At 40.4% G+C, this 72089-nt stretch overlaps 2 protein-coding genes and 2 long non-coding RNA genes across 4 annotated transcripts in view; 3 read left to right on the forward strand and 1 right to left on the reverse strand.

The window, feature by feature from the left end:
• Positions 1-1992: 1992 nt before the first annotated feature.
• LOC116206744 (sucrose-binding protein) lies at positions 1993-4837 on the reverse strand. Its single transcript, XM_031539549.1, has 7 exons — positions 4352-4837; positions 3717-3995; positions 3423-3598; positions 3250-3330; positions 2829-3143; positions 2403-2715; positions 1993-2313 (listed from the first exon to the last, which is right to left on the reverse strand). The coding sequence occupies exons 1-7, from the start codon at positions 4770-4772 to the stop codon at positions 2150-2152; spliced, it is 1749 nt and encodes a 582-aa protein (XP_031395409.1). The 5' UTR covers positions 4773-4837; the 3' UTR covers positions 1993-2149.
• A 31817-nt stretch (positions 4838-36654) lies between these two features.
• Positions 36655-39540, forward strand: LOC116206804. Its single transcript, XR_004156804.1, has 3 exons — positions 36655-37004; positions 37955-38017; positions 39454-39540. It is a non-coding gene; the product is annotated as an uncharacterized LOC116206804 (long non-coding RNA).
• A 7426-nt stretch (positions 39541-46966) lies between these two features.
• LOC116209206 lies at positions 46967-48456 on the forward strand. Its single transcript, XR_004157173.1, has 3 exons — positions 46967-47304; positions 48258-48321; positions 48413-48456. It is a non-coding gene; the product is annotated as an uncharacterized LOC116209206 (long non-coding RNA).
• A 20999-nt stretch (positions 48457-69455) lies between these two features.
• The window catches only part of LOC116206617 (very-long-chain aldehyde decarbonylase CER1-like), a 7508-nt gene continuing 4874 nt past the window's right edge, over positions 69456-72089 (forward strand). The window contains exon 1 of the mRNA XM_031539393.1: positions 69456-69602. Within this exon, the coding sequence (XP_031395253.1) occupies positions 69543-69602 (60 nt within the window). The 5' untranslated portion in view covers positions 69456-69542. The remainder of the gene's footprint in view (positions 69603-72089) is intronic.

Genomic DNA, 72089 nt, shown 5'->3' on the forward strand with positions numbered 1-72089 from the left:
CAAGCCCATTCTCATATGATTAATATGAAAAACCCTTGGTCTCGACTCGCTGATTTTACGAGTTGACATGCACGAGCCTATCGATTCCACGAGTTTACTGAATAAAAACTCGAGTCCATCCGAGTTTGCTACAACTTCCGATTTTAATCTGATTCTACGCGATTCCATACCCTAGGGTCATAAACTCATCCGAGTTTATGCATTAGTGCATGAGTTTAACAACCTTGCTATGGACCATCTCGAAGAACATGGGTACTGTTTGCTTTGTTTAGGCTCTCACAGAGCGTGCAATTTCTATGTGAAATAGCGATATTCTAGATGTTTTCTGTAGGGTTTGACGATCAGGGCCTCCTTTCACAGGGCTCGCATCTGCATCTTCTCCTCTCTGGTAAACACTAATCAAGAACATCATCGTCGGAATCTTTTTCTATGCCATGTTCTATCTGGAAAGCCTGCTCAAAGCTCACGGCAACACCAACCAGCTTATCTTTATAGGAGACACCCACCGAGGATGGTCCTTTGAATTGGGTCTTGGGTGGTGGGTTATCGTTGATCCTCTTCGTGCTTTGCCAAAGTTCTTCTTTTTCATCCATGGAGTCATCGTGGCTGTCACCCAGAGCCAAAATTCTTTTTTTTTGGGTCCAATAGAAATATTTTATTGAAGAACACTCATAATGTACATTGGACTGCCGACAGTCCATTGGCTAAGACAATGACAAACGGTGGACATAGCCGCAAACTGCCCATGACTAATCTGCTATATGACTACTGGGTGAGGAAAATCCCCTTGTTAGGGAACAGACTAATGGAACAAGCCGCATATCACGCAAAAATCGATCACATCCCGACTTCTCCGAGCAGGTCGGAGCCGACCAGGTACATTCCGAGACAAACTAGCCACAAAAAATGAACTAAACAGATCGAGAACACCTCTAGAACACCAGGAAAGACAACAAAACGAAACACAAGAGCAGCATTGGACTACATCGGTAAGTCATCGACGATGGGCGTCCAAGGAGCCAAAGTTTTTAACCAGGAATGGGAAAGAGGTGACCATCAGGGGCTCTCGAAAGAGTCTAGCTCGGGTCGTTCTGGTGAGGGAAGGATTGAGCTGAGTTGATGCTGGTCTGCAAGGGAATCCGATAGCTAAAGATTGGGGAGGAACTGCAGCGGCCCAAAGGCGGATCGGCGACAATTGTCAATCTGCCCTGTCGGTGGAGGAGTGGGGTATGGATAGGCTGTGGAGGAGTGGTGGAGGTACCCTGTGATTGCCAGCGATGCGTAATAGGTGGAGTCAGATGTGGAGCTGGGAGGGGCTTCGGGGGTCCATTGTGGGGGTGGTGGTGATTGTCGATAGACACGCCTAGTCAAAGCCGGACGCGCCGGTGGCAGTGGCAGAAGCTCAGGTTTGGACCATGACCTTAATTAAACGGCTTGATTTGGAGCCCAGAGAGCCGGCGTTCTTGCCGTGAGAGAACTTGCTAAGAGAGCATTAGCCATTTCTCTCTATATTCGAAAGCTCATTATTTAACCAGATTAGCCCATTAAAAATAAAAGGTTTAGGATGTTTCTCATTCACAATATACGAACTGATTATCTTAAAAAAAGTTAAAAAGAAAAGTGCTGAGCCATTATATTTTGTTAGGATATGTTATAGTAAATTAAGATTAAGATTTGTATTTCCCTTGGCAAATTTTGCCGAAGGTTCGGATTTTCCTAATTCAGCAAATTCCCTAGACTTATTTTCGTCTCTCTCCAATCAAAACACCATATATACTCTTGGTCAATTGGGTCAATTTTGACTTTTTGAAATCAGACTAAGACGACCCGTGACATCGAACATATTTTTTCCGTGCGCTTTTGAGACCCCCGAAAGATGTACAAATTTCTTTTTTTAGGAAAAGATACAATATTCGTCACTGCAAAAAGGATAAGGAAACCCTACCGTGGAATAGAGTTCTGAATTAAGCAGGAACAAGTTCATACCAGAAAGAAAGAAACGGACTTTTACGATGTCAGTGCACATGTTTTATTTATGTTAGCTCTTCTGCATGGTCATATTAACATAGGCATTACATCCCGTGCTTATGTACATGGATCACTCTCCCCTAATATACATTTGTAGAGGCCATAGCCACTTTGGAAGCTCTCATGCATCACCATAACGCCGTATAACTTCTTCTTGGCGGGCCGGTCCCGGGAAGAAGAACTCCTCATCCTGGTTCTTGAAGATCCTATCGATGTCCCTAGCCGGGAAATTAAATGCCAGCTCTTTCGCTTCCCTATGCATCTGCCCTACTATGTTCCTCCTTCCTGTTAACATGGGATCACACACCACAGTCGGTTAGGACGGACCCCTCGATTGACTTAGACATTAGCAATAGATTTTAAAAGAATCAAACCTGCGAGCGTGTATCTGACATTGTTCTTTGCATTAACCTCGAAGCAGACGACCTGCAGATTGCTATTTCTAGAAGCAATAGAAGTAGCTGGATGACCTGCCGGGACGATAAACACGGTGCCACGGTTGAGCCGTGCCTGCACTTTCTGGTAGGTTGTCGGACTGCCTGTCCTCCTCTGCCCCCGTGTCGAATGCCTTCGGCCTTGCTGCCTTGAGGACAGATGGGGACATGCCATCTCGAGCCACCCTTCTCCATCAACCACCATGGCTATCTTTGTCGCCCTCGAGTTGTAGTAAAGTGTCGTCATTGATCCCTAACATATAAAAGCAAGTTCATTCTTTCAATTTCTCGCAGACAATATATGCAATCTCGAAAGATTTCAACAAAGAAAACACAATGTAAAATGTCATAAGCAGGGAGGGGTACCCGAGTTATGTTGGCGAAAGAAACCATGAGATCAAGGTCCTTGAGATGTTTGAAGTCGTCTTGATCCACTTCGTATAGTTGACCATACTGATTAGATTCAGAAGGACGTTTGTTGAAGATATTGAAGGAGTAGGAGTGAGAGCCTCTCGAGCCTCTTGTTGGCCAGAGTCTCCCTAATTCCTCATCACCTCCGAAAGGCCAATGACTCCCTTCCTCATCGGCCTGGCTCATTGCCTCGATCTGCTCTTTGGAAGCCTTGACGATGGCGCCTTGCTGCTGTTGTCTAAACATCCTCTCCAGCTTGTCTCTCCCGGTCTAATTACACATCATCAATCAAATTGTTCAGCAATATATACTGCTTGCTGCAATTCATAATTCGGATAAAAACCATTATATGCACGCCGTCCTGATGGTATATTACCTTGAAAGCCGCTTCCAGGACCTCCCAACTGAAGGCAGTGTAGAACGCTTCGGGATTCTTACCTCCCGTGGCATGATATACCTAATCCCAACCAAAAAACTTATTCATGTCAGAGCTAACCAAACCTTACTCTAATAATGGCAGGAAAGTTAACTTAGGTTACAAGATTTCACCTCGAATTGACCAGGAGTGTTTACGGGCTGGAGGAAGTTGGCAATGTGGAGCTGTTCATTCTCATCCCGATTGGCCAGGTAAACTGGCGTGCCTGCAGGGACCCGAATGATGTCGCCTTTTCCAACATTGATACTGTTTCGCTTGTTCTCCTGAACCATGGTTAGTGTCCCCCTACCTGCGATAACATTCAACGAAATACTAATTAGTTGCAACTATTAGAGGCATGGCCTATAATATGATGAATAAACGTGACAGTCCACTTCCTTATTAGAGTAATATATATATATACACACCAGATATTACGAAGAGGACTCCGTCAGCATCCCAGTGGTTTGGGACAACGAAAGTCTGGGGATTTGCTTCGAGGACTCCCAGGCGGTAGTTCTCTATCCCGCGCAGAAGCTTCGACCTCTTGGTGAAACGAGGGAGCAGTCTCACTCTTCCATGCTCGGTGTGGACTTTGAGGCTGAAGTGCTCTTGCTGGAAGACATAAGGATTGTTCTCCTCGGAAATCTCCTCCTCCTGCTCCTCTTCCCAACTCTCTTCCTCCTGCTCCTCCTCTCTCCGGTTGCCTGCCCGGATGATCAATGGGATCAATACTTACCGCATATAAAATAATAAAGACTGAAAGAACTATCTTAGATTCGCAGATATACGTGAAACTTCTAAATATAATTTCACGAGAACTGATTTTACGAGAAACGTTACAAGAAATTATCCGTCCGTAAATCCAATTAAAAAAAATATATAGTGCAACGATGCACCCTCCCCTAATAAGCAATAATCAAGAGGTTTTGAGTTCAATATTCCTTGTGATACTTGTGTTTCTTTATATTAGTTATTAAGATTTTTATATCATTGTACTCCTTTTGCTTAAAAGAAACAAAACTATCCGTCCATAATCAATCTTTGTTAACGGATTGATTACCGATTTCTCTCTTCTCCACTTCTCGGCTCCAGGGATCAGTTTCCTTCTCCCCAAACCTCTTTTGGCACTGATTTCGGCAGGCTTGCTTCTGCTGGGACGAGCCCTGCTGCCTCTCGCATTGCCTCTGGCACTCTCTCAGCTGCTTGCGCTCGTCTCCCCTGCTGGACTCCTTGCCTCGCCCACTGCTGCTGCCACCCTCTTCACTGTCTCTCTCGCGTTCCTTCTGCCTGTAGTAGTCCCCGCACCGCTGCTCGCACTGCTCCTGTTGCCGCTCCATGAACCGCTCCTGGTGCTTGCACTGGTGCTGGCACTGCTTCAGCTCCGGGTCTGTCTTAGCTGTTGCCGCGCTCAGAGCACTCAGCACCACCAGGGAAGTAAGCAGCACAACGGCTAGGGAGAACTTAAGACCTTTGATCGCCATTTCCTTACTTAGACTTCACACTTTATGGTTCTGTGTTTATCGTGGTGGAGCATGGAAAAGGATGGAAGAGGTATGTGTCGTATAAATAGTAGGCGGAGGAGGAGATTGGATGAGAGTGAATGAAGCCGCGTGCTGTGATGGGGATGAGAATGGGGGAAGGGTTGAAGACGAAGGGCATGCAAAGAGGCATGTGTCCGACTTATGTGGCTTGCTATGGGTGATGGTCGATCGCCGCGTATCACTGTCATCAGCAGGACGAAGTACACCGCAAGGACAACCACGTCTTGTAGCATCAAATTTGTCGTGGGTTTGTTAATTTGTTTGTTTGTTTGTTTTTCTTTTGTTTTTTTTTGGGGTTGGGGGAAAAGGTCTATGTCGGATGAGCTGCGGAAACGTGGTAATTTTGTGGAACCTGCTGCAGTGTTTGATAATCGATACATACTTACATATGTACATATACGTTCGTATGTACAAACCTAAAATAGTAAGGTGATTAGTTCAGGTGATTTCATCTCTTATTTTTTAAATAAAATTTAAAATTTAAGTCTTGTAAATAAAGAAAATTCACAATTAATAAAAGTGAATCTCCTTTAAGTGAGTCTATTATGCTCGAACCTAAATCAGTTGGGGGTCTGGGGCTCACTAAACCTTTGAATACCAAGTGAGTACACCGTGGAAAAATAGTAAGGGGATTACACTGAAAAGATAGTAATTAAGGTGATGAGTTGATTGAGTGTTATAAAGGAGAGACTGCCAAAACACAGTATTCATCTCTGTAATTGCTATATTTAGTCTATCTCACCGTATATTAATACTAGCGAGCTAAACATAGCAATTACATGGTGTGTATACTGTTACCAAATACAGAGAGATATCATAATATACAATGATACATATCTTAATACTCTCCCTTAATATGTTCGGGTGCTGTAACCGATAGATTACTATTATGTGATTGAAAAATTAAAACATAGATGTTTTTTGTGAGAATATTAACAAAGCTGTGAGGACGTGGGTACATGACGGACAAACAGATCTCCACGATCTATCAGTTCACGAACAAAGTAATAGTCTACAGGGATGCGTATACAGAGGTATATATTCTAATAAGTTCTCATAAGAATCATACACGAGTAGAAAGTATATTACGAACAATTATAGTAAACTATAAAAACTGGTCCGTGTGCAGCATATGCTGCCACGTGTCCCAGCCCTTCACTGATTTTACAAATAAGAGAAGGCATGGTTGAGTTGGCATGATGCTGAGAAACCCGGTTCGAGTCCTGCTGAATTCTCCATCTCTTTTGTTTTTCCTTCTGTTTTTTTCTTTTCCTCTCTTACTTATATAACTCTCCTTTCTCTTTTGTTTTTCTTTCCCTTTATTACTGCCAAAATACTGCATATATATACTTATATACAGTACTCGGGGCTGCCGAGTGTACGAGATTTGGATAGTCAAATTAAATTTTAATGATATGAGTTAATATTGACTCAAGTGTACAAGATTTGAGGATTCTCTCCGCTCGCTTATGCAAATATATATTTCAAACTTAAACCTTTTAACTCAAAACACGATTATAATTTTGAAACAAAAGAGTGAAAAAATGAAGCAATTTTAAAGTTAATCAATGAAAAATAAAACGATATAGTATGAGTGAATGTCAATCTTTTACATTATATAATCATTTCTATAATTAAGTTATAATACTTATAAATAGTACAATCATGCACATATTTTTCTAAATAAAATATTTTATATAAATTAATCATTCTCTTTAAAATACCACTATAGTCTGAGGTCATCAATAGTTCGATTTCATTTCAATCCTGACTTAATTGTATAGATGTCAAACTTCACTTGCAATCAAATTATGATATATGTGTATATATATATATATATATATATAGAAATATATGCATATTGAGGAATTTTTCTGTATTTTAATCAAAATAAAAAATAACCGATGTATGATTGATACTATCTGAATACATTCAGTGTAAAATTTGACTTTCAAACTAAATATAATTAAATTAGGTACGTGTCTCAACTAAAACAATAATATGACTTAAATGATGGTGATCTATAATAAAGTATCAAAATCTGAAATTGAAGAATATATCCAAATGCATTTTTTCTTTTAAGAATCAAATTAAGATGAAGCAGTGGAAACTGAGGGAAATAAAAAGGAAAGAGACGAATAAAGAGCACAAGAGCAATAGAAAAGAAAAAAGAAAAAAATTATTCTTTCTTTTATGGGATTATTACGTCAGACATCTTATGATATCACCGATTTATCAAATTTATCATATGGTTTAAAAGTTACCTAGAAAAGCTCATGATATACATTTGGTTCTAAATCTATCATACCGATAATTTTTCCGTCAACATTTAACGGTGTTTTTGACGCGGAGCATAAGTGGGCCCAATCTTACCGCTGTGGCCCTTTGTCCCATTCTTATCACTGTGGCCCTTTATTTTATGGGATTATTACGTCAGACAACTCATGATATAACCAATTTTTTAAATCTATTACATGGTTTAAAAGTTATCTAGAAAAGTTCATGATTTACATTTGGTTCTAAATCTATTATACCGTTAATTTTTTTGTAACATTTAACGATATTTCTGACATGGAGCATAAGTGAACCCATTCTTACCACTGTGACCCTTTGTCCCAGGGTAAATTTGAGAAAAAAATTAAAATCATGGGATAAATTTGAGGAAAAAAATTAAAATCATGGGATAGGTTTGGAGTCCACTTATATTTCATAGATTGGCAAATTGACGGCGTGATAAATTTGGAGCAAAATATAAACCGTAGGCCTTTTTAGGTAAATTTTAAAGGATAGATTTGAGAAACCGGTGATACCATGGAATATCTGACTTAATAACTCATTCTTTTATTGCATATATGTAGTTTTAAATAAATTGTGACGTACTTTCACATTAAGAGCACAGACTTCATCTGTGCGCACCCGAATTTCATCTCATCGGGGCACGCATGCGCGCGCCTAAGCAAACGCGGCTTGGGGGTGTCCACCTTCCCGGGGAAGCGCGACGGACGCACGTGAGAAGGAGTCGCCACTTGCCATTTTACGACCCGAGGGTCGAGGGCCGGCAAGTTACCCGGGTCTAGGGGTACGGGGTACACCTAAATGCTAAGGCAATGGTCGTACGGAACCGAAAATTCCGAATTCGGGGGTTCTGTTACGTGCGGGCCTATATCCCGCACGCCCTTTCGGTACTCTAGCTTGCTAGGCTTGCCATTTTGTTTATTTACCGCGTGGTTTAGAGTTATGCTCGACTCGCCCGTTTTGACTCCGTAAATTCGATGAATCGATTGAGTTGGGCCAAGAACCCGAAGGATGAGTAGGCCTGCGAATCAAGGACTCGGTTCGCTATCTTGGCGTTACAGTTCTTCGGACCGTGACGATCGATTCCCTGCGCGAACCGAGACCATGATTATTCGAGCTCACTCATCCCTCGGTAATGATAGACCGACTTAAGCAATCCGACACTCGGACCTCTTGCTCACCGACCGGGATCCTTACAAGTATATGAATAAACATACAAATAAAATCCTCACAATGTACACTCGAACAATTGCAGAATACAACTGAATGAAATAAATGGGTCCCGATCGGTTTACATTGGGCCAATATTCCGCTCCAGCTCACCGTGTGTTTTGAATAACCGATAAACAAATTAAGGCAACGCGGGCTCAAGGAGCCGGGGGTCGGGTCCGATTGAACCAGTGGTTTGCAGGAGAACCGATTAGTTCCCACTGTAACCGTCGGACCAATCGAGCTCCCGGGTGATATCTAAACATGTTAAACGCGCTCAATCCGAATCCGCCTTCCACATAGGCCGTATTCGGAGTGTGACGGTGAATCGAGGCTAGATCCCATTCCGCACTCGGGTTGCACGCGCTCGGTGAGTCAAGAGGCGTTGGACCTCGTGTTCGGTGGTTTGGGGCGTTGGACCCCGTACAACACGTGACCTATGGGTTCAGGCCCGACCCGCAATAAATCATCAAAAGCAAGAACAAAACAGAAGAAAACTGATATAACTGACACGATACAGGAAGCAACTGACAACAACTGATAAGTGTCAGTGAATACAAACGAATTGTGTATTAGGCCGAATGTACGTGATTTAATCAGTTATTAGCCGGGGTTGATTAACAAACAATATATCTATCCTAGGCAAACATAGAGGGCGGCCTAGGATAAGGTTCTAAGCCAATTACATGTGTATGTTTGTTTTATGAGTCTCATTCAGTTAAGTGTCACCGTGGTTTCACCGAATTAGCCAAACTCGTGTTTTGACTCTAGATTGGAATCTACCATTCCGCCTATTCATTATCTAGTGTTTGATTAGGCCAAATGCATGATTGATCCGGTTGTTCGTGTTTGGTAACTGAAATAAAATGATCCCCACTGAATCTACAATAGGAAGAAGGAAACACCGAAGACGAACGAAATGGGCCACACGAATGAAACTCGTACCCGAACGGGTTGCCCTTTTTCATTCATAGTTCTAGGTGTTTCCAACTCCCTAAACCTAAGGTATCGGTGAATCACGGAATGACGATTATGCCCTTGGATGATAAAATCGTGGTGTTCGTATACAAATTGGAGATCATGTTGCACGAAGGAGTCTAAGGAGGACTCTCGTGCCCCGACTCGGGCCGCCTCAAATTGGGCCCGGACTCGAGTCACGGCACGTGAGTATTCCCTAGACATTAATTCTATTCGTGTTACGCATCTCGGTATTTTGAAATTGTGAATTTTATTAGAAAAGGGCATTCACGCCGTTCCGTAAATCATCGATGCGTTTTACCAATTAAGGATCAATTAACCCGATTATTTAGTCCATGTGACTTAGTTAACCGAATGGTGCGCATCCCGTTTTCCCATTTGTGAAATCCTTCAGTGATTATTGATTCACGTTGCAGTTACGGTTCCGACGTACGACGTCCGGATCTAGCAAGCCTAATAAATAATAATCATGTAGAATATGATTAAAGGGGAATATGATATATAAAAAAAAATAAAAATTCCAAGGGTCGTCTTCGGAAGGACGGAAAGACCAAACGAGGCTCCAAGGAGGGGAAGGAGGGCTCGGCCATCCCCCAAATGTGATCGGCCGAACACTCCTTGACTCGGTTCGAATCTCGATGGGTCTTTCGTGTCATTCCTAGTCGATCATTGCATGCATCAATCAATCCGCACATGAGAACGATGTATATTTCCCTAAATCGGGACTAACACGATCACGGTTTACATGAATAAACACACAAAGCATACAACGAGTCATATTTATGGAATTAACGAATGAACTTAATTTATTTCATGGTGGTCTTAGTGATATTACATGGGAAATACACGGCATCAAGGAGAAAGAAGAGCCCTAGGGGTTCGGTTAGGCCAAGGAGCCTCACGGGTCACCCATCGCAAGGGTATGGCCGTGAGCCCCTTTGACATAACCGAACCATCTAAGGGCTCTCCCTCCTAGATTCCGAGCCATTCCCTTCGTTAGACACCTCTTAGCCACGGTTAGGACCTTCCCGAACGTGAAGATGGTCTAATCCGAGAGAATGAAGCGGTTGTGGACTCGAAGGAGCCAAGGAGGCTCACGGCCCATCACCTATGAGGCTCGGCCGGGAGGTTCCATGGCTCTCTCGAGTCTATATCCGTTTCATTCCCCTAGATTCGGACCACATCACGTATACATGCATGTTTACCCGATCATATAGTCGTAGAATAACAAGATGGAACACGTACGTTGCATGAGGATGCATGGCAAGTTCAGATCTAAAAGAAAAATGAAATCTTGCATGCATACCGACTTTTAAAACGTATAAACACTTCATACAAGTAAAGATAGAAAGTCCTAACTCTTCTAAGTTGTAAAGGGATGTTACCTAGCCTCGTGCACGAGGAAAAGAGTCGGGGAAGTGGTCTTTGAGAGTCGGAAGACTCGGTTAGGGCGAAGGGCAGTAGGTGACCCGGGTAGGCGCGGCTGCGGCAACCGCGGGAAAACGGCTTGGCACGCTCGCTCCGACCACGGAACGGTGCAAGGTCGGGCTCGTTGGACTCCTAAGAGGCAGATCTAGGTGGGCACGGAAAGCTCCGAGCGTGCCGAACCCTGAATAAGTCGGAAATGATAAGAGAAGTTTCAGTGAAAACACAGAAACCCGGTTAGTAAAAATGGGCAAAACGGAGGTCGTGCACGGTGGATCGGCCCTCGGATCGTGACCACCTCTTCACGGGGGAGGGTGAGGGTTGTGAGGAACCCTTTAAATGTGATGGCACGACTCTCCGAGGTCGTGGGATGAAATGGCACGCCGTTAGTGTTCGATGCGCGCGGTGAGGGTCTCGGGACCCGATCGCAATTTCGGCTGGAACGGGGTCTTGGGGACCTCAAATCGAAAATCCAAGTCCGGAAATGGACTTAGGGGGTAGGAAATATGTAGGCTATGAAGTTTGAGAATTTTTGGGTTAAGTCGGGTCGGGTGGTTACCGGAATACCGGGTGGTTTTCCGGCGGTTTTGGCCGGTTTCGGCCTTGGCAAAGGGTGGACGGAAGTGAGGGGATGGGCTGAGGTTTGAGAGAGTTCTTGAGAGAGATTGGCTTGAGAGAGAGTGAAATTGAAGAAGTGATTAAGTCTAATGGTAAAAGGGCTTATAAAGGGAAGGCTAATGACTTGATTAAGTGAAGTTAAGTGTGGTTTAGTGGGCTAACCTAGGGCTGCCGAATTTTCAATGGGGGATTAGGGAGGGGTAGATGTCTTGTAGAGTGTGGGGAAAGGAAAGGAAGGAGTGATGGGTGTGATAGGATGTGATAGGAAGTGATGGATGGATGGAGGGAGGTGATGGATGGGAGGGAAATTCAAATGTGTGGTGGGGGTGAGTTGGAGCCGACGGTGGGAGAGGCTTGAGCCGCGGCTTGGGCTGTCCAATCCGAGCCGAGGGTTGAGCCGTGGCTTGGGTTGAGCCGCGGCTTGATGGCTTGGCTTGGCTAGGCTGTGGGTCCCGTCCGATTAGGAGAAAAGCCGGCAAACGCTTGAGACTTGATTGAGCTCGCGTCCGACCTCCGATGTCCAATTAATTTGAAGATTTGGAATGCTTGGACTACGAGGATTTGAGCGAGCCCAATATCGCCATGCGTCGCGTGGACGAACGTTCGGGCGACTCAGCGTCTCGGGAATCGGTTTCTCCCCGTTTAGACGTTCGGCGTGGAATTTAGCGCCCCTCGACCCCCGATTGACCTTTGTGCATCCTTGCATTTGTTTTGACGATCCTTTTGCCCCGCGGGGGATCGTTGGCCCGTTTGTCCTCGGTCGGGGACCGTTGACCCGGGAAGGCCTAGGGACTTCGACCGGGATTTTCTCAGTGTGCCTTGAATGCCTTGAGGTGCTTGGAGGTTATCGTGAGGTACTCAGAGATCGTTGTGGTCTCTGCTTTCCGTGGAAATACCCGAAGGTTCATCGTCACCGGGAGGCGTTCGTGATCACTGAAGCGTACTTCGGGGGATCGAGCCGAGTTCCGGAAGGTTGTCTGAAACTTGTTCCCTGGCCCTGGTGGTCCCTGGGCGCCTGTAGACCCGTTTTGGGGGGCCGCTTGCTTGTCAGTGGAGCGAACCCCGGGAGCTCTGTTAGAAAAGGCGTCCGTGGGGGATCGGGGTGTCCTGGCTTAAGCAGGATGTCCCGGAAATGCGCCCGGACGTGTCATTGGTCATTTTGGCACTAGGAGGGATTTTTGGAGCCCCATATTGGGCACCTTTCGGTGCTTCGGTGACTCAGTGATGAATAGTGCCACAGTGCCAGCTCCGTTGTTTTCGGGATTCCTCGTTCGTCTGTTCTTCTGACTGCTTTCTTCCGCCTTTTTCGGTGGACCGTGTTTTTCTTTATTGTTCATGACCCCGTGCCCGCCTATTTGCCTCCGATTGCCGGGCGATGAATAGTGTCCCGAGTTTCAGTCGGGAATCCTTGTGCGGGAAGCCGGTGGACCAAAATGGGGTGCTGACAGCTTGCCCCTCTTTGGTTGCATGCTCGGTTAGAGGATGTAGCCAAAGACCATGAGAGGCACCCTTTTTGGTCCCGGCGACCGCTTCTGTTATCGCTCTCTGTGATAGCTTGCTTCCCCGCGTTGGATGTTTAGGGAGGATGTGCAAAGGTTCCCGAACCGGTCGTAGGGTGACCACCTGATTAGGAAGCGAACATTATGAAATGCAGGAGTGGGGTCTAAACCCGCACGACAGCATGTGCAGGGCCAAGGCCCGTAGAAAGCAGTAAGGTTACTAGGCCGAAGCCCGTGGAAAGCAGTAAAGTGGACGCGAAGTCCGGAAAGCATTAAAGTTACTAGGCCGAAGCCCGTGGAAAGCAGTAAGGTTACTAGGCCGAAGCCCGTGGAAAGCAGTAAAGTGGACGCGAAGTCCGGAAAGCAATAAAGTTACTAGGCCGAAGCCCGTGGAAAGCAGTAAGGTTACTAGGCCGAAGCCCGTGGAAAGCAGTAAAGTGGACGCGAAGTCCGTGGACGCGAAGTCCGTGGACGCGAAGTCCGGAAAGCAATAAAGTTACTAGGCCGAAGCCCGTGGAAAGCAGTAAGGTTACTAGGCCGAAGCCCGTGGAAAGCAGTAAAGTGGACGCGAAGTCCGGAAAGCAATAAAGTTACTAGGCCGAAGCCCGTGGAAAGCAGTAAAGTTACTAGGCCGAAGCCCGTGGAAAGCAGTAAAGTGGACGCGAAGTCCGTGGACGCGAAGTCCGGAAAGCAATAAAGTTACTAGGCCGAAGCCCGTGGAAAGCAGTAAGGTTACTAGGCCGAAGCCCGTGGAAAGCAGTAAAGTGGACGCGAAGTCCGTGGACGCGAAGTCCGGAAAGCAATAAAGTTACTAGGCTGAAGCCCGTGGAAAGCAGTAAGGTTACTAGGCCGAAGCCCGTGGAAAGCAGTAAAGTGGACGCGAAGTCCGTGGACGCGAAGTCCGGAAAGCAATAAAGTTACTAGGCCGAAACCCGTGGAAAGCAGTAAGGTTACTAGGCCGAAGCCCGTGGAAAGCAGTAAAGTGGACGCGAAGTCCGAAAAGCAATAAAGTTACTAGGCCGAAGCCCGTGGAAAGCAGTAAAGTTACTAGGCCGAAGCCCGTGGAAAGCAGTAAAGTGGACGCGAAGTCCGTGGACGCGAAGTCCGGAAAGCAATAAAGTTACTAGGCCGAAGCCCGTGGAAAGCAGTAAGGTTACTAGGCCGAAGCCCGTGGAAAGCAGTAAAGTGGACGCGAAGTCCGTGGACGCGAAGTCCGGAAAGCAATAAAGTTACTAGGCCGAAGCCCATGGAAAGCAGTAAGGTTACTAGGCCGAAGCCCGTGGAAAGCAGTAAGATTACTAGGCCGAAGCCCGTGGAAAGCAGTAAGGTGGACGCGAAGTTCGTGGACGCGAAGTCCGGAAAGCAATAAAGTTACTAGGCCGAAACCCGTGGAAAGCAGTAAAGTTACTAGGCCGAAACCCGTGAAAAGCAGTAAGGTGGACGCGAAGTCCGTGGACGCGAAGTCCGGAAAGCAATAAAGTTACTAGGCCGAAGCCCGTGGAAAGCAGTAAAGTTACTAGGCCGAAGCCCGTGGAAAGCAGTAAAGTGGACGCGAAGTCCGTGGACGCGAAGTCCGGAAAGTAATAAAGTTACTAGGCCGAAGCCCGTGGAAAGCAGTAAGGTTACTAGGCCGAAGCCCGTGGAAAGCAGTAAAGTGGACGCGAAGTCCGTGGACGCGAAGTCCGGAAAGCAATAAAGTTATTAGGCCGAAGCCCGTGGAAAGCAGTAAGGTTACTAGGCCGAAGCCCGTGGAAAGCAGTAAGATTACTAGGCCGAAGCCCGTGGAAAGCAGTAAGGTGGACGCGAAATCCGTGGACGCGAAGTCCGGAAAGTAATAAAGTTACTAGGCCGAAGCCCGTGGAAAGCAGTAAAGTTACTAGGCCGAAGCCCGTGGAAAGCAGTAAAGTGGACGCGAAGTCCGGAAAGCAATAAAGTTACTAGGCCGAAGCCCGTGGAAAGCAGTAAAGTTGATAGAGCGAGGGGAAGTAAGGGTGGGAAAGGATGCTAAGCGGTTCGTCAGGGACGTCGGCAGAGGCAGATTGTCCCGTTCTTAGTCGAGCTTGTCATTTGTCGTTTCCTTAAGTCAGGATCAAAAGGGGTTCTTATCCTGTCCCTCCGTTTGGTTCAAAACCCTGATCTGTCGCGCAAGCCAAACGCGTGTTTGTCAAGAAGGAGATGCCTCTTGGGATTCCCGAACACACCTGTGCATGGAAATAAAGGAACCTACAAAGAGCGTCAGTCGCACTTAATCGGTGAGACAGGCATACGTAAGAAGAATCTATGTAGAGATGTGTCGGGGATTTGATATCGGTGACCATTGTAGGGTGGTCGTGTCCCTATCGAAGAATGGCTTTTTTTTTTAGAAACGGGTAACCCGTGGAATATGTGCGTAAAGGTAAGAGGAGGGATCATATGGGATCCTCCAAGTCAAGGATACGTTGATTCGACCCCCATTTCGAAGCGTGTCTCGAGCTTGGAGAGTTGAAGAGAGTTTGCTTGCGTCGGGGAGTGTCGAACCACTACTCGGTGTAGCTTCACAGGGAGAGTGTCGCTTTTCTTTCGTGGTCAAGCCGACATTTTTCCCCTAACTTTTGCCTAGGCTGCGGGATGTGCAACAGCCTAGCGGGGTATTTTATTTAATTTCTCTCACATGAATGCTCACCTTTTGCTACGATTCCCCATGTTTGGGTGAGGTCGCACCCCTCGAGTCCTCTAACTTTTGCCTAGGCCGCCTCAAAGAGGTTTTTTTGACCTAGCGAGGGAGTGATTTGTGCACTCCTTTTGCCGCGACCCCCCTTTGCGGGATTTTAAGTCGTGCCACTCGTTCCCTAGTTTTTGCCTAGGCCGCCTCAAAGAGGTTTTCGACCTAGCGGGAAAAATTATTTTTCTCTCAAGAAAGCTTAGTATTGGACAGATCGTGGGACTTGAAGCTCGTCCACGGAAATAGAAATGTCTTACAATGAAAGGGGCACGGAGCCCGGAGAATGAAGAATATACAAGTGTTCACGGGTAATACTTCTTAATGGCGTCAGCGTTGACGGGAAGGGCATTTTCAGTGCCGTCCATGTCGCTCAAGATGACCGCTCCTCCGGAGAAAACCTCTTTGACGACAAAGGGGCCATCGTATTTGTACGAGAACTTCCCTCGAGAGTCCGGCGTGACGTGTAGGACTTTCCTTAAAACGAGGTCGCCGCGGTTGAAATCGCGGTGGCGGACTCTTGCGTTGAAGGCTCGAGCCATTCTTTGTTGATAGCACTGTCCGTGGCATAGCGCTTTCAGCCTCTTCTCATCAATGAAATTTAACTGTTCGTACCGCTGTTTTGCCCATTCCGCTTCTTCAAGCTCGGCCTCGGCAAGAATCCTCATGGAAGGGATCTCTACTTCGATTGGGAGGACGGCCTCCATGCCATAGACTAGCGAGTACGGGGTCGCCCCGGTTGAGGTCCGTATGGACGTACGGTACGCCAAGAGTGCATAGGGGAGCATCTCGTGCCAATCCTTATAGTTCACCGTCATTTTTTCGATGATCTTTTTGATGTTCTTATTCGCCGCTTCCACCGCACCGTTCATTTGGGGACGGTACGGGGTGGAATTGCGGTGTCGGATTTTGAATTGTGCACAAAGCTCGTCGATGACCTTGTTGTTCAGGTTCTTGGCGTTGTCTGTGATGATTGTCGCAGGGACCCCGTATCGGGCAATGACGTCGCGTCTGAGAAAACGGGCCACGGCCTTTGCGGTGACTGACGCAAGAGTGACGGCTTCGATCCACTTGGTAAAGTAGTCAATTGCCACCAAAATGAACATGTGACCGTTGGACGCTTTGGGGTTGATCGGGCCGATCACATCCATTCCCCACATTGAAAAAGGCCATGGTGCCGTCATGGGGCGCAATTCGTTGGGCGGCGCTTTGATTTGATCGGCGTAGACCTGACATCGGTGGCAATGCCTGACATGCTTCACACAATCAGTCTCCATGGTGGACCAATAATAACCCAGGCGCATGATCTTCTTAGCGAGCATGAGGCCGTTCATATGGGGTCCACAGTTTCCCCCGTGCACCTCCTCCATGAGACGCCGCGATTCGTGTTCGTCGATGCACCGGAGGAGTGTGGAGTCGAAGGAGCGGCGGTAGAGTATCTCGCCACTCAAGAAGTAGTGTATCGCGAGGCGTCTGAGAGTCTTCCGGTCGCGGCGGTCGGCGAATGGGGGGTATTGGCCGGTTCGCAGAAGGTTCTTGATGTCTTCGTACCACGGCTTCGCCTCGGATGCTTCGATTGAATTGCAGTGCGCCGGTCCTTCGGCTATCTCAATCTCGAGGGGCTCGATAAGGTTCTCCTTCGTGATGCTCACCATGGAGGCGAGCGTTGCAAGCGCGTCCGCGAATTGATTTGTCATGCGCGGAGTGTAGGTGAACGAGATGTCCTCGAAGTTCTCGGTTAACTTCTCGAGGTACTCGTGGTACGGCACCAGTTTTGCGTCCTTTGTCTTCCATTGCCCCAATGTCTGGAAGATAGTGAGCATGGAGTCACCGAACACTTCGAGCTCTTTTACTTTGAAATCAATCGCCGCTTGGAGGCCGAGAATACATGCCTCGTACTCAGCCACATTATTGGTGCAGGGAAAGTCGATCTTTGCCGCTACCGGGTAATAGCGCCCGTCCGGGGATATCAGTACCGCGCCGATGCCTGATCCCGTGGAATTGACAGCGCCGTCGAAATACATCTTCCATCCCGGCTCCTCTCCCTCGTCGTCTACTCGGAGGATTCCCTCATCCGGGAAGTCGGGATTAATTGGTGTGTGGTCTTCAATTGGGAATTCTGCCAAATGATCCGCAATCGCTTGCCCCTTGACCGAAGTGCGGGACACGTATTCAATATCATACTCCGTTAATTGACAACGCCACTTGGCGAGGTTCCGCGTGGAGGAGGGACTATCAAGTAAGTACTTCAAGGGGTCTGCCTTTGACAGCAAGCGGACCGTGTGATAAAGCGTGTATTGTCGAAGCCTTTGCATGACCCACACCAATGCACAGCACATCTTCTCGATTTCCGAATAATTTGACTCTCCATCGGTGAACTTTTTGCTCAGATAGTAGATCGCACGTTCCGTGTGCGTGGACTCCTCCTCCTGTCCCAACATGCATCCTAATGATTGGCGGCGTACCGTTAGATAAAGTACGAGGGGACGACCCGGTGTAGGCGGGATCAATACCGGTGGTCGGACCAAATACGCCTTGATGGTGTCAAAGGCCTTCTGACATTCTTCGTCCCATTCAATCGCCGCATTCTTGCGGAGCAAGCGAAAGAGTGGTTGGCATTTGTCTGTTAGGTTCGCGATGAATCGTGCGATGTAATTCAGCCGCCCCAAGAAGCCTCGTACTTCGCGGACCGAAGATGGCGGAGGAAGCTCCTTGATCGCCTTGACTTTATCGGGATCTACTTCGATGCCGCGCTCGCTGACCACGAATCCTAGTAATTTTCCCGATCGAGCGCCGAACGTGCATTTCGCCGGATTGAGCCGAAGCTTGTACTCTTTTAAGCGGTCGAAGAGACGCTTCAGATTAACGAGGTGGTCCTCTCCTTCTTTGGACTTGGCAATCATGTCGTCAACATAGACCTCGACTTCCTTATGCATCATGTCGTGGAACAATGTGACCATAGCCCTCTGATAAGTTGCCCCGGCGTTCTTGAGACCGAAAGGCATGACGCGATAACAGAAGGTTCCCCACATGGTAGTGAATGTCGTCTTGATCTTGTCTTCCTCGGCCATCCGAATTTGATTGTATCCGGAGAAGCCGTCCATGAAAGAAAACCGAGAGTGGCGCGCCGTGTTGTCAACTAGTATGTCGATGTGGGGCAAGGGAAAGTTGTCCTTGGGGCTGGCCTTATTGAGGTCCCGATAGTCGACGCAGACTCGCACCCTTCCATCTTTCTTCTCCACCGGCACGATGTTTGCAACCCATTCAGAATAATTGCAGACCTCGAGGAAGCCCGCGTTGATCTGCTTGACAACCTCCTCCTTGATGCGGAGAAGGAGGCTTGCCCGTTGCCGTCGCAATTGTTGTCGTTTGGGCGGGAACTTCTCGGTGTCTAGCGGGAGGAAGTGCTTCACTATTGACGGGTCTAGCCCCGGCATGTCGGCGTAGGACCAGGCAAAAACTTCTTGATACCTGGTCAAGAAATCGATCATTCGGACCCGTTGTGTTGGGTCGAGGCTTGTGCCGATCTTTAGGATGCGGGGCTCCTCTTGAGTACCCACGTTGATCTCTTCTATTGGCTCGAGCGAGGTGAGTTGGCGATCCTCGAGGCGGCGCAAACTCTCTTCTATCTCAGGCACTAGACTGTCTTCGTCGAGCCCTTCCCCGAAGTATATGGGTCCGGGCCTCCGAGACTTTCTTCGGATGGGTTCGAATCAACGCATCGAAGATTTGGATTCGAGTGGAGCCTGGAGAATTGAAAGAATTGTCTTAGAGAAATTTAGAATGATATGAACAAAAGAGTAAGGAAGAGAGAGTGGAATAGACAAGGATTCAAAAAATGCATATAGGGAATTCATTGATAGTGAGGATCACGAAGCCATAACAGAGTTCCCTCTTCCGTCGTGTGGCCTACGGCTACGCCGACACGCGGGAAACATCTCATACATAGATAAATCTTACACATCGGCGATCACAGCCGAGTAGCGCAGGACTGAGGTCCAATTGTTAAGCTCCTCGTTTTCCTGCGCCGGGCGGATGTGAACCCCTGAAGGAATCTCCTCGGTGACGGCATACACGGTTGGCAAGGTGTCAGTCGCGTCGTCGAAGTCCGAGGAAGGGCCGTCAGAGGTGCTCCCGATGATGAGTGGAGGCCCGGGGAAGAAATGTGATAGCGGGGGGACTGGAATGCCCCTGTGGAGCCTACCATAGTGCGTGGCGAGGCGGTGGAGGTGATTGACCCGGCGGGCCTCAATAATTTCATGGCAGGAGGGGCGAAAGCCAAGTCCCCTCCTATGCTTGTACGCTTCAACTTCAATGGGGCGGTTGATTCCTTGCCCGCGCGCTCCAAGGCCCGTGCCGGGGATGTAATGGTGGCGCAAAAGGACCCTCCCTATCATGCGGTCGGCGCGGGAAGGCCCGACCTTTCCGTAATCCCGAATAACGGAGACGGTCTCGAAGGAGTGGAAGGGCAGGTTTTCGTCATCCCCGATGCTGATGTAAGGGACCGCCGTCTCCTTATAGATGGCGTAATCCTCCTCCCCTTTGACCGTAATGATCTTCTCCTCGACGGTGAATTTCACCTTCTGATGTAGCGAGGACGGAATGGCGCCGGCCGAGTGGATCCAAGGCCTCCCAAGGAGTAGGCTGAAGGCGTTCGGGATATCCAAAACTTGGAATGTGACGCTAAAGGAGCATGGGCCGATATCTATGAGGAGATCGATTTCACCGTTCACCTCTCTCCTCGAACCATCAAAGGCTCGGACCGCTGTTTTGCTAGGGCGGATGCGGTTGAGATCCACATTCATCTGCTTCAAAGTGGTCACCGGGCATACGTTGAGCGCGGAACCGTTGTCGATCATGACCCGGCCCACGATATGGTTGTTGCACTTGCAGACGATGTGCAGTGCCCGGGAGTGCGCGCATCCTTCAGAGGGGAGCTCATCGTCCGAAAACGAGATGGTGTTGGAGAAAATAGAGTTGACGGTTTCCTCTATCCGGTCCGGGGGCGTCCCTTTGGGGACTTGCGCGGCCGTCAGGACGCGCATGAGGGCCTCCCTGTGAGGTTCCGAGTTGAGTAGGAGGGCAAGTAACGAGATGTGGGCCGGAGATTTGGCCATCTGCTCTACCACCTTATACTCGCTTGCTTTGATGACCTTCATGAAGGCTTCGGCCTCCTCTTCTGTCACCTTCTTGGACGAAGCAGGCAGGGTGCTAGGCCTCCTCTCTTCTTCGGCAGCGGGTGCCTTCCCTTTGTCGGTGGTCGCCGGGTTCTCATATAGCCGCCCTGAGCGGGTTATGCCCATGACACCGAATTGTTGCTCTAGCCTCCCGACACTTCCCTCATAGGTCCAGGGGACCCTATCGTTCGAGTATGGCTCCCGGGCGGGGACGTCTATGACAAGCGGGGCATGAGGCACGTCTACCCCGGTGAACCCGACTGCGACTTCCGTCGGTACGTATTCAATCACAACGGGAGAGAACCCATCTTGTTTGCCTTCGTCCTCGCTTGACGTGCACACGGTGATCATGTTGATGGAAGGCCCCGGAGCCGGCCCATGGTCAGGAAGAGGATTGGCCTGTACGTTCGGAGGCCTTACAGCATTGAATACGAGCTCCTTCGCATCGATCATTTCCTGAACCCTCTCCCTCAATCTCCAACAAGTGTCCAGGGTGTGCCCTGGTGCACCCCGATGGTATTCGCACTGCTTGCTTTGATCTTGGATGGTGGGATCGAAGCTTGGGCCGGGCGCTATTGTCCCGATCTTATCGCGAACTTGCCGATAGATGTGGGAAAGCGGGACCGGTAGGGCCGGGTATTGTCGGCGGGGTCGCGGTTGTGGTGTGCCGCCCTGTTGACTTTGCGGGGGCGGGGCCCGTTGTGCCGGCTGAGTAGTCCTAGGAGCCGGAGGTTGATATTGAGGGGATTGGGATGGAGCAGGGGCATAATGATGGACGACGGGCGACGACACCGTAGGTATGGGTGGAGGTGGCAGTGCGGAATAGTAGATTGATTGGGCAGGGGCTTGAGGTCGATACTGAGGTGCCTGCGGGGCGAATGAGGGAGCTGCGGGAGGCGCTGCCGTGTAGTTCATCGAATATTGCCTGGGGGCCTGTTGCGCGGTGCTGACGGTATTCACCGAAATTTCCTTTCCCCTTCTCCCGCTTGAGGATGATGATGTCGCGGAGACCTTCTTTGACGACTCCTCTCCTTTGCTGGTGGGGTCCTCCATTCTTCCAAGCTTGATGCCCAAGTCCAACTTCTTTTCGGCCTCGATGAGATCGGAGAACGACGAAGTGTGCGCCAACAAGTGCGAGTAATATACCCCTCTCAGCGTGGAGTGGAACAATTGGATCTGTTGCACCTCGCTGATCGGAGGGATGTGCTTTGCTGCTTGGGCTCGCCACTTGGCAGCATACTCCTCAAACCTTTGGTCCCTCGCCATCTCTTTGGTGCTTAGCTCCAACAGGGTGGGAGGCGCTTCTGCGCAATATCGATACTGGTCGGTGAACTTCCGGGAGAGGTCCTCCCACGTTGGGATGTCTTCGGCCTTCAACGACATGAACCAATCGAGGGCCGATCCTGACAGGCTATCCTGGAAGGAGTGGATGACGAATTCCTCATATTCCCAATACTGCAGCATCTTCCCTCGGTAATGGCGGAGGTGGTGGCGCGGATCCGTCGTGCCTTCATAGGTCTTGAACTCTGGAACCTTGAACTTCGGGGGCAGCCGCATGCCCGGGAATAGGCTACAGTCGCCGTAGCGGGTGTTGGGGCGAACGTCGTTCGCTTGTAGGGCCCGTATAGTTTCCTCCACTCGCTTCAGCCTACGCTCCTGTTCGGCGTCGGCCTCGGGGAAGAAGTGCGTTGGTGAGGCGAGTTGGGCCGCATGAGTCGGCGTGCCCGGTTCGTGGAAGGTGGTGTTTGTGGGGGGCGGTGCCTGGTAGGAGAGACCGGCGTGAGGCTGCAGAGTCGGATAAGGAGGGAGTTCCGTGGCTTGAGGATGAGTTGGAGCAGGTGCGGTGGTTGCCGGGAAAACCGTCGGCGGAGGCGCCGTGTAGATCATAGCCGGAGCCGGTATGGGAGCAGGTGGAGGTGCAGACAGGGTGTGCTCCGCGGATAGGAAGGTAGCCGGTGGAAGAGGGACTACCGAAGGGGCCGGCGGTGGCGGAAATTGACTTGTGAAGGGGTGGACCGTGGGCGTATACAGCGTTGGCGGTGCGGGAGCTTCAACGTTCTCCGGGGCTTGGATCGGTGGAGCCCACGGGGTCGGATCGACTGTTGGTCCCGGTCCCGGGGGAGGAGTAGAACTCGAGGAGGCCCGGTTGGGTCCTCTAAGCAATGCGAGCAGCTCCGCCATATTAGTGGCCATTTGGTTGACCGTGCCCTCGAGGGCCGCAATGCGGGCTTGGTCATCGGTGGCTGCGGATGTTGGTGAGGCCGGTGGGAGAGGCGCCCCTGAAGGTGCCGGGGGCGGGAGATGCGTCGGAATGGCGCCAGAGTATGCGGGGAGTACGCCTGCAGGAGTAAGAGGTGGTAGAGCGTGTGTCTGCGGTGGTTGAGAGAGGGTCGGGACCGAAGGGTTGACTTCTTCGGAAATATCGACGTGATCTCCTTCCGCCATTCTGAGACGTTGACGAGTCGGGTAGCGGTGTGACGCTAGTGGTGATCACCTAGATTCCAAGAATGTGTCAGGACAGACACCAATATCTCAAATGATGAGTGCGGAATTAAGTAAAATGACAAAATGTATGAGATGCATGAGCTTTCAAAACACTAATGTCATTACATTGATTGGCTCCAAGTTCCACGGTTTTACAAAATAGAACATTCGGAAGAAAGGAAAGGAACACAAATGTAAAGCCGACATCCCTTTGCGCTCGGTGGCCGCTCGAAAGTGGCGTGGGCTCGAGCGAGGGCAAAAAATGGGTGCGCCTACTAATCCTAAGGATGGGCGAGGTTGCGCGCCCTCTTATGCACTCGATCCAACTCCGCGTCCAAGCGGGCCATCTCCCGGTCTAAGTGTGCGACCCGGGCGCGTGCTCGAGTCAGCTGTGTCTGAACCTCCCTGTAGTCCGCGACCTCTGCGCGAGCGTCGACAAGCTCGCAACGGAGCCTATCCCGTTCCTCCCTGACGGCCCGTAGCTCCGTGTGCATGGCCGCTTGGATAGAACTCTCGGCTTCGGGAGCGAGGGTGGATGTAGCGCGGAGAGTCGGGGCGGCCTGAGGCCGTTGTGGTGGTGTCGATCCTTGCGGGTAGAACTGGGCTACGTATGCTGAGGTGGCAGAAAATGCTCGCTCCTCGTCGGTAGGATGCTCGGGGAAATACAGGCGTTGTATGGTGCTAACATCCCGCTGACGGCGGATCTCCCGAATCTGTAGGAACCTATCGGGGGCTGTGGACGTGGAGTCGGCCCATTGGAGACGGAAAGGTAGACGGTCCGCCTCGGCGGGAATGTCCTGTAGGCCGCCGAGTTGTTTGATTACTCGGCCGGGAAATATGAGGGTGCTCCCCAAATGGCTAAGGAGGGGAACTCCCACGATTCCGGGACATCCCATGATCATGGGGCCGCCGGGGTTCCATCGGGCGACCCAAAGGAATCGTGAGGGCGTCAGCACGCGCCAAAAGCGCCTCCATTTCGAGAAGCTGTGCTCGGGAGGTGGGATGACCGGTGCCAAGCGTTCGATCAGCGAGCGCTCATCGGCGATGTAGGAGAACGGATGTGACGTGCAGAACGGGCGGACATGAGCTAAAAGCCAAATCTGTAGCAAGTGCGGAGATCCTCTCATCCTTCCACGCCGAACCTCCCTGACATAGTCAAGAGACCGAACGGTCTCGGCTAGCAAAGCCTCCACATAACTATGGCCTCCTACCGCTTGGAGGATGACTTGGGCTATAGCCCCGTCGATGAGGTTCGGCGAGTACGGGAACAGGAGGGTGCCAAAGATCAAGAGCAGGAATCCGTGGCAAGCATCGCGCTGATAGGAAGCCGTAGTAGGCGTCATTGCGCGGAGGAGCGTCCAATCGGAGAGCCATGCCATCCGGATGCCTTGATCCCACCTTTGATGAAGCTCCTCGTGGAAGTCTTGAGCGGGTATGCGGAGAAGAGCAGAGAGCTGACCCTGGATGGTTGTGAACGGGTTGGGCCTGAATATGCCTTGGGTCGTGGGTGTGGGCCTCTGGATGAGTGCCGTGTATTCCTCTATCGTAGGAGCTAACTCCGTACCCTGGAAGTTGAATACTGCGTGCTCGGGATCCCAAAATTCGGTGACAGTCCTCAAGAAGATCCAGTCTACCGGGGTCTCGGTGAGCATGACCACGTCTCCGATGATGTCCTGGATGAATGCGTGGTCCACCGGTCGGAGAGTCCTCCAGATGCGCATGATGTCTTGCCTTGGCGGTGTGATTGCTTCGAGCCTAAGACCTGGAGCCGGGCGGTCCATCCTTACCTAGATGGGAGATGTCGGCTTAACATTTTTAGGATCAAATCAATGTAATGTCCTAGGTTTTTCGAAAAAATGTATGCAGTGCGGAAAGATAAACTATAGTTGTGTTCTTTACAGTATATATCGCTCTTTCTTATAAAAACAACAAAAATGCCCGTCCTAAAAAAACTACGGGCCAACTCAAGGACTCGACTTGGGGTCGGTTGACGGCATGGAGGTAAAAATTGGTCCAGCATGACGGTCCCTGTGTATGCATGGTTTTTAGTGCTACTGGGAGAACCGCTAACTAGGGATGAGGGCTCCCGACTCAAGGGTGTGAATTCCTTGAAATCGAGCGAGGATCTTTGGGGGCCGGTTCGGTGGCATAGCCGACTCGATCCGTTCCCTTACTCGGAACCTCTGACTAACCTAGCTTCCTATATTGGTGCCCGTGGGATGTCGGACAAGGTCCCTAAGAATCTAGTATGATGTGCAATGCATGTGCGGGAAATAAGATGCGTAAAGTAGATAAGCGGGAAATGCGGAAAGCGGTAAATAGACAAGCAAACAAACAAGCGGGAATGAGCCCGAACCCTCTAGATCCCCAGTGGAGTCGCCAAGCTGTGCGCACCCGAATTTCATCTCGTCGGGGCACGCATGCGCGCGCCTAAGCAAACGCGGCTTGGGGGTGTCCACCTTCCCGGGGAAGCGCGACGGACGCACGTGAGAAGGAGTCGCCACTTGCCATTTTACGACCCGAGGGTCGAGGGCCGGCAAGTTACCCGGGTCTAGGGGTACGGGGTACACCTAAATGCTAAGGCAATGGTCGTACGGAACCGAAAATTCCGAATTCGGGGGTTCTGTTACGTGCGGGCCTATATCCCGCACGCCCTTTCGGTATTCTAGCTTGCTAGGCTTGCCATTTTGCTAATTTACCGCGTGGTTTAGAGTTATGCTCGACTCGCCCGTTTTGACTCCGTAAATTCGATGAATCGATTGAGTTGGGCCAAGAACCCGAAGGATGAGTAGGCCTGCGAATCAAGGACTCGGTTCGCTATCTTGGCGTTACAGTTCTTCGGACCGTGACGATCGATTCCCTGCGCGAACCGAGACCATGATTATTCGAGCTCACTCATCCCTCGGTAATGATAGACCGACTTAAGCAATCCGACACTCGGACCTCTTGCTCACCGACCGGGATCCTTACAAGTATATGAATAAACATACAAATAAAATCCTCACAATGTACACTCGAACAATTGCAGAATACAACTGAATGAAATAAATGGGTCCCGATCGGTTTACATTGGGCCAATATTCCGCTCCAGCTCACCGTGTGTTTTGAATAACCGATAAACAAATTAAGGCAACGCGGGCTCAAGGAGCCGGGGGTCGGGTCCGATTGAACCAGTGGTTTGCAGGAGAACCGATTAGTTCCCACTGTAACCGTCGGACCAATCGAGCTCCCGGGTGATATCTAAACATGTTTCACGCGCTCAATCCGAATCCGCCTTCCACATAGGCCGTATTCGGAGTGTGACGGTGAATCGAGGCTAGATCTCATTCCGCACTCGGGTTGCACGCGCTCGGTGAGTCAAGAGGCGTTGGACCTCGTGTTCGGTGGTTTGGGGCGTTGGACCCCGTACAACACGTGACCTATGGGTTCAGGCCCGAACCGCAATAAATCATCAAAAGCAAGAACAAAACAGAAGAAAACTGATATAACTGACACGATACAGGAAGCAACTGACAACAACTGATAAGTGTCAGTGAATACAAACGAATTGTGTATTAGGCCGAATGTACCTGATTTAATCAGTTATTAGCCGGGGTTGATTAACAAACAATGTATCTATCCTAGGCAAACATAGAGGGCGGCCTAGGATAAGGTTCTAAGCCAATTACATGTGTGTGTTTGTTTTATGACTCTCATTCAGTTAAGTGTCACTGTGGTTTCACCGAATTAGCCAAACTCGTGTTTTGACTCTAGATTGGAATCTACCATTCCGCCTATTCATTATCTAGTGTTTGATTAGGCCAAATGCATGATTGATCCGGTTGTTCGTGTTTGGTAACTGAAATAAAATGATCCCCACTGAATCTACAATAGGAAGAAGGAAACACCGAAGACGAACGAAATGGGCCACACGAATGAAACTCGTACCCGAACGGGTTGTCCTTTTTCATTCATAGTTCTAGGTGTTTCCAACTCCCTAAACCTAAGGTATCGGTGAATCACGGAATGACGATTATGCCCTTGGATGATAAAATCGTGGTGTTCGTATACAAATTGGAGATCGTGTTGCACGAAGGAGTCTAAGGAGGACTCTCGTGCCCCGACTCGGGCCGCCTCAAATTGGGCCCGGACTCGAGTCACGGCACGTGAGTATTCCCTAGACATTAATTCTATTCGTGTTACGCATCTCGGTATTTTGAAATTGTGAATTTTATTGGAAAAGGGCATTCACGCCGTTCCGTAAATCATCGATGCGTTTTACCAATTAAGGATCAATTAACCCGATTATTTAGTCCATGTGACTTAGTTAACCGAATGGTGCGCATCCCGTTTTCCCATTTGTGAAATCCTTTAGTGATTATTGATTCACGTTGCAGTTACGGTTCCGACGTACGACGTCCGGATCTAGCAAGCCTAATAAATAATAATCATGTAGAATATGATTAAAGGGGAATATGATATATAAAAAAAAAATTCCAAGGGTCGTCTTCGGAAGGACGGAAAGACCAAACGAGGCTCCAAGGAGGGGAAGGAGGGCTCGGCCATCCCCCAAATGTGATCGGCCGAACACTCCTTGACCCGGTTCGAATCTCGATGGGTCTTTCGTGTCATTCCTAGCCGATCATTGCATGCATCAATCAATCCGCACATGAGAACGATGTATATTTCCCTAAATCGGGACTAACACGATCACGGTTTACATGAATAAACACACAAAGCATACAACGAGTCATATTTATGGAATTAACGAATGAACTTAATTTATTTCATGGTGGTCTTAGTGATATTACATGGGAAATACACGGCATCAAGGAGAAAGAAGAGCCCTAGGGGTTCGGTTAGGCCAAGGAGCCTCACGGGTCACCCATCGCAAGGGTATGGCCGTGAGCCCCTTTGACATAACCGAACCATCTAAGGGCTCTCCCTCCTAGATTCCGAGCCATTCCCTTCGTTAGACACCTCTTAGCCACGGTTAGGACCTTCCCGAACGTGAAGATGGTCTAATCCGAGAGAATGAAGCGGTTGTGGACTCGAAGGAGCCAAGGAGGCTCACGGCCCATCACCTATGAGGCTCGGCCGGGAGGTTCCATGGCTCTCTCGAGTCTATATCCGTTTCATTCCCCTAGATTCGGACCACATCACGTATACATGCATGTTTACCCGATCATATAGTCGTAGAATAACAAGATGGAACATGTACGTTGCATGAGGATGCATGGCAAGTTCAGATCTAAAAGAAAAATGAAATCTTGCATGCATACCGACTTTTAAAACGTATAAACACTTCATACAAGTAAAGATAGAAAGTCCTAACTCTTCTAAGTTGTAAAGGGATGTTACCTAGCCTCGTGCACGAGGAAAAGAGTCGGGGAAGTGGTCTTTGAGAGTCGGAAGACTCGGTTAGGGCGAAGGGCAGTAGGTGACTCGGGTAGGCGCGGCTGCGGCAACCGCGGGAAAACGGCTTGGCACGCTCGCTCCGACCACGGAACGGTGCAAGGTCGGGCTCGTTGGACTCCTAAGAGGCAGATCTAGGTGGGCACGGAAAGCTCCGAGCGTGCCGAACCCTGAATAAGTCGGAAATGATAAGAGAAGTTTCAGTGAAAACACAGAAACCCGGTTAGTAAAAATGGGCAAAACGGAGGTCGTGCACGGTGGATCGACCCTCGGATCGTGACCACCTCTTCACGGGGGAGGGTGAGGGTTGTGAGGAACCCTTTAAATGTGATGGCACGACTCTCTGAGGTCGTGGGATGAAATGGCACGCCGTTAGTGTTCGATGCGCGCGGTGAGGGTCTCGGGACCCGATCGCAATTTCGGCTGGAACGGGGTCTTGGGGACCTCAAATCGAAAATCCAAGTCCGGAAATGGACTTAGGGGGTAGGAAATATGTAGGCTATGAAGTTTGAGAATTTTTGGGTTAAGTCGGGTCGGGTGGTTACCGGAATACCGGGTGGTTTTCCGGCGGTTTTGGCCGGTTTCGGCCTTGGCAAAGGGTGGACGGAAGTGAGGGGATGGGCTGAGGTTTGAGAGAGTTCTTGAGAGAGATTGGCTTGAGAGAGAGTGAAATTGAAGAAGTGATTAAGTCTAATGGTAAAAGGGCTTATAAAGGGAAGGCTAATGACTTGATTAAGTGAAGTTAAGTGTGGTTTAGTGGGCTAACCTAGGGCTGCCGAATTTTCAATGGGGGATTAGGGAGGGGTAGATGTCTTGTAGAGTGTGGGGAAAGGAAAGGAAGGAGTGATGGGTGTGATAGGATGTGATAGGAAGTGATGGATGGATGGAGGGAGGTGATGGATGGGAGGGAAATTCAAATGTGTGGTGGGGGTGAGTTGGAGCCGACGGTGGGAGAGGCTTGAGCCGCGGCTTGGGCTGTCCAATCCGAGCCGAGGGTTGAGCCGTGGCTTGGGTTGAGCCGCGGCTTGATGGCTTGGCTTGGCTAGGCTGTGGGTCCCGTCCGATTAGGAGAAAAGCCGGCAAACGCTTGAGACTTGATTGAGCTCGCGTCCGACCTCCGATGTCCAATTAATTTGAAGATTTGGAATGCTTGGACTACGAGGATTTGAGCGAGCCCAATATCGCCATGCGTCGCGTGGACGAACGTTCGGGCGACTCAGCGTCTCGGGAATCGGTTTCTCCCCGTTTAGACGTTCGGCGTGGAATTTAGCGCCCCTCGACCCCCGATTGACCTTTGTGCATCCTTGCATTTGTTTTGACGATCCTTTTGCCCCGCGGGGGATTGTTGGCCCGTTTGTCCTCGGTCGGGGACCGTTGACCCGGGAAGGCCTAGGGACTTCGACCGGGATTTTCTCAGTGTGCCTTGAATGCCTTGAGGTGCTTGGAGGTTATCGTGAGGTACTCAGAGATCGTTGTGGTCTCTGCTTTCCGTGGAAATACCCGAAGGTTCATCGTCACCGGGAGGCGTTCGTGATCACTGAAGCGTACTTCGGGGGATCGAGCCGAGTTCCGGAAGGTTGTCTGAAACTTGTTCCCTGGCCCTGGTGGTCCCTGGGCGCCTGTAGACCCGTTTTGGGGGGCCGCTTGCTTGTCAGTGGAGCGAACCCCGGGAGCTCTGTTAGAAAAGGCGTCCGTGGGGGATCGGGGTGTCCCGGCTTAAGCAGGATGTCCCGGAAATGCGCCCGGACGTGTCATTGGTCATTTTGGCACTAGGAGGGATTTTTGGAGCCCCATATTGGGCACCTTTCGGTGCTTCGATGACTCAGTGATGAATAGTGCCACAGTGCCAGCTCCGTTGTTTTCGGGATTCCTCGTTCGTCTGTTCTTCTGACTGCTTTCTTCCGCCTTTTTCGGTGGACCGTGTTTTTCTTTATTGTTCATGACCCCGTGCCCGCCTATTTGCCTCCGATTGCCGGGCGATAAATAGTGTCCCGAGTTTCAGTCGGGAATCCTTGTGCGGGAAGCCGGTGGACCAAAATGGGGTGCTGACATCATCGATATATATAGAGGTGGCAATATGTGTCGTATCGTATTTAAACGGATCGTGTATAAATGGATTCGTGTCAGAAAGCTCTAAATCCGAACACGACATGTTTAATAAACGTTTCAATAATTTCAAACATGGACACGACACGTTTAATTACGGATTGATACAGACATGACACTTCCATCCCATTTAACTAAGTGTGTCTAAATGTATATGTATATTTACCTACATGATATGACATTATTACCTTTAAGTACGTATTATACCTACATGATATGATACTATTAATTTTAACTACATATTACTACACGATTGACATGATAAAAACACTATAAACATGTGATTTATATAAACAAATTTAGATGATTTTAGTATAGTTTCTTCTATAAATTGATACAATATGTTAAACAAATTTATTAACACGATAATATATAATATAAATGGTCTAACCATGTCTAAATGGGTTACAAGGATTGAACCCGTTTAAACACGATTATTTATCTTGTCTAAACGGGTTTGACCAGTTTAGAGGCAAAAAACATTAGCTTTAATGCAAACCTGCTTAACTCCGTGTCGTATCTATATCGTATTATCATGTCGTGTCAAATATTATCGGTCCTAAATATATACTAGAATTTCACAAATAAAGTTATTTGCCTATAGACAAATCATATGTATTGAATATCTATCCCCGAGGGTCATATACATATATGTATGTATATACTCTAAATCAAAATTCATAAAAACGATGATCGAAATTTGCATTTCTTATTTTTAGCCAAATGATTATTTTCCGACCCGCAGCATTGCCGCGGGCTTTTTTCTAGTATCATTATATTTCAGCACACACTATTCATTATATTACGAACGATTATAGTAAACAATAAAAACTAGTCGGTGTGTAACATATACAGCGTCGTGTCCCAGCCCTTCAAGGCAAATACAAGCAACAAATCGGTTGAGTTGGCGTGATGCCGTTTGCTTTGCCCAAAGAACCCCGGTTCGAATCCTGCTTAATTCTCCATCTCTTTTTTCTTTTTTTTTTTCTTTTCCTCTTTTACTTATAAAATATACTTAATTTAATTCTAATATCTATGTGATTAGATTTTAAATTTTTATCTTAAATAAAACATTTAAAATTATTAAATATTATATAGATTATAAAAATTTCAAAAATATTCCATTAAATCAATATCTTATGAATATCTTATGAAAAGGTATTCATTTTATTTCAAATTAGAAGTTCATGATTTATTAAATTAAGTATTAAGTATTATGTAATCAACAATATCTTATCTGAAAATTAGAAAAATATATGGTTTTATTCAAATTGTCACAAAATATCTTTTAAAAATTTTCAAAATACTGTTTTATTAATAATTATTATAATAATTTATAAATTGAAAAATGTAATTTTATCATAAAATATCTTTTAAAAATTAAAACAAAATCCTGAAAAATCTTTTGAAACAATCTCGTCAGAATATTAGAAAAATATTTTGTTGCAGTTTTTATCATGAATGATCTTTTGAAATTTATAATAAAAAATTATCTATAAAAAATTATTATAAAAATTAAAAATCCTCAAATTTGAGAAAATGCTATTAAAAAACGAAGCGTTCTGAATATCGTAGAGCCTATGAATTGCACGAGATAGATTCACTAATTTGAAAAAGAAATTATTGTCAATAAAAAATTAAAAAAAATCCGAGCTTGGCAGGATGATAGTGAAAAAAATAATGTAAGACTAAGGAAACATTTAATAAACGGTCATAAAAAGAATTTGGACAACTCACCTTCACGTCTAAATTAAATGGAGTGAATTGGTTTTGTACTATGTGACCAACTTTACATATATTTTACTAAGTGATCTGTCTATGGTTCCAGTTGCAATTGGACAGTAACTTGGGCATTCTCTTATCATACAACTAGAATAACCAAAACATTCTCACACATGAAATCACATTACACAATCCCATCTTCCCTGCAACCATCCTCCACCAGTAACATGCTTCTTCCAACCAAAAGGCAACCATAAAAAAAATATTACCTGTTTCAGCTTCTTTCTTTCTTTGTTTTTTTTTTGATCGATCAGAATGCTTTTATTAATACTGCCAAATACAACAGAAAGGTATAAACGTGCCTCAACTCAAAAAAAGAAAAAAAGAAAAAAAGAAAAAAAAGGAAAGGCTCGTAGCTTAATCAAACCAGGCTCGCAGGCCTCAAAAAAAGTGCAGTCAAACGGACCCAAAAAGCTGATGGGTACAAAGACAATTACAGACAAAAATCACAAGCAGCTGAAGATAGTTAAGAGAGTCCCTAATCATCTAACAACTTCTTCTGCTGATTATTTCGAACTTTTTGATGCAGACCCTTAACTCCCATTAACCTGCACTTCACATCTTGTTTGATGCACTCCTCCACCTTGCTTTCTGAGAGAGCAATCCCTTCAAAAATATTTCCATTCCTCGCTTTCCAAATATGATATTTACAGGCATGCCGTGCCGATCTAGCAATAGCAGCCCTTAGAGACTACCCTTTATATTGATAGAAGCCCACTGCAACTCAAAACTCCAATCTCGAGGACTTCTCCTTTCACCAAGCTTATGCAAAACAGTCTTCCAAATACTGGTGGAGAAAGCACAGTCAACGTAGAGATTATCTCTACTCTTAACAGCACCATGACAGAAAACACACGTGCTGTCCACTCCTCCTTTCCATTTAGCAACTGTGTCTAGAGTTTTAAACTTATTACCGCAGCAAGCCAATAAATGAAGCAATGTGGAAATATAGTGGAGAAGACCAGATGATTCTATGCCAAGTATTCACAGCAGCTTTCCTTCTAAGTACATTTGAGGCAGTTGCAACATTGAACTGCCGTATAGGGTGGTGAAATCCATGTAATTACATCCTCCTTTCCTTCACAAGGAACAATAGACTTGTAGCCTTCTATTATGGTCTCCATTTCAGGAATCCTCGAGGTCTTCCAACTCTAGCCATTACCTTCAATGACTTCAGCAACTTTGGACTGAGAATTTAAACGAGAACACCAGATTCCCCTCCCTCGCAAAGCTCAATAGAGAGGACTGAGAGGATGCCAGCTGTCATACCAAAGCCAAGTTCTCCCCCAATCTCCAATCAAATGTTTAATAACAGGTAAGCATGCATTCTCAGCTTCAGTATTTTCCTCAAAGCATATGAACTACGACGTGGTATTTCAAGAATTGGATTCGGCTGAACCGAATTTGGAATGTTCTTCAATATCGTCAACCCCATCATCGGCTCAGTCGACTCTTTTCACTTCGATTGATGCTCCTTTCCTCCTCAAGTCAAGATACTCAGAGTGAGTACTTGCTTCCAGAGTTCTCGATCAGATCTTGCCCCAAATGAACCCTAGATTTCTCTCCAAGTGTGAAAGGAAGTGATAATCTCTCTGTTTCCTTAGATTTCTCTATGTTTCTTTGATTCCTGCCCATAGCAGCATCGTCGTCAATAGAAAAGAGCCATCCCAGGCCACATCATCGTAACTTGGACATGTAGGTAGCCACGTCAACAGAGTTTAACGTCGGACTGTTAAAATTGACGGATTGTACAAGATTGTTACAAAATTAAAACGATTTCAGTTTATTGATATAATTTTTTAGATTTGTATGAAAGTGTTAAATCGATAAAACATTTTATACCAAATGAGTAATTTCACCATCGAATTGCTTAGCCCATTAAAATTGAACAACTCTGTTTCGTGGCCCATCTGGGTCCTGAAGAAATGAGGTGTACACTCATTCCTCAGGGTTTAATCTATATAAACATTATGATAACTTAGAGCCCAAAATAGACAATAAAACTAAACGAATCCAAATAAATTAAAAGGAACCAACAACCATTGAATCCTAATATACATAATTTGATGTAAATAATTAGGAAATAAAGTAAAAAAAAAGAAGAAGAAAAACTATGAAAACTTAAACTCGACAAACAAGCATCAAGTAAATTCATAAGAGGTGCCCTAATAAATCTATTTTCTAAGTGTGATATATGTGAGTGAAACTTGCCTGTTTGGCTTTAAAAAAGTTTTTTAACTCTACTCCACTCTACTCTACTTATCTTCAATTCAATAACACAATTATTACTTTTACATTTTTTTTCAATTTTTTAACCATTCAATTCAATTTTTAATACTAAATTCTCTCAACTATTCATTACTTTTTTCATAATTCAATAACACGATCGTTACTTTCTCTCAACTATTAATAACTTTTTCACACTTTTTATCATAATTCAATAACACAATCATTACAAATCAATTAAAATAAAAACTCAACTTTACTGAACTCTAAAACCAAACACAACCTGCTTTTGGGAAAATCCTGATTGTTTAGTCGGCCAACATGTAGATTGAATGTGTACCTGAAAACATGAGGATAGAGAATTAAAGCCAAGGTTTCTTTTAGGTTTTAATAGATATCGATTATAAGGGAGGTTTGTGGGTCTAATACAATGAAATAGAAATTCTAATAGCTAATAAAAAGGTATGGATAATCTCACCACAACTATCGAACCTATAACCTTTTGGTTGACAAACGAGGCAGCGATAATTTGTGCTACTGCACTTGCTACACCCTCTTTGATAGGTTCTAATATTTTTGGATTTAGTATCTTAAGGTAGTGATATTAATATGTAAAGAAAGCATAGGGAAGAAGAAGCTTGCATGGATCAAAATGCTCATCAATTATGTGTCTTCAATTTCGGCTGTGTTAATGTAAAATTCATGCAAAAACTGTAAAATAGGGTTTGGGATGATTGTGTCCAATATTCCATTAATAGCTATGGAGTGAGCTCCCAAACAAGTTTTGAACCTCTTTTTGGTGGATTCATAAGTCCAATAGATCTTTACTATTTTAGTTCGAGTGTAATCATCTCACTAAAGGGGTAAAACTCTCCCAGCGCATGAATTTTTTTTAATTCACAAGACTTAAACCTGTGATATTGTTTAAGGGGAATAGAAGGCGAACCACTTGAATCAACTCATTATGTAAGTTTTGAAAATCTATAATCCACATAGTTTATTAATCGTGGACGTGGTCTATATTAGGAAACCACAGGACAATATTTTTCTCATCTTGATTTTATTTTTATATGTTGACATGATTACATGAACTGTTCCGAGACAGCTATGCGAGGAAGCCAAATTTCATTAGATTTTGAACTAGGCCCAAGCCCGGCCTTAGCCCGCGAAAAATTTAAGAAAAAGAATGATCTTGAAATTTCGGATCAGAACTTCTACGATACATGCAGATCTAGAAGGATAAAAGGAATCATGGATCAAGTTATTTTCGATTAAATTTTTAAGCAAATGAATGGCAAACGAATGCCATTAATTTGTAATTTCATATGCAAATCTTGAACAACTTTTTTCCGGTTGAAAATGAGGACTTCTCTACCTCTGAAATTTGATGTAATTGTCGTTTTATCTGAGCTGCAAAGTACAGAGAGTTGGTTGTTTTACAGATTTGGAGGAACATGGGGTACACGTATGAACATGATCAGATAGAAGCCCACAAAAATAGACATCGAAATTCTTGTCCAGCTTTCTAGCATTATCAATTAATAACGTAGCACGGCAGTTGGTGATAATAAATGTAATATAAATTGTTGTTCTCCATCGGTAATTAAGAATGCCTAAGAAATGACCAGAACAAAAGATGATAAATCTGATTCTCACCATTTGTAGTCCTCGTGCTCCTATAATTTTCCTCCACTTTCTATTCCGTTTAAAAATTCACGAGTCCCGTTTGTAATGAGGAAAAAAAAAAGGCCTAGTATAGGACAGTTGTGTTTTTGGTCATCCAGCTCAAAAAAAAAAAAGGGGAACCCGAAATATTTTTCAAATATGCATAAATACCCATATGCTTATATATATTTATATATTATATATATTGAACTTTCATCTTGTAGAAATAATAACATATAAAAAAATAGAAAGTGTGAAGGCATGGGCTCTAGTGGCCCACAATTTTTCCCCCCATGAGCTTCCACTGCCTTCCATTCACTTAATTTGTTTGTTTCTTCTTTTTTTTTTTTCATTTTCGGCTCTGTTTTGGCTGGGGGATTCGAAGAGAAGGAAGCAACGAGAGAGAGAGAGAGAGAGAGAGGGAGAGTAGAGACGGGAAGAGCAAAGCAAGGGGATGACAGAGGGCTCAAAATTGTGTTCGCATAAGAGGAAGAAGAAGAAAGAAGAGTTAAGAGGAGGTAGGAACAGTTGACAGACTGATTTGGGTAAGGGCATTAGGAGAACGACCTAAGAGGGAGTTGAGCTTGAAATTGAATTTATCATCCATGGTGTTTAGGTTGGTATTGCTGAAATTTTTTCTGATTTGATGCTTTCATGTGGTTTCTTTTATGAAACAGTATAAGCCAATTGAGTTGCTAAATGGAAATGGGTAAGTTCATGGATCAACTTAACGTTCATGCATGTCGGTGGATTCTGTTACGAACTATATTGCTGCATATATTTATCTAATTTCTAGAGTCAATTGTGACCTTAGAGCTTGTAATGCAAAGGATTTTGGTTGGATGGAATATAGAGGTTATGCTGAATGAAGTTCTTTTATTAGTTGATTTCCTTTGTTATCAATTGGCTTGTATGGGTTTCTTTTAGTTGATTGTTCTCTTGTTGTGAATTTGGAAGTTGGGTTAGTCAAATTGATGGTGAGGGGAGCTGTTAAAGCTTATAGACCCATTTAGATTATTGATGCTTTGGGTACAGATTATTGAGCTTAGAGTTTTGAGAGACCATTTTATTCAATTGTGTCTTTTCCTTGGTGAATTGAAGAGTGCGATATAATTAAATTGCTAAATTGGGAAATTAAAAGTGGAATTCAAATCGGAACTTTTGAATCAAGTGTTAATTGTGCTGGGAAAAAGAAGAAGGAGAAGAAAGATGATGTTGTTAGGCATTATTCTGATGTCTTTGTATTTCTAATCATTGGTTTCTATCTATACACTTGGATTGAATTGGAAAAGAGCAACTTATTAAATGATGATAAGATATGTTGTAAGAGAGGTTTTCCTAGGATTTTATGTGAGTACTGTTCTGTAAAGTTTGGAGGAGGTAGAGGAGGTTATGTTCTCATTAATTATTTTACATTGATAGATGAACAGAGGGATAATAAAGCCAGATCGAGTATGAAAGTGTTAATGTTAGTTTTTCTTTTGGAATGAAAATCTAATATCACTAGTATGTATACTTAAACTATTGTATTGTGTGTTATCTGATTTTTATGCTTATAATTAATAGGGATTATGGAGATTGAGCTTTGCATCTCGAAGAATCGACCTAATGAAATATTTTGGGTGTTCGGTGAGTACTCTATTCCCTTATAAAATGATGTATTATAGTTATATAAATATTTAAGAAGAATATTATGATAGTTAGAGATTAAGAAATCGGTCTCGCTATGTTGTGTGAATTGATTTGAGAGATATTGCCCTTTTATGTTTCATTTTGATTTGAGATATGCAGTGTGATTGTGTATGCCAATTGTGTGTGAGTTATGTGATGATAACATGTTGTCATTGTAATGTGATTGCGATTGTGTTTATGTATGATGATATATGAGATGATATGGCATGGTTGCAATTGATTATGCTCTTGTTATTGTTTAACTATAGCCATGGGATCGTTGGACCCGGCAAAATATAAATATGGGTTGACTGGCTGCTGGACCCGGCGGAATAGAAAATGGGGCCAGAATGAGATGTGCGGGGTCATAGTACCGTCCAAACTTGTTGCGTGAAAATGCAACTCTATTGCTATATTGATTGGTTGCGTTGTATATTATTTGTCTGGTATGATTGTTGGAAATGTGATGATTGTTGAGATTGTTGGTGATGTGATGATTGTTGAGATTGCTAGAGATGTGATGATTATGGAGATTGTTTGAAATTATTCTGTGAAAGCCGTGTTGTTGCTGGAATTTGATCTGTCAAGTGATTATGTTGTGAGTTTCTATGGAATGCTAATGAATGGATATTTGATGTTTATGTGGTATCAGATATTAGAGAAATGGTTGGAAGAGTTACGTGTATTTATTAGTAGAACTTAAATTTAGTTACTATAATGAATATAATTATTATTATAGTTTGTATCTATATATATACTGTGTATGTGCACGGGTGAGCTGATAGGTGGATTGGATGTGATTGTATAATTTATTTGAATATTTGGTTATTTTTAATTTAATATATATTTAATAATAAGTCATTTTGCTTTAAAATATAGTGCTCACTGAGATGCAGCTCACACTCTGCATATATTTTTTAGATGAGCTAGGAGCTAGACTAGCAGCATAGGAGAACTCTTTTGATATCGGGGATCAGCTTAAAGAACAAGGTAGAGACCTTAGTTATTTGATAGATATTCTTTTTGTATAGAATTGATTTGAAATGTTACGACCTGAAAATTTTGTTTAGTTGTATTACTGATGTAGGTACGAAAAAGTAATCTCTTGAGAAGTATATATACATATTTGAGTTTGCTGGATTGGTTATTTATATGTTTTGGGAGTTTATGGAAAGCAGGTTTTCATGTGAATAGTTTATGTGATAATGGATATCGAGGCAAATTTAGGGGAAACTCTGCTGAAATTTCGAGTTATGACAATTTTGATATCAAAGCTTAGGTTAGGAGATTTTGTAGACTTTAGCTATTGGTTTTGATCCCCGAGAAACTTCTTGATGATTTCAAATACCTTTTGTTATGATTTTTTATGTTTTGTACTTTTGATTATTGTACAGACCCGAATATGGACTCTCATCGAGACCTACATGCGCGCTTTTGGATCGCGCGGCTAAGGAGTGTCCACCTTCCCGGCGATGTGTGACGGACAAACGTGAGAAATAGTCGCCACTTATCATTTTACTACTCGAAGGTCGATGGCGGATAAGTTACTCGGGTTTAGGGCTATGGAACACCTAGTTTTGCTAAGGTATTGGTCTGTGCGGAACCGGAAAGTCCGAGTTCTGGAGTTCATGTCACGTGCGAGCCTATATCTCGCACGCCCTTTTGGTACTCTGGTTTGCTAGGCTTGCATTTTAATTATTTACCGTGTGAATTAAGTTGCACTAGGCTCGCACATTTTGACACCGAAAATTCGATGAATTAAACGATGTCGATCAAGAAGCCGAGAGAGAAGTAAACCCGTGTGTCGGATAATTAGTTCACAATCTTACGTTACAGTTCATCAAACCACGGAGGTTGAATCCCTGGGTGAACTAGAACCGCGAGATCTTGGATTTACTTTCCTTTGGGCAAGCATTAGACCGATTCGATTAATTCTACTCTCGGACCGTTCGCTCACCGACTAGAATTCTTACAGAATGAATGTACAAAATAAAATCCTTACAATGCTCTCGAAAACAATAAATACAAATTACGAATAGTTGAATTCCAATAAACTCTCGTTCGGTTATTATTCCACTCCAACTCACCTTGAGTTTAGGGAAAAACCGAAGAACTGAAACTCGATATGCGCTCTCATTGAATATGGCATTGGACCCTGTGAGTGATGATTAGGGTGTTGAACCCTGTGATCAATGAATAGGGCGTTGAACCCTGTGATGTTCGTCCTAGGGATCAGGCTCGACCCGTATAACGAACAAGTACAGAAGATAACACGCAACATGTTAATAACAGACAAAGTGTCTGTTATGGTCAAGTGTACGTGCTTTAACAAGTTGTTGATCCGGGGTATTTTGGCATGCAAATCCTACCCTAGATAAACAAATGCATGCTAACATTTTAGCATTCGGCTTTAGTTTGAGAACTTGACATATCGGATGTCCGTAGTCAAGTCTCATGTGCGTGGATTGCTTTTACAGCGATTCAGTGTTGTGACACTAAAGTTACACTGAATTCATCCAAAACTTGTGTTTTGACTCTAGATTTGGAACCTAGAGTTCCACCTAACCATTTTCTAGCGTTTGGTTAGGTCGAGTGAAATGATTAGTGTTTTGATGCAGGATACCCGACTAACATCCTAAACTATGATGGAATGACAGAAACTCATCAATAGGAATACAAAGGACTATGCAGATGAACCTGCACCTGAACAGGTAGCCCATTCCCATTCCGATACCGTCGTGTTTCTGTCAAACTAACCCTAGGATGTCGCTAAATCACAAAATGACGTTCTTGCCCTAGACTTGAAAATTTGTTTTCAGAAAAGGGAAACAACGCAATACTGGCCACCTCGGCCTGTAACCGGCGTCGACCAATTCCTTGGATCTTTCAGGGTTATGCGAGAACCTTGTAAAAGCCAAAGATTTGGTCGATCTATCTGGAAGTGGTCTAAAAGGAGCTTCTGTATTCCGATCTGAATTACCTGAAATCAAGTGAAACTCAAGTCAAAACACACAAGTTTCTCCTAAACGTCCATATTACTTCGTATTGCATGTCTCGAGTTTGAAAGTATGCGAGTTTTGAAAAGGGCATTAACACCGTTTTGAAATTTGTCGACGTGAGTTACAAATTAATGTCCAATTCGGGTAAAGTAGTTAAAATTGAATGAATTAACAGCGTCCCGATTAACCCGTTCGTGAAATTAATGCTGAAGGTTATTGCCGAATGCATTAATTGAAAACGATTCATGATTCGGCGACCAAGACGGGTCAAGAAAGACCGAGGATGATTCGGTCGACATGACTAAAAACACCCTCGGGTCCTAATAGGCCTGTAAGAGTCATCGAATTACAAATCCATGCGTATTGCTTCGAAAATATAATTTTTTATGCGAGATTTGCGATTCTATTGAAATTGCAAATTACACGGAATCCGAGAACAGACTTAAAACGGGAAGAGGAAGCCTCATGGGACCCAAATAAGTCCATGAAGCTCTTGGCCACTTCTCTTTGGAGAGAGTCGAGAGGTCCCATGGCCCGAATCGAATTCCACGAGGTTTCCCCGTCTCGTTTCGAATCATTTCTCGCATGCTCAAACAACAAACATAATAAATAACACGATTTTAACAAAAGTCGATATTGCCATGATTTGAATAACACATTTAAACTTGCAAACATACACAAACATGTTATTTAAGGAATCGATAAAACAATACCGACTTCATGCTTGTGGGAAAACACGATGAAACTCGGGAATCGGACTTAGATCGGGTCAAGAAGATCGTTCCTTGCCCGAAAAGAGCAAGAGAGCATTCGGTTACCTCTCTAGGAGGCCAACCCGTGAGCTCTTTTGCTTTTCCCGGGTTGGGATGTTCTTCTTGACTATGATCCAAGTGTTTCCCGACATGCTAGCACGTAAATCAAGGATAAACATGGATGATATAACATGGAAAATGCATAAAAATGTAATCTTGCAAGTGAATATACTTGATACACCATATAACTCCATAAACATGCAAGAAATGTAAAAAGACCTAACTCCTCTAAGTCAGGAATGTTATACCTAGCCTCGGGATGCGAGGAAAGAGTAGGAGAAGGGCTGGAGAGTCGGGTGACTCGGCTGGATGCGAGGACGGTGCTTAGGTGCACGAGCACAGGAGTTCGAGTGTGCTGGAGCGCGAATCGTGAGCGTTGGGGGGCGTCTGGACGCAAGCGTAAGAGCTAGCGGCACGCTGGGGCACGGGCGAGCGCGCTGGAGCGCGGGCAGGCATCAGAGCGCAGGTGCTCGGGCATTTGGAGTGCACTGGAATGCCTGGGCGCGCGTCTGAGCGCATGGTCGCGCGTTCGAGCCCCTGGGCGTGCGGCTAAGGTGCGACTGAGCACGGAATCAACCTGAAACGAAAAGTTAGAGAACTCAAATGAAAAATCTAAGTTCAGAAATCATCTCCATGGGTCCAAAATATGTGGAATATGGATTTTGGTCAAGTTGGATTTAAGTCAGAACAATGATCACCGAGAATCTGAGTGATCTCCTACTTAAGTTTTATCAGTTTTGGGCTTGTTACTTGGGAGTTACGGTTACTATGCTTGCTGCTGGTTGCTAAGAAGTTTGTGAGCATTTCCTAGAGGGAGAAAACTAGAGAGATGGCAAGAAGCTAAAAGTGATTAACTTAATGTACATTATACAATATATAGGCAAAGCTTAAGTGCAATTAAGGGCATCATTAGCAAAAGTTGGTTAGCTTAATGAAGATGAGGATGAATGTCATCCATGCTATCTTGATGAAGAAGAGTTAAAAAAAGCATTAATCGTGATGGAAGTGAGGCTTGAGTGTTATCTTCAACTTCTTCAAGATATTTTGATCTTAAAGTGAGCAAGAGAAGAAGAGAAGAAGACAAGGGGAATTGGGCAAAGGGGCGGCTGCCCTTGGGCAGCCTGTGGATCTCACGGCCCATTAGGAAAAATCGGGAGAAAGCTCGGGTCTCGATTGGTCGCGTATTTGAAGCTTGTGGTTCGAATTGAACGTCGAATTGTCGATATACGCGAGAAAACTGATTTAATAAGCCCAAGATTGGCATTTTTTGTGAAAAAATGCCTCGGGTTCGTACGAGGTTCGAAAGCCGATTTTGCTCGTTTCAGGTGACCATAGCGAATTTAACCGCTTTTGACAGCATATCTTACATCTACATCCCACGTTGGTCATTTTGACATAAATTGTCAAACAACGTGAACAATTGACCCTTAAGCCAGTAATGCAAATGTGGAGCCGGAGATGTCCTAGGAGGCCGAAACTAGATTTCTCATATTGTTTTCTGAGTTGCTTGGGTGCTTCAGAGATCACTGTGATCTTTGTTTGTCGAAATTGGACCTCTAGGGACTTGAAAAATACATCTGAGACCTTTAAAGCATTACTCGGGAGGTCTAGATTACTTGTGTAATTGATTCCAACAATTACACATTGAGCCTTGGGAAGGCTAGCACTGTGTAAAGTAGGCATCCGGCGTCAAATTTCCCCAAAGAGGACCTACGGATATGGATTTCCACTAAAAATTGTTTTTTATGCTCCTCGGAGGTTACTTAGGAAATTGAAAAGGGTTTTGCTGTCTGTTTTGCCCAATTGTGTCTGTCCGCTGGAGTTTTCAAGGCAATGCAAGGTCAATTTCGTTTGCTGTTATTCCGTCAAATCGGTCTCCGGTTATACATTTTCGAAGAAGGGTAGGCTTGTTATGTCGCTCGGAAGTCATTTGAAATGTCAGTATGGCTTCCAAGAGACAATTTGAAGCATTGCACATGCTCTGTGTGCTTGTGGGATATGGCCGCATCTGACATTTGGAATTAACTTTTCTCTGAGAAATCAACATTTTTGGACTTCCACTGAAAAGTTGTCTGTATACAGAAAGTTGTTATGTATAGAGCATACGATTTGCGAAATGCATTTGAAGACACTTTTCATATGTTTAGCACTGATGTGGATTTTTGGAGTCAAATATTGGCTATCTTCCGATGGTCGAGCGAACTATCGAAAAATATGACTGTCCGTGTTGTACTCTGAAAATGCCGATTTTGGATGTTGTTGAGCTCTCTAGTCACTCTGTTAGCTTTTGATGACCAATGAAGTTCTTCTATTGTTTGTCCATGTCATCCACTTGACTCTGCTGACTTGAGGGTGAATAGTGATTTCTTGCTCTGTTGAGCCTTCTTCTGTATCAATACTCAAGTCATGGTCGAAATTATTGTTGACACTGTTGTTTGGACTAGTGGGCCAAAACAGGGTGTTGATAATTATTTTAAGGAATTTAATCTTTTGCTAAGGAATACAAATTGGAACATTTTCGGTTTTTGTAGTTGAATGATCCTCTCAAGTTAGCTCTCAAGAAGTTTCTATAACTTTTTTAGTATATATGTTAGGTCTATATTGTTGGAATTCTATCTGGGGTTCGCAATTGAGTTTGATGTTGGCTATCATGTGGGTGATATCCTTTTATCTCCTTAAAGAAATGATGGTTTCGGTTATTTTCACATTTGATCGCTTAACTATAACTTACTGGTTGGTCTCGCTACGGAGATATGATTTCTTAGGGACTGATTGTGCTTACTGTTAGTAATCTAATGGCATATTCCTTTGCTCTTGAGGTGAAACAAATTTGCTGATATCAAACCTTAGATTTGATGCTTGAATTACTTATATGATTAATGTTCTAATTATAGTGTTTGGTGTTTGTATATATGTTTCGCCTTGAGTGAGTTATGGTTCTTTTGAGTGAGAGTTTCATCTGGTTGAGAGCTCTTGTTCTTAAACCAGTATTGTTTGATTTTCGTGATGTGGTGGGATATTTTGATCGCCCTTGACTGAGGTTGAGATAAGTTCTTGTTGGTATCCTTCTGTATGTATTCTACTTAACTTGTAATATTTAGGGTGTGTTTGTTTTTTTAAATTTTTTTAACTTAACTCAACTCAACTCTACTTATATTCAATTCAACAACATAATCATTACTTTTTTTAATTTTTTAATTTTTTTAATCATTTAATTCAATTTTTAATATTAAATTCTCTCAACTATTTATTACTTTTTCACAATTTAACAACACAATCATTACTTTCTCTCAACTATTCATTATTTTTTCACATTTTTTCTCATAATTCAACAATACAATCATTATAAACCAATTAAAACCAAAACTCAACTCAACTCAACTCTAAATCCAAACGTACTCTTAATATTTCTATATACTGATCCAATCTGCTGTGCCGAAGGTTGTGCTATATATATAGTTTCTATTTATTTTGGATCCTGGACTTTTCATTTTGAAATTCTTAAGTTTTTTATGAGCCCTTACTCTTGCTTTTATTCTTCTAGTTCCACTAAATTGATGGATTATTTTCTTTGCTCTTAACTGATGTTGTCAGTGAAATCCTATAAGTAGGAATGGGATTAGATGTGTAGGTGTGTTTAGTTACCATGGATGAGTCCTTATGGTTGATTTTGCTTGACTTAAAAATTGTTTTCTTTGATTGATGTGCCTATATGGAAATTGATAGGTTGGTATAGGCTAGACGGAGTTACTCGATATTAAACTCCTATATCTCCATGCCATGAGGCTCCTCCTTGAATTGTCTTAATGTGACATGTCGAGTTCTATTCCATACAAAGATGAGCGAGCCACGTGATGGTGTACTATTAAAGCCATGTTCATTGGTTGCAAATTCTTTGTTATTAGTTCACGTTTTGTTTCTTCACTTGAAATTCTAAGTGAATTTTAGCTTAGGTTCTAGGTCTAATTATGCATGAGTTGAACTTTATGACAGCTTCATGAGAGTACTTTGTCTCATGCCTTGAAAAGCAACTGAGTGGTTACTATCCTTTAGTGAAGAGTATATTTTCTACCTTATGCTTGGAATTATCTGATAATTGTTGATCTTTTCGGCTATATCACTCTTTCCCATTACGTGGCCCCATTTCGATATTAAATGTAATTGTCAATTTATATTGTTTACGCATAGCTTTAATGGAGGTCGGTTCCTGCTAGGCTGAAAAATAAAATATTTTTATTATTAGATGTTGGGGGATGATGATATTGGCAGGGGTTTCTATTTTCTCATAATCATGAATCCTCTACTTCTGAAACTAGGAAATATTGGGTTATATTTTTGGCATTCCATTCAATTAGAGTCACCATGGTTCACTTGGTAAATTGTTGATTTTTTGGGACAGGCATATTAGATTTTTTTTTTATTGTGTTAGTGGAAAGACTGTTTTGGTAGATTAGACCGTACCTTGATTGTTTTGGCATAATGAAATTAAGCTTGTTTGGAAAAAAAATATATTTATATATATATATATGTAACTTTGACATCAAAGTGAATTTCCTATTTTATTCTATGACTAGAAAAGCTTTGAGGTAAACGCCTTTTGTGATACAAAATGAAGTTAGAAATTTCTGAAGGAAAAAAAAAATTGGTTGCTCGATCTTGGATGGCTTCTTGGTTGTTATTAGAGACAACGTTCAATTTATTAGGTTGTATCAGATAATGAATTGTGGACAAGAAACACAGGTCTGGTTTGTTTTCTTTCAATCACCGTTTTTATAAGTTGAAGTTTTACGGAATGCCTTTTGCTTGTGACTGTTCTGTGAACTAGTTTGCTTATATTTCCATTCTACCCCCAAACAATATATTTGGGTATGAGATCGTTTGGCTACTTATGAAATTTTTTTTTGGTTACAGATTTATATTACATTTATTTTCACATTTTGTTTGGTTGTATAAAACATTATTATTCTGATACTATGTAAACAAATTTCAAAGACGAAATTTTTATAAAGTGGGGGAGATTGTGAAACTCGGAACATTTTTCAATTATGCATACATACACAATTTCCTTCCCCCCCCCCCCTCCCCCCATGAGCTTCCACCGCCTTCCATTCACTCAATTTATTTATTTCTTTCTTTTTTTCATTTTCGGCTCTGTTTTGGCTAGGGGAGTCGAAGAGAAGAAAGCAACAAGATAGATAGAGATAGATAGATAGAGAGAGAGAGAGAGAGAGAGAGAGAGAGAGTAGAGACGGGAAGAGCAATGCAAGGGGGATGACAGGGGGGCTCAAAATTGTGTTCGCATAAGAGGAAGAAGAAGAAAGAAGAGCTAAGAGGAGATGGGAACAATTGACAGACTGATCTGGGTAAGGGGATTAGGAGAACGATCTAAGAGGGAGTTGAGCTCAAAATTGAATTTATCATCCATAGTGTTCAGGTTGGTATTGTTGAAAATTTTTCTGATTTGATGCTTTCATGCGGTTTCTTTTATGAAACAGTATAAGCCAGTTGAGTTGCTAAATGGAAATGGGTAAGTTCATGGATCAACTTAACGTTCATGCATGTCGGTGGATTCTGTTAAGAACTACATTGCTGCATATATTTATGTAATTTCTAGAGTCAATTGTGACCTTAGAGCTAGTAATGCAAAGGATTTTGGTTGGATGGAATATAGAGGTTCTGCTGAACGAAGTTCTTTTATTAGTTGAATTCCTTTGTTATCAATTGGCTTGTATGAGTTTCTTTTAGTTGATTGTTCTCTTGTTGTGAATTTGGAAGTTGGGCTAGTCAAATTGATGGTGAGGGGAGCTGTTAAAGCTTATAGACCCATTTAGATTATTGATGCTTTGGGTACAGATTATTGAGCTCAGAGTTTTGAGAGACCATTTTATTCAATTGTGTCTTTTCCTTGGTGAATTGAAGAGCGTGGTATAATTAAATTGCTAAATTGGGAAATTAAAAGTGGAATTCAAATCGGAACTTTTGAATCAAGTGTTAATTGTGCTAGGGAAAAAAAGAAGAAGAAGAAAGATGATGTTGTTAGGTGTTATTCTGATTTCTTTGTATTGCTAATCATTGGTTTCTATCTATACACTTGGATTGAATTAGAAGAGAGCAACTTATTAAATGATGATACGGTATGTTGTTGTAAGAGAGGTTTTCTTAGGATTTTATATGAGTACTGTTCTATAAAGTTTGGAGGAGGTAGATGAGGTTATGTTCTCATTAATTATTTCACATTGATAGATGAACAAAGGGATAATAAAGCTAGATCGAGTATGGAAATGTTAATGTTAGTTTTTCTTTTGGAATGAAAATCTAATATCACTAGTATGTATACTTAAACTATTGTATTGCGTGTTATTTGATTTTTCTGCTTATAATTAATAGGGATTATGGAGATTGAGCTTTGCATCTCGAAGAATCGACCTAATTAAATATTTTTGGGTGTTCGGTGAGTACTCTATTCCCTTGTAAAATGATGTATTATAGTTATATAAATATTTAAGAAGAATATTGATGAGGATCATGGGCATGACAATGAGGCTGATGCACACGAGCTTGGAAGTCGGACTCGTGAAGAGGGAGCTAAAGCACAAGATCTTGGAGGCTTGCATGTTCTGAGTGGGCCAATCACACGGGCTAAGGCCAAACAAATCCAACAAGCTATGGAGAGCATGCTGATGGGCTTTTTGGGCCAAGAAGAGTCTAATTCAATTGGGTCTCCAAAGGCCTTTATTCACTTGACTTGCCATGAGATGCTGAAGATGGAATGAAAGACTGCCAATTATTCTATATAGCCTTTATTTAGTTTCCTATGTTATTTCTGGCTTTAGGAAACTAAGGATATTCCAGTTGTCTAGTTTATTAGTTTCCAGTTTCTCCTAAGCTTATATAAAGGAGGCTGAGTAGCTGATCAGAGGTAGACTATTATGGTATTTTGGTGAGATTTTCTCCTTTGTTCTTTATTGAACTCCTTCGAACGAACAAGTGTGACAGCTTGTGATTGTTCGGTACACTTTGATATTATTGGTTCTTGTTTCTTCATAAACAACGGGTCAATAATCATTGTCTTGATATTGTTGGTTCTTGTTTCTCTATAAACAACGGGTCAATAATCCTCTATATCTAAATCTGTGTTTGGCGATCTGTGAATCGATTCAAGTTGGTCGTCGGGTTTTACAATCCTTCATGAGTTCCGCATCAAGAAATCGGTCTTGCTATGTTGTGTGAATTGATTTGGGAGATATTGCCCTTTTATGGTTCATTTTGATTTGAAATACGCAGTGTGATTATGTATGCTGATTGTGTGTGAGTTATGTGATGATAACATGTTGTCATTGTAATGTGATTGAGATTGTGTTTGTGTATGATGATATATGAGATGATGTGGCATGGTTGCAATTGATTATGCTCTTGTTATTGTTTAACTATGGCCATGGGACCGCTGGACCCGACAAAATATAAATATGGGCGAAATGGCCGCTGGACTCGGCATAATAGAAAATTAGGCTCAAATGGCCGCTAGACTTGGCGAAATAGAAAATGGGACCTGAATGGCCGTTGGACTCGGCGGAATAGAAAATGGGGCCAGAATGAGATGTGCGTGATCACAGTACCGTCCTAACTTGTTGCGAGAAAATGCAACCTTATAGCTATATTGATTGGTTGAGTTGTATATTGTTTGTCTGGTATGATTGTTGAAGATGTGATGATTGTTGAGATTGTTGGTGATGTCATGATTGTTGAGATTGCTAGAGATGTGATGATTATGGAGATTGTCTGAAGTTGTTCTATGAAAGCCGTGTTGTTGCTGGAGTTTGATCTGTCAAGTGATTGTGTTACGAGTTTCTATGAAACGCTAATGAATGGATATTTGATGTTTATGTGGTATCGGATATTGGAGAGATGGTTGGAAGAGTTACGTGTATTTATTAGTAGAACTTAAATTTAATTACTATAATGGATATAATTATTATTATAGTTTGTATCTATATATATACTGTGTATGTGTGCGAGTGAACTGGTAGTTGGATTAGATGTGATTGTATAATTCATTTGAATATTTTTTTATTTGCAATTATTTAATAATAAGTCATTTTACTTTGGAATATATTGCTCCTTGAGATGCAGTTCACACTCTGCATATATTTTTCAGATGAGCTATGAGCTAGACCAGCAGCACAGGAGAACTCTTTTTATATCGGGAATCAGCTCGGAGAACTAGGTATGAACCTTAGTTATTTGATAGAAATTTTTTTTGTATAGAATTGATTTGAAAATTGACCTGAAAATTTTGTTTAGTTGTATTACTGATATGGATGCGAAAAAATAATCTCTTGAGAAGAATATATATATATATATATATATATATATTAGAGTTTGTTGGATTGGTTATATATATGTTTTGGGAGTTTATGAAAAGCAGGTTTTCATGTGAATAGTTTATGTGATAATGGATATCGATACAAATTTAGGAGAAACTCTATTGAAATTTCGGATCGTAATAGAAAATTGATACAATTTCTTTGTTGGCAGTTGTCTAGTCATTCTAGTTGATACATATTAGGTGCAATGCGGCTCTTCAAAAATCTCGAATAAAATAAGAAGTTAAAAATATGTAAATAAAAATAAAGTACTGTCTTTGTCTGCACACCATTTTAATTTATCAATATAATTTGATTATACTTGTTCAATTTATCTTATTGTTCATATGAAACTTATGAAATAATCAATTACAAAGAATATATTTTAATTGTTTAAATTCTCAAACTTGATTTTATTTTTGTTGATTTATCATTCCCATATTCGAGTTTTCTGTTTATTTTTCTTTTAATTATTTATATGATATTACATTTTGATGTTTTTATACCACATCATTAGATATTTTAAACATTGATCGATAAAAGGGCACTAAAAGAAATTAGCATGTAATATTTTAATGTTCATAAAAATGCATTTATTTAAACAATCATCTAACGTAACATACGTATACATATATATATATATATATATATATATTTATTTATATAATTGACCTTGTGCACTCTACAACGAGAGGAGTTCAAAGATATTATATTATACTATCTTCCCACATACCCTAGTTGGTTTTTGGAGTACGTAATTGGCTGTGAAAATCATGTCAAACATCCCAGTATAGTATCATTCAATCATAGTACATTTTCACTATTTCATTGAAGTTTTAACGGTGATAATAAGTTGGCCAGGAAAAATAAAGTTGAGAAGAAGTGTGAAAATAAATCTTTTCCGGTTATAAGGTTGGTCCATAAGTATAGCATAATGGCATTAAAAGAATATCTTAATAACTAATTAAAAGGTATGATAGTTCCATCACGAGAATCGAATTAAGGACCCCTTAATTATCAGCAAGAGTGCGTGCTACTGTACTATATCATCTTTCTGTGGAATTAATATCTTTATTTTTAGGTCTTTTTTTTGGGTGAATATTTTAGCTAAATTATCAATGAGAGTACACGCTGTTGTACTACATCCTCTTTCTATCTAATTAATATCTTTATTTTTAGGTTTTTTTTGGGTGAATATTTTAGCTATTTTTATCTCCTTCAAATCATCCAAATATCTACATTGGATTTTATATTTATTGTAAATGGTTACTTTCACTTGTCAATCGATATTTTAGAAAAAAGATTAGATAGAAATATGTGGTAGACCAGGTATAGGAAATGTCAATAGTTTGAGCATTATTCAGTGGATTTCTCCAAAAATTCGTTTAGATATCATAAGGGGAAAAAAATAATAATGCAATGATAAGTAAACTACCTGGGCATAATAAATGGGAACAGATGTAAAAAACCAATAAAGCCAAAGAGATTAATCATTATTATGTTATTATTTTCATTTTTATGTTTTTCTGTGTCTTTTTTCTTTTTTTTTCCCCTTCATTTTTATCTCGTTATTTTGCGTGCTTTTTCCATGTTAGTTTTGATTTCATCATGTATTTTTTATTGTTTCTTTCTCATCTTTTAAACTAATTTTCTATTAGGAAAAAGTTCAATTTTGAACCTTAAGTTTACTCATTTTTTCGATTTCGTCCTAATTTTATTTTCATTTTCTTATTTAATCATGTCACCATCAACAAACGACAAAAAATTCTCATAAAAGAAATATTTTTCATTTGATCTATTTTTAGTAGAATACGATTGAAGTGCATAAGAGGACTTCTATTCATTAAACATGTGTAGATAACTATTATGGAGCATCCTCAAGTTTAGGTATCGTTCCTCCAATGATCGTACTACTAAGATACACATTTTGTTCCCTTTAATCTGACTGTGAAATTTCATAAAAACTAGTTGATGACCAGTGTGCTGTGCAGGTGCAATTGAATAAATTTTTTGTTGCAACTAATCTAAATAATTTTACACGTTATACATTAATATAATTTAGTTAAAATCAAATGAATTATGTTAAGGATATCAATAGATTACAAAAAATCATTCATATCGACTAAGAAAAAATGATATATTTTACTTGAACATCAATTGGACAATACTTCGATGAGAGTGTAATTATATTGAAATTATTAATTTTGTATAAGCTTGTTCTAAAAGTAATGCCCGAAACTTATCAATTTGAGACTTTCTTATATTTACTTGCATCAATGAATCCTAATTTCATTAGAAATAATAAATTAGCAAAAATTTAATTATTAATAAAATAATGTACTTGGTCAAACATGCAAAGTATACCTCTTGATAAAAGAAAATCATATCAAAATTGATAATTTCACTACTTTGTTATGTCTCAATTCTTTTAATATATGATAAACCGTTGGACCACCTCAATATCTATTAAGTTATAGATGAAAAACAAAAAAATTTAATGCAAATGTAGTAGTTCTAAGCAAATAATAAACCCACCAAACAAATTAAGGTGGTGTTCGATAAATAAAGTGCTTAAAAATTAAGCACTTAATTAGTTAAAAAAGAAATGTATATGAAGAGAGAATGAATTATAATGATGATAAAAATTTTTTGAGAGGAAAGAGCATCAATAAGTAGAAATTGAATTATTTTATTAAGTTAATTTTTTTTATTACTCATTAAGTGGTTTTTGACTTAATAATTAAATAGATAAGATCATTATCTTTCATCTTTTTCTTTCTCTCCTATTCATTTTCCTATGTAGTTAACTTGTAATGAACTTTTAAGTACTTATTTAATTAAGTTGTAAACAAACACAACCAAACATCCAAATAACATCCTAAAAATTTACTTTTATAAAAGGAAAATATGAATTTGACAATCATGAATTTTGAGAAAACTCGACGAAACTCGGTGAAATGCTAGTGAAATTTTGTGAATCGACCAAATTGGTGTAAGATATCGGTGATAGTATGGGTCTATCTGTGAGACCTGATATTTCTTTTATTTCAAATAGCCTATATATACACGAACACTTACATACTTATATGTATGCATATATTATATACCTGTGCTGGAGCAATTAAAAAAAATGAAAGGGGAGCATGGCTCCACGTGGCCTCAATTTTTCCCCTGACCAACCTTCCACCGCCTCAGCCTTTCCTCTATCTTCTTCTTTTCTTTTTCATTCTGTTTTGTTGAGGAAGAACAGAGGGGGGAGATAGAGAGGGAGACAGAGAGCTGGGGGAAGAAAAAGAGCAAAAACGTGAGCCCGCCATTCCCAAACTTCCTTCTTTTTCTTTCTTGTTTTGTTATGTTGTTTTCTTTTTCTTCCAATCTTCTATTCTTCTGCGGGAAGTCGAAGAAGAAACAGAGGTTGAGAGAAAGAGAGAGACCGAGAGTTGGAGAGCTTGAGATGGAGCTCACGGATGAGGTTTGGTTGCTCTCGATTAGTTTCTATGTGGTGATTTTGATTATTTAAGCTTTCAATTGATTGCATTCTTGTTACCTTGATGGCATCGGGTTAGTTTATTGAATTAGATAACTTAGTAACACGACTCAGGGCCACGAACTTTCTTAATCGTCCCCTTTATAACTGTTATTATATTTTGTTTTTTATTTATTAGGCGGGTGGGTGGCACACATGTTCTGTGCATTGTTTTGGCAAATTAAGTTGGGAAGAATTGATATTGTTGATTTTTCTTGCTTAAGCTTAATTTATTTGATTGTGTTCTGGTGAAAGTAAGAGTATTTGGTTAGTGGGATTATAAATTGGGAGTGAAGAACTAGGGAATTATGCTAGAGTTCAAGTTGGAGCCAAGTATAGGCATGTTTAAGTTAGTACTTGATTCTTTTCTTCCACCTTCTTTCATTCAATTGGGTTGTTATGTTGTGAATCTAGAATTAACAGTTAATTGGATTGTTTAATTAATATGGTTTAAAAGCACTATGATATGCAAGAATAAATATGGAAGAGCTTCTTGGAAGGTGTATAGAGGTACTGCAATTGGAGGCTCGTTTAGATTGCAAGGTTTGTTAACATTGGTTAGGTGTAATGAGCTTTAGATTCGTGTATTATACATTCATTATCTTAGCTGAGTTTCTCTAAGTATGATTGAGGGCTCGTGTGAGTAATTTAGGTTTTATGTTTCTCCTTTTGTGATAGTATAATCATGTTCATATTTGATTGTCGAGGTTACTTGTCATCGAGTAATTTATTAATTGAAGTCCATGAGCTACATATTTTGTCTGCTAAGGTGATTAATCACATTTCAAAATATATGTACTATATTTCTTGTAGGATTAAGAAGTGTAATTATCTTGCTTGTGACATCTTGGGTTTTTGAGAATTGAACTATATCTATGATATAATCTTGTGCAAAGGTATTATGGGGGGGAAGAAATATTTTTGGTAGAGGTGTGATTTGGCAATGTGATACCTATTGATAAAATTAGTATGTTTTATAAATTGTTTTTCTTGCTATGCTTATGATTTATAGGAGCTGAGGAGACTAGAACTTTGCATTCTGAAGACTGGAACTTTGCATTCTGAAGGCTCGTCTTTCTTAAATATTATATTAGAAGTTCGGTGAATACTCTATTCCCTTGTAAAATGATGTATTATATTAATATCAATTATTTAAGAAAAATATTGTGATAATTAAAAATTAAGAAATCGTTCTTACTATGTTGTGTGAATTGATTTGAGAAATACTGCACCTTTTATGTTTCATATTGATTTGAGATATGCAGTGTGATTGTGTATGAGATATGTGATGATAACATGCTGCCATTGTAATGTGATTGAGATTGTATTTGTGTATGATGATATATGAGGTGAGATGACATGGTTGCAATTGATTATGCTTGTGTTGTTGTTTAACTGTAGCCATAGGCCGCTGGACCAGGCGAAATAGAAAATGGGGCCTGAATGGCCACTGGACTCGGCGGAATAGAAAATGGGGCTCAAACGGCCGTTAGACCTAGCGGACTTGAAAATGGGGTTCAAATGGCCGATAAACCTGGTGGAATAGATAATGGGGCCCAAATGAGATGTGATGGGTCACGATACCGTTCTAATTTGTTGCAAGGAAATGCGACCCTATGTCTATATTGATTGGTTTTGTTGTATATTGTTTGTCTTCTCTGATTGCTGGAGATGTGATAATTGTTGAAATTGTCTGAGGTTGCTTGGTGAAAATCGTGTTATTGCTAACACTTGATTTGTTAAGTGATTGTGTAGTGACTTTTTATGTGAATGGATATTTGATATTTATGTGATATTAAATATTTGAGAAATGGTTGGAAGAGTGGTGTATTTATTAGTGGAACTTAAATTTGATTACTATATTTGATATAATAATTATTATTATAATTTATATATATATATATTTATATTTATGTCGTATATTCGTGCGGGTGAGTTGATAGTTGGATTGGATGTGATTGTATTATTTATTTGAATATTTGTTCGTTTGCAATCTAATATATATATTGTTTAATAATAATAATTCATTTTACTTTGGAATATAGTACTCACTGAAATGCAGCTCACACCCTGTATATATTTTTCCAGATAAGTTTCTTGCTGCACAGGAGAATCTTTTTGGACATCGGGGATCAGCTCGGAGAACTAGGTAAGGACCTTAGTTATTTAATAGGTATTCTTTTTGTATGAAATGTATTTAAATATGTTACGACCTGAAACTTTTGTTTAGTTGGTTTAGTGATGTGGTTGAGAAAAATTATTCTCTTTTGAGAAGTATATATATATATATACATATTAGAAGTTGTTGGATTGGTTATATATATATATTGGGTTTATGGAAAGCAGGTTTTTCTATGACTAATATATGTGATAACGGATATTGAAGAAATATAGGGAAAATTCTACCGAAATTTCGGGTCGTGACAATATCTATTTGGGTAAGGAGATAATAGTCTAAGTTTCACTATACGATATATATGGCACATATATAATCGGTAATAGTAGTCTAAGTCTCAATATATGATACGTACTAGAAATATATATATATATATATATATATTTATAATGAAGAAAATATAATCTATATATTCTACTACTATGTTGGCGTAGCATCATGAGAGAGCTCCATTTTGACACAGTCAAGTCGTTCCTTACAAGATTTGTAAATTTTGCACCATCATGCAACTTCAGTAAAACATTTTGTACTATTAAGTTATAACTTCAAAACATTTTGCATCATCATGTAACGTCCCACAAAAATTGATTTTACACCATCAGTGTCGACTTAACAGCATCAATGGTGAGATGACGGTTTGTACTATACTGAAACAATTTTGAAACATTTTGTACCATCAAATAGAAAAAAAAAACTTTTTGTGCCATATATTTGTAAAACGTTTTGGACCACCGATGCAATTTTCCTTATATATATAGATGATGGTACTTTTGACATTAAAAGAAAACTATTTTCTGAATATTAAAAAGGAAATGGCAATAAAAAGAGGACCTAGGCAAGATCACTAGTGGCCTCCAGATCTATCCACCTCTCTATTAAGGGGTTGTCCATCCCCTCGCTCATCAGCAGATGCATGCTTTGGTTTAAAGCATTGTTATGAGAACCGGATCGGATCGGCTGGTTCAATCGGTCGGACCAAAAATTGGCACCATGTTTGATCCGGTCTGGTCTACCTAAAAACTCAAGTGGCAGAGTTGAACCGTCAGACCCATTAAACAATCCGGTTTTTGAGCAAAATTTCATTGAAACGGCCGATTCTATGGGGTTTTATGGGTTTTCTATTTAATGTAAAAATTACTCGGTTGTGTAAGAATTTGAACACATGATCTCTTGCTTCCCATACAAGCATGCTACCAACCAAATCACCACTACTTTATTATTCTTTTAACTCTACTTTTAAGTACTTATTAAAATTCAATATTTATTTTGGAGTAAGAAATATTAAATATAGATATTTTCTTACACTATCCTTATGTTTCTTTAAAATCATCATACTTCTATTTTAATTATCATAATTTTTTTAATAATATGAATTTTATTTTATTTTAATTAAACATGCGGTTCGACCCATCAAATCTTTGATTGGACCCATGAACCCATACTCCTTCCGGTTCATCATCCAATTCGTTTCTAATAACACCGGTTTAAAAGGGGCGAGAACCCTATGGGGTGAAAAGGAAAGTAAATTTTTCATGTTCGGGCGAGCGAATATGTAATTTTATTGACAATAAAAAAAATATATGTAAATTGTAACAAGCGTCAAGATTTTGGAGCGACTATCCTCCTTAATCTTAGTCAATCATTGCCTCTATATATCAATAGATAGACTAAAAATGGAGAATACATATGAGTTTTAAAGCCCTATTTTCGATCATTTGTCGGGTGATGTTTCGTTGGCTTTGCTTGCACATGAACTAGAATCCGTCTTCTAGGACCAATCGAAGCAGGCGGTCCACACTTGGTTTGGGAGATTCACCGGAATAAATCCCTTCCCTGAGCCAAATTTCTAATGTTGGAGCATATTTAAGTATTTAATGTCATCCACCCAAAAAAAAAAAAAAGCACTTGAAGTGAAAAACTACTATCATATTTATGATCTCGAACTTTACCCTACTGGCAACATGAGGTAGGAATTTCCCAAGAAGATGGTCCAAACTTAACTCTGCTTATCATCTGCTGCTGTCCTTCCGCGAGTATATACCGCTATGAAAGTTTGATGTGGTCCTTCTCTTGTACTGACAAAGCATCTATTGAATGAATCTTTGGGTTGCCTTTAGTTTTGGAGGTGAAACGTTGCTCTACTTCACTCCACTCTATTCTTGCTTCAATTTAATAATATAATTGTTACTTTTTTTCCTTCTATTTTTTTCATTTAATATTAAATTCTCTCACGTACTTTTTCCCAACCATTATTACAATCAACTAGCCATTCAACCTGCGCGTCTTGCGGAAGTGTTATTCATGATAGGAGTTTTTATAATCTATTATACATAGTATTTAAATTGTAGAATAAGCTAAACTTCGTTTAATATCTTTTTGAGCCAAAGCAAAATATTAATTAGTTTATAATTGTAGAATTAATTCTTTGATAATCATCAAAATAATGATGAAAAAGAATGTTAAATTCATCGTATTAGATTTTCTCTAATAAATACATTATTTACATGAAAAAAACATACTATTCACTTAAAAAAATTATTTATATATTTTATAAAAAAGATTAGTAAAATCACATGAATAAAATTATTTTAAATAAATTAATTAATACCTTTTAGTTTTAAAAAATATTAATTTTCAATATCGAAATTGTGGAAGATATTTGCCTTTATATCCTTTATGCAATAATAAGTTACTCATAGAACTTCAATATTTCAACTTTAAGTAAATTTAATAAAAAAAGACTAAATTTATTCCTTTCATTTAATGAACTTTTAAATAAATAAATTCTTTTAGCATCATTTTTAATTTCTAAGTGTATTTAATATTAACATAGAACTTGTAATAGTTTTTTAATATTCCAAACATCCTTACAATTTTAATTATGTAAGTAATTACTTTGGGAAAAATTTTAGAAACATATTTTCCTATCCTTTTTAAACTGAAAAACCATATTACAGCTTCAAGAATATAATTAAGCATTTCTAAAGTTGAAAATTTGAACAAAAAATAATTTTAATTAATCGGATTCCAACATATATATTTATTACTAAATTGTACGAATTCTTAGATCAATTCACTTGTATTATTTTTTATATATTTTTTAAGTGTATTTAATATTGTATATAAATTTTTAAAAGTTCATAGATATTCTAGCAAACATAATATTACTTGTTAAATCGAACTAAAAAAATGAAAATAAATATATAAAAAATAATATATATGAGCTTTTTATATATTGAATTGATATAAATATATATTATCCCCGTACATCAATTTATTTACTAGTGCATTAATTACTAATGCATTAAAGAGGGTAGAGAAGATTAGTGAAATTTGGGTAAATAGAGAGTTGATGGCTTGACACATGGCACTACCTCGTTAATCTTAAAATGACACATTGCACAACCTCGCTAAACTTGCATTTTCGTTTCGCTATTATATATTATATATAGATTTTTTACTAATAAATTCTCTTATCTACTTTTACATTTATATATATATATACACATACTTTTTTATCTTTTCCTACCATTTAATAATAAATTCTCACATCTACTTTTTATTACTACTATTACAATTAATGTTTAATAATAAATTTCTTCATCTACTCTTACATATTTTGCCCTATATTAGTGTGGTAGAATGGAGTAAAATCGTATTTCACAACCAAACCAACTATAATAGTTATGTTACGCCATCTATCAATAATAGTTATGTTGCATTCACCAAAAAAAAAAAGTTATGTCGCCTTTGATGGTATAAATGCTGTGCTTTGTTTCTAGGTTTGGTTAGGGTCCAAACGAGCTAAGCTGCTGACGGCCCGACCCACTATTTATGACAAGACAGATATTTTATGACAAGACAGAGGCTGAAAATATCAGCCTGTCGTTTTTTTCCGTCCAATTAATTCATCATAGCACGTATATGTCCCGACAACGACACAATGATACAAACCATATTCATCCTGCGTGTCATATGATAATGCTGACCGAAAGCCTTGGTTTGTTATAAATATAAGATTTTCCTAGGGACTTAGTCGGCAACTAATTATGTGAGAATTCTACAAAACCGTGAAATCCTAAAGTTAATCAGTATATATATATATATATATATATATATATATATTATATTCAAATGTTGCTTCAATTAGGCAACAGTAATATATATTGCATAATGTTGTGTTGTAAGTGGGAAAAAAAAAGTTATGTTTTACATTAAAAACCTCGAAGGGATTAATCTCTTGAAATTGAAATGAACCAGGGTAGAAAACCTGTGCATTCCTACGAGTTGGAATAATTTTTAATTAATTGTTTGGTTTATTATAGTAATTTATGTAACAATTAATGTAGAATATAATTGAAATTAATGATAAAAAAGTACAATAAGAAAGAGAGAAGTCTTGATACTCGGATGTGGTTCTCTTAGCAGTTTAATTGGGCCCAGATTTCATATACTAATAAAATAATAATATTTAGTAAATATGTTTAAAAGAATATAACAATTTAAGTTGTATATTGATTTATCCATCTACATAGATACACAAAATTTCAATGCTCAGGCTTGGTTTGAGAGTGCTGTTGTTGAAATATAAGTGTTCAAGTATAATTACTGAAAAATAAATGTTGATTTTGGAATAAGCAAAAATGTTTGAGAGGTAACAATTAAAAACTTCTGAAAGTAAAAAAGATAATTATTAATACCTAAAACAGAATAAACAAAAGCATATTTTATAAATACCTATTAACCTGCTTGAAAAGATCACATTTGCAACCGCAATTTCGACTCAAATCATTGTTTTAAAAACTCTCACCAAACACCAAATCTGCATAAGATTATAAGAAAAAGTGCTTATGGAATCTCCCCCGCACTCTCAAGTATATGTGAAAGTGAAAATATAGTAGCAAAAGAAAAGACTAGGAAAATTTTTAAAAGAAAAAGTTATATGGAGAAAGAAAAGATTAGGAATTTTTTTATTACAAGAGAGGTCTATGAGTCTATTATAATGAAATTGAAATCTTAATAAATAAAGAGGCACGGGTAGTCTCACAAAAGTATCGAATCTAGAATCTCTTGATTACTAGGTGAGTGCGTACGCAGCTAATCTAGACATTCTGTTATGAAAATTTTTAAATTTAATAAGAGAGAAAATATGTATTTGCTTACATATGACTATTCTGGAAGCCTCATGGATTAATTGGTAATTCTGATCATGAGTATTGTAAGGGTTTAATAAATTATTCATTTGATGATATCCGATTGGTATATATATATATATATATATATTCTTTTTTGCTTTATAGTATTGTATTCTTATGAGGACAAATAAAACAAGAAAAACAGAAATCTTCTATACTATTATATATAATAATAAAGAGGCAAAAAGGCAGCGAAAAAGAGAGAAATGATCAGCGTCAAAATTAGTGAAAATGAAGGCTAAAAAAAATTGAAAGCGGGGCTGCTACTGCACCATTGGCAGACTTCTGTTTAGTTATCTCTTTTAGATCAAACATATTCGACGTTTATGCTCCCTCGCCCTATTGTTCCAGCATGGGAGCCGTTTTAATGCTTTTTATTATAAATAAATAAATTAAATAATAATAGTTAACAAGTTAGCAAAGGACTAAGATTACACTTTCAACTAATCACATGACTCGCGCATTCCAGGGCTTTCATTTTATATTTTTTTAAGTTAATCTTTTGTAAATTGAATTTTAGAAAAATTAATTTATTGCTTTAACAAACATAGTTGAAGTCTCCCTCGAATCAAAGATAGGGCCTGAATCAGAGTATATGAACTAAGGAACCTACATAACAACAATTGTTGCAACATATAAGGAGGGGATGAAGAGGAGCGGCTGTGTCTTTACTCCATTCAACGGCTCTCTGGCTTGACACCGACAGGGCAAAAAAAAATATATATATATCGAACGACTAGTCAAACTAACTAGCAGAGGGACCCACTGCTTCAGATGCATGTTGCGGCCAATTTTGTTTTTATGCAAGTTAAACAGAGCAGAGTTGTACAATGCTCATTTGCCAACCATAACCATAATTGTCTCCCACGTGTATTTTACGGCCCAAAAGCTGCTGCATTCAATTAAAAACTATAAGTTGAAAGCCTTCCTCTTTGTTCGTTTTTTTTCTTTTTGGCTGAAAATGTGTCAAAATCTATTCATTGAATCGACTAATATTTAGGTAAAAAAATTCGACTAATACATTTTCAAATTTCAACCCAATAAAGGAAAATGAAAGAAAAGACAAAAAAAGAAAGAAAGAAAGAAACACCATCCTCCAGTTGGGCTGGAGAGAAACGGCAACCACATTATAATTGCTCATCTATTTATAAAATAGTGATCGATTTCTTTTCTTTGAAAAATGTGAAACTTCATATGACCATAATAGTCGATTCTAAGATATTAATTTTGTTAAAAATGGCGTAAATACTTTTTACTTAATTTACCGAGTTAAGTTGCTTGTATTTTGTGCTTCAAATAAATTTAATCCAAATAAATACTGGAAATTTAATTTCAACAATTAGTTGCTAGTATAAAACATTCTCTTAGTATATGGAGATGCAAATAACCATTAGATTATATTAATTTATGTTGATCTTTTATGAAAGTTTTCTTATATTGTCTGATTTACGACGTTTTATAATAAGAGGAACGGAGTAGATAATCTCCTCGATAACATCTAATTAATAGATATATACATTATGAATATTTGAAATAATTAATTATGTAAATTTGAAAAGAGAAAAATCTAGGCATATATATTAGACATGAAAGTACGATTGACCATGAAGTAAGAGTTTGTTCAAAACGCTTCATCATCACACAAAAGAGAGAATTTTGTGAAAGTATTCTGAATTAATATATATGATTAAATAGGAAGCTTCCTCTAATTTGGTGTTTTCCGAAAAGATATAAGGTAAAATCTGATCATTGAATTCGACTAAAACATTCTCAACCAAAATAAGGAAAATGAAAGAAAAAACAAAAGAAAAAGAAGAAACACAAAATTTTTAGTGCATCCCCACCCCCTGGGGTTATGACTTATGAGAAACACGACAACCACATTATAATTTTCCATGTATTAAAATGGTGATCATCATTTTCCTTTGAGAGATGTGACTTCAAATGACCAAAATCGTTGGTTCTAAAAATATTAATTTTGTTAAATGCATGACTTATTTTTTTACTTAATTTAATGAAATAAGTCACTTTATATTTTGTGTATCAAACAAGTTTAATCTAAATAATCACTGAAAATAATTTTAGCACTTTGTTCCTAATATTTGATGAATAAGAGTTCCTCATATTATTGGTGAGTGTTTCTACCTGAACGAATATCCTTAAAATTGTAATTTAGGAAATGCTCCAACAAATAACAAGGCTCTTGCAATTTTGCAATATAACTTGTTATTATGTAACAGTCTTATTCAATTCAAATTAATATGTTCTTTTTACAAAAAAAAAAATTGTATCTTATTTAAAACTAAGTTTCTTATTATTTAGTAAAGGTTTTGTCTTATTAAATTAATAATTAACCAGTTTCTTGTAAAATAATAAGAATATATTGTATTTAATAAGATGTGCATCATGAACAATTATTTGAGGCATTACGACATGACATTCTTCTATAGGTTCTTTCTTTTTCAATGGACGATTGTTCTCTTTATATTCCTCATGTAAATTTACCCAAAGAAAAAAAAATCCCCCTTTTAAGACTGTCTCCAATGTGTCTCCAAGACCCATCTCTCATTGCCGATGTGGCAATGGAGATGCGCGTGTCAGACATTCGTGTGGCTGGAGATGCAGTCGCACGTCTCTTTGACAACACGTCGATGGTGAAGGGAGGATGTGTTCGATCTGATTTGGGTTTCTGGGTTTGATTTGGGTTCTATTTGACTTGGGTTTGATCGGGGTTTGATTTGATTTGGGTTCGATGGTGAAACAAGGATTTGAGGGACGAAGCAGGAGAAACAGGAGTCCGAGGTGGTGTCAACGGCACCCAAAGTCATTGGTGGCAATGGTTTGGGCGGCACAACAGAGGAGGGAAGGGGTAGTGAAGGTCAGTGGCAGAGAACGATAAAGGAGAAGAAGGGATATTTTTTTTGGTTGAATGTTAATTTAATTAATATATATGTGGGCTCTCAATGAGAGATCTCAAAAGCAGTGTTATCAGAACCGGACCGGATGATGAACCGGAAGGGGTACGGGTTTATGGGTTTATGGGTCCAACCAGGGGTTCGATGGGTCGGACCGCACGTTTATTTAAAATAAAATAAATATTCATATTATTAAAAAAATTATGATAATTAAGATAAAAGTATTCTGATTTTAAAGAAATATAACAATAGTATAAGAAAGTATCTATATTTAATATTTCTTACTTCAAAATACATATTTTATTTTAATAAGTACTTAAAAGTAGAGTTAAAAGAACAAAAAAGTGGTGGTAGCTTGGTTGGTAGTATGCTAGTATGAGAAGTAAGAGGTCATGAGTTCAAATCCTGACACAATCAAGTAATTTTTACATTAAATAGGAAACCCATAAAACCCATAGAATCGGCCGGTTCAATGGAATTTTGCTTAAAACTGACCGGTTCAATGGGTCCGACGGTTCAAAACTGCAATTTCGATTTTCAGGCGAATCGGACCGGACATGGTGCCGGTTCTCGGAACCGGCTGGTCCGGTCCGGTTTTGATAACAATTCTCAAAAGAGAGGCAAGCATTGGAATAACAATTTTTAATTTTATAAGATGTCTCTAATTTACGTGGCGCTTACGTAATAGTATAGGACTTAATTTAGAGATACTAAAAAGAGTGATCCTTTCGAGATAGTTGCATTATTTATTGGTAGTATCCCAACTAACTAGGTAGTGAACTGTAGCGCATCACATCACCTTTCCACATCCCGTTTCTATTTTCCGTCTTTCAAGATAATGAAAAAATGGAAAGGACCATGGGCCCTCTCCACCAGCAACCGCACCAGCCCGATCAAGGTCAGGATGCTCTCTAAGGTCGACTCCAGCTAGGTACACATTTGAGGGGGTCGTGTGCCTCTTTGTTGGCGAACACTGCCACCATCGAGGCGACGAGGTTCCTGGCGGCCCTTAGGTCACCAGCGGCATTTATTGGGGTGGTGGCTGTCTATAGAGAGGGCACGCCGCCCCTGGATTCCTAAAAACTTTCTGAAAAGTGGGGCAGAAGAAATGTCAAGCAATAAAAACAGAAAAACTTAAAAATGAAAATGTGACTGTTGCACAGGCAATCAAAGATAAATAATGCGCTTTAGGTCGGAAAATTTAATAATTAGAGGTTGGAGATGGTTGTTTGTCTTATTTAATTAAAATGGATTTCATGAAAAAATATATTTAGCTAAAATAGAAGGATTTCAGGAGGACAAATATGAAAATCCAATTATAGTAAGAAAAAAAATTAGATCATATATTAGAAAGTTGTGACTAGCTATTTGTGTGAAATGTGGTGCATATATATGTTTACACTTTCTCATGTTGAAAAATGTGACTCTTGCATAGGAAGTAGGGACTAAGGTGTTTCATATTCGACTTTCGTCAGTGGAAGTGTTGTCTTCTTTTATTTAACTTTCAATTTTCCTTTTATAGCATAATAATACACGTCCTCACCTGATGATGACCAAGATGTCTCATGTTTAATATTCAAATAAGATTATCTGTGTCATTTATTAGATATTTGAGATTTCAATTTCATTATATTAAGTTTATGGGATTCCCTTATAATCGAAAAAAATAATATAATTTAGAATAAGATTTAACATCTTTTAAGATACATTGAATGGATGAAAAAAATTTATTTTGCATACATCAAAATAGTAAAAACAGTCTACATCTACAAAACCAATTAAAATTTGTCAGGATATTAGGGGGAATAAATATGGCCTCGATACATCGAACGAGTGCAGTTGGAATTATGACATGACTAGAGGTAACAAAAGCGTACAAATAAGGTCATAAAAAACCGAAAAGTGTCTTTTCAACCAATACTTTTATCCATTGTTATCAGAATCGGACCGGACCGGCCGGTTCGACCGGTCGGACCGGAAACCGGACCTATAACCAGTTCGGTTCTCTTAAAATCGAAAATGCATAAAAAAATCGGTGAACCCAAAAAATCGGCCGGTTTTTTTATAAACCCATAGAACCCATTCAAACCGGCCGGTTGGATGGGTTTTGGATTTTTAAAGGAAACCGGACCCGAATCGGAAATCAGGCAAATTGAATTGGATCTAGAAATTGGAAACCCTAGTTCTAGTTCAGTCGTCACCTTCAAGACTTCGACTTCCAGACTCCACTGCTGAAACTTATTGGCATTTTTTCTCGCTAACAGCTTAGAGCACTCTTTCATTTAGCATTTGAGAGCCCTTTTGTTATTGATCAGGCGAACATTTCTCTGAGACTTGATCATTCGTCTGATCCTTCCTCCTTTGCAGCTTGCTGAGCAACGACCGCTTCCCATGGAGTCAGAAGGCAAATCCGGGGTAAACATACTTGATCATGCTTCAACAAGTCTTGGAAATTTCTTTCAATTGCTGAATTGCTTACTTTTGCAATTTTGAGCCATTTTTTGCATGCAGATAGATTACTTCCTTTCGGAAATTTTGAATTTTGTGGAATTTTTTGCACTGGAAAAGCCCATGAAGGCTCTGGGTGGTGGCCAAGTTTGCCAGATCTGCAGTGATAGTGTCGGCACAGCTGTAGATGGTGAGCCCTTTGTTCCAGCTCGGTGACTCAGAGTCTCATACGACAGACAGTCTTCATCTTCGAGCTCCTCTTCATGGGATTCCTCTTCATCTTCACTCTTCTCTGTTCAGGCAGCTCTTCTCCTTCGAGAGGCGGCGTCCAGACTAGTTGCCTCGATCTCATCCGCTGTTCTTCAATCAACCAGTAACCATCCTCCCGTCTGTTCACCCGTTGGTCTTGCGATCGTTCCCTAGGTCGCTTTTAATCTGAATTTATTCTGTTGTGCTCTTACCCGCATCTAAAGCTTGTCGTGCTCTTGCTCTGTTCATTTTCTAGCATGGATTCATTTCTGGATTGCTCTTTGTTGTCTAAATAAACTGACCAAAGTTAGTTCTTTTCAATCTTCCCTGAATTAATATGTTGTTTTGTCCCCCTTCGATGACAGCTATATACGGTATACAATAGTAACATTACACACGGTTTATTGGTCTTTAGACTCTTTACAGTTTACTCACTGCCCTGTTTTTATATACAGTATACAATACACACGGTTTACTGCCCCCTTCGATGACAGATGGTTAGATTAAGGATGCGTATGCCCTGCGAGGGATTCTTTTGTTGCAAAAAAGGGTGCTTCATGTAAGAGTTTGGTGCAACATTTTTTATTCATGATGTAAGAGCTACTATTTTGGAACTTAATGCAGTAATGCTTTTGACATTACTTTGGTGTGTTGTGTTTTGGTTACATTCTGCATTTGAGCATTTTTTGCATCTTTTAATTCCATTTTAGCATATATTTCAGCAGTGATGCTTTCACTTTCTGTTTCTACAGTGAAAGATAACATTATGCTTTCATTTTGTATAGAAGCATCGCTGCAGCATTAACAAGGTGCATATAGTGAAAGGTCACTTTTTGTTGCATTGCAATGAAGTAGTTGCAGCATTAATAAGAAGAAGCATGAACAAGCTTAGGACAATGCCACTTAATATTGGTTCTAGATCGTGGGGACATCAGTACCGGAAAAGTGATGCCATTCTTATTGTATTTTTTTCATTTTTTGGACACATATTAATTATTATCTAATATTTATTAATGTTTTATTGTCTTTTATATTATTTTCTTAAAATAATAAATATTTATTTATTTTATAATTAAACAAGCGATCTGGCCCATCGAATTCCCGGTTGAACCCATAAACCCATGAACCCATGCCTCGGCCGGATCGATATCTGGTCCGGTTCTGATAACACTGCTTTTATCATACTAATATCTGATGGAAAACAAATAATATATATAACCAACGTTGGATAAAAAGTACAAGTACTATAACTATTAACTCGACAAGAATAATCAACATACTTTTTTTTTCTTTGTATTGTTCTTTTTTAGCCCGAGATACGATTATCTCTTCAATGATTTATTTATTTTTTTTTTTACAAATTGCAGGATTTAAGTGCAAAATGTTTCTCAATAGTTTATTCACGATATTTAGTATAAAATGAGGGCATCCTTCAAATATGAAAAATCTCGTTGAAAATAGAACTCCCATTTTGAAATTACATTTTCGTAAGACGTGGAATTTCGTAAAACAAATAATATATATAACCAAGAGCGGATAAAAAGTACATGTACTATAATTATTAACTCGACAAGAATAATCAACATACTTTTTTTCTTTGTATTGTTCTTTTTAGCCCGAGAAATGATTATCTCTTCAATGATTTATTTAATTTTTTTTTTAAATTACAGGATTTAATTGAAAAATGTTTATCAATAGTTTATTCACGATATTTAGTGTAAAATGAGGGTATCCTTCAAATATGAAAAATCTCGTTGAAAATAGAAATCCCATTTTGAAATTACATTTTCGTAAGACGTGGAAAAGGAATAAAAATTAACCACAAAAGTTGAACATTATAAATGGGTCATCGTAAATTAATTATACAAATATGGACTAAAACTAGATTTCTCCTTTACATAAATAATTTTTATACAAAAATAAAAAAGAAACGTTGTTTAAATAGCAGAAGTAAAACATAACTTTGCTAACTAATAAGATCTGATTCAAGTGGTTCGACACTTGTTCTTCTTAAGAAAAGTCTCTAGTTTGAGTCTTATGAATGGAGAAATTTTTTTATCGGGAGAGTTTACTCCTTAGTGGGCCGATTTAATTCGAATTGAATTAGTCAGGTCCCATTACACTTATGGATACTAGGGTATACACTTAAAACATAAATTTGCTTACTCCGAGAGATTTGACCTAGCGATTAAGGAGGAGCTCATGTATCCACCTGATTCCGGATTCGAAACTTCTTGGAGCCAACAAAGCGCATTTAGCATGATTACCCGCTCAATGCATAGTTGAGGGTTCACAGAGTCATGAGATTAGTAGGGCGAAGTCTAGATATCCCAGATTAGCAAAAATAATAATAGTAACTTTGCTTATTATAAAAAAAACATAAGTTTTCTGGTGAAGAAGGTGCAATGTTATATCACATGCCACTGTGTTTTGACATAAGAGGTTCTAAATCCGATTATTAGCGATGGGACTTTTATGCCTTTTATTTCTACCTTGGGCTCTATCTCATTATTATGTATGGCGAGCCTTTCTTGTAAAAAAAAGAAAAATCTTATTTACCAAAAAAAAAAGGTTTTTGTCAAAGTTGATTTTCTTTTTAATCAAACTTTTGCCAAAGTTAATCTTTTTGTCAGACTTTTGTCGAAGTTAATTATTTTATACGTAAATGGTGTCATTAAGACATGGAGGTAGACAGACAGCCTTCTATATAAAGCCAGCCCGTTGTTCATGGAGATATCTCTCTCGCAGATTGTTATAGTCGGTGTTAGGGAGAGCAGAGCAACTGACCAGAAACCCATCAATGGCTTCAAAGCCAGGAGTCCTCACCGACTGGCCATGGAAGCCTCTCGGAAGCTTTAAGGTAACTTAAATTTCTTCCTCTCTCTCGTTCTCTCTCCCCCTCTCTCTCTCTGCCCCTCTCTTCAATATTGATCATGAGAGTGTCGCGTTTGATGATATTCTTTTAACAAGCATCACGTTAGATCGATCCGGTCAGTATCTTCACTTCATAGAAGCTTACAAAAGTAGTCGTTGGACCATCTGTGGATGCTATACATGGAGCCATTATATACAGCATCAGAATGGCACGAATATTGTCCGGTATCATGCACTGGCTCATGACCCTTTAAGGGAAATGATATATGTGCCATACATGAACACGGGGTTTCAAAATGTGCCAGGAAGTGAACCAATATATATACGCGAGCACAACTACATGATTTTCCGAGATTCAAATGCTAATAGGCAGAACAAAGTGCGCTCAGTTCTCCTGTTCACCCAACAAAAGATGGGACCAGCTACTATCAATAGAGTTAGGATCGGTAGTATTTGACACGACAGGATAATACGACATGAATACGATACAGAGTTAAGCGGATTTAGGTTAAGACTAAATGCGTTTCGTGTCTAAACAAGTGAAACTCGTTTAAACATGACAAATAAACGTGTTTAAACATGTTCAACCCTTGTAACCTGTTTAGACACGGTTAGATTAGTTTATATTATGTCTTGTCGTGTTAATAAATTTGTTTAAGATATTGTATCAGTTTATAGAAGAAAATACACTAAAATAATCTAAATTTGTTTATATGAATCACTCGTTTATGGTCCTTTTATCATGTCAATCGTATAGTAAAATGTAATTAAAATTAATAGTATCATATCATGTAGGTATAATATGTAAACGACATGTAGGTATAATATGTAAACATGTCGTGTTCGTGTTTAAAAATCTTGACAAATTTGTTAAACATGTTATGTTCGGGGTTTAGAGCTTTTTTACATGAATCCTTTTAAACACGACACGACACGACACATATTGCAAGTAGTGTGATATTTTAGGAAATAGCATTGAATTTCAGGCAATGAAAGATAAATCATAAATAACTAATAAATGAGCGAGCACCGTAGTCCCACTAGGTATTGAACCTGTGACCTGTAGGTCGGTCAACAAGCGATGGCACGCGCCATTGTGCTGCACTCTTTTTTTGATAACTTTATTCAATTTTCAATTTAGCTAACTGACCTCTGCCTGAAATTCAATGCTATTTCCTAAAATATTACACTGGTAAGTAAATGAAATCCCGTCCGCCCAACTCCCTACCCTTTTTTGTTGTTGGGGGGACAGATAACAAGAAAATGGCAATTTCTGTTTCCATTACCATAACAACCGTTCATCATTTATGTGTGAAACTTGGAGCAAAGTTAGTTCACATTACTGGACGCATTGATTTCATATATATCGACCATGCCATCGTGTACTTAGTCCAAAAGAAATTGTTCTTGTGTTAGTGATGGGCATCTCATCTTCACCTTCTTATTTGCTAAAAGAATAAATCGAATGAGTAATTTTACATAAATATACCATGCTATATATCAATACTGCCATACATATAGACGCTCTAGCCTGAAGAAAATTCGATAGAATAGGTCAAGTTTGCCCCTTTTTCCTTTTTTATGAAAACATTGTTTTAGATAAAATATCATGATATAAATATTTGTACTATATATATATTTATATAATTTATTTGTACATATGGATACTATATTTTCATTGTCATAATTCTTAAGGAGAGCGTAGAATGTCTAAGTTTCTTCTATATAAGAAGAGATCACCTTATATATTTTGTAAATAATTAAAGATATATAATATTATTTAATCATTTCAAATCCAAAATTGTGTCAATCTTTTTCACCCAAAAAAAAATGTGTCAATTTTAAAATAGAAAATCGTCTTTTACATATTTCAAAGATGGAAAGGCAAGCTTAAGAGAGACTGATGATCATGTAAGTTTTAGTAAAATAAAATGCTTCAAAGAAATTGATAGCAGGCAAGTTTTTCTTCGTGAAGAGACTGATTTTAGACAACAACTACTCCCTTTCTTTATATTTATTTTATTCATTCATATTCGTATCTATCAAATACATCATACGTTATATTCTATCCACGGGAAAAAAAATACATTATATCCTAATTTATTTTTGTAAATACATAGCTTTCACGTGGGCAAAAATAAAGAAATATATATATATATATATATATATATATATATATTTATACACACACACATAACTTGCACGCCATCACAGCAGTAGATAAATATTTCGTTTTTTTGCTGGGAAAATATTTCCTAATGAAACCATTGTTTTCCACATGAACTAATCGTTTTCTTTAATTTATTTATAAATAAATATTTATTTCTAATATGTATGACTTATGAATAACTTATGCATCCTTCCCGACCGAAAAACTTATGCATCCTTCACCAACAAAAAAGAAAAAGAAAAAACTCATGCCTCGCCACAGTATGTAAATATTTCTTAATGAAGACATAGAAATTATATAAGC

This window comes from Punica granatum, chromosome 5 (genome assembly GCF_007655135.1).
Source record: "Punica granatum isolate Tunisia-2019 chromosome 5, ASM765513v2, whole genome shotgun sequence".
Classification (NCBI taxonomy): domain Eukaryota; kingdom Viridiplantae; phylum Streptophyta; class Magnoliopsida; order Myrtales; family Lythraceae; genus Punica; species Punica granatum.

What these genes read in the sequence shown, in the direction of transcription:
- LOC116206744 (XM_031539549.1), bottom strand. Translation starts at nt 4,772, where the DNA reads ATGGCGATCAAAGGTCTTAAGTTCTCCCTAGCCGTTGTGCTGCTTACT. An exon ending in AGTGGAGAAGAGAGAAATCG is followed by an intron (nt 3,996 to 4,351) that starts GTAATCAATCCG and finishes TCATCCGGGCAG; the next exon opens with GCAACCGGAGAGAGGAGGAG. An exon ending in TCCTGGAAGCGGCTTTCAAG is followed by an intron (nt 3,144 to 3,249) that starts GTAATATACCAT and finishes ATGTGTAATTAG; the next exon opens with ACCGGGAGAGACAAGCTGGA.